We start from the raw sequence: 72,089 nt of genomic DNA on the forward strand, positions 1-72,089 counted from the left end.
TCACTCATTCTCACTCATTCTCACTCATTCTCACTCACTCTCACTCACTCACTCTCTCTCACTCTCTTTCTCTCTCTCTCACTCTCTCTCACTCACACTCACTCACTTTCACTCACACTCACTCTCTCTCACTCTGTCTCACTTTTGGAATATTGTGTGCAGTTCTAGTCTCCCTCCTATAGGAAGGATGTTGTGAAACTTGAAAGGGTTTGAAAAAGGTATACCAGCGTTGGAAGATTGAGCTATAGGGAAAGGCTGAATAAGCTGGAGTTGTTTTCCCTGGAACTTCAGAGGCTGAGGGGTGACCTTATAAAGGTTTATAAATTCATGAGGGGCAGGATTAGGGTAAATAAACAAAGTCTTTTCCCTGGGTGGTGGAGTCCGGAACTAGAGGTAAGGTTTAGCATGAGAGCGGAATGATTTAAATCAGACCAGTGGGGCAACATTTCATACCGCGGGTGGTACGTGTATGAAATGAGCTGCCAGAGGAAGTGGTAGATGCTGGTACAATTGCAACATTTAAAAGGCATCTGGATGGGTTTATGAATAGGAAGGGTTTAGAGCAATATGGGCCAAGTGCTGGCAAATGGAATTAGGTTAGTTCAGGATACCTGGTCGGTGTGTATGAGTTAGACCGGAGGGTTTGTTTCTGTGCTATGCATCTCTATGACTCTGTGAGCAATATTTGAGAAGCACATACCCTGAAGCACATTAACTTCAGAGAAGACAAAGATCCATAAGGCAAGACACAGAACAAATGTTGGACGCCTCACTCACATTAGGGTAGTATTTGTTTCAAGTCAAACTTACAGAGTTAAAGTTAAAATTAAATATCGGTTAACATAAAGTGAAGTTCAATGAAAGTGAGTTAAATTTGAAGTTAAGTTCATTGAAGTAAGAAGTAAATGTTGCAACAAGTATGTTTTATATTGAATATTGATGCCTAAAGGATTGAATGAAGAAGAGTTTGTTCAATTAAAATCTGAGTTGACTCCCTGCCTTGTGTCTGTCACACAAGAGAATACCTAGGTGAAAGGTTTGAATACTCCTTTCAGCTAACACCATAATTAACTCAACTCTCTAACTGCTTGTTGACTTTTTTTCATTGATTATTATTTCCAAAATCTGACTTGTCAATCATGTTTAAGAAAAGGTGAAGTCCACCCTAGCCCCAGAGGACCATTGAGCTGTTCTCTCATTAGAGAGGGGGAGAGAGAGAGAGAGATACACACACACACAATTGTTGGTGAATTTAACTTGAGGTTCACTACATTTCAAGCAAGGGGTGAGGTTGAGAAAGTGGAGCTTCATGGTAACCTTAGCTGCTGCAGGAATTGAACTTGTGTGGTTAGTGTCACTATCGCAAACCAGTCAGTGAAGGTCCCACTTTCTGGACCTCACCTCTTACCTAAGGTGCAGTGGCCTTCAAGTTGAACTCATCACCAGTCATCTCTCTCTTCATGAGAGAGTGGCCTTTTCAATGACAAGCTGTAGTAACTAAGAATATTCTTACTTAAATAGGTGTATCATTTACCACCTTCCAATGCTCTGCCATTCCCCTCAAATCAAGGGAAGAGTGGAAGATTATGGCAAGTCCGTCTGCAATCTGTATTCCCATTTACCTTCACAATTGTGCTACAAACTTTTGAACTAAGTGACTTGTACACTGTCAGCAGAACAACTTTTCTAGTGCATACTGCCAACCAAATTTCATTCCACTTTGTACAGAAATTAGAAGTCATCGTCATTCAGCCCTTCGAGGCAGCGCTACTATTCAACATGATTGTGGTTGATCATCCAGGTCAGAATATCTTCCTGTTTGCTTCTCATATCCTTTGATCCCTTAACCTGGAGATCTATACTTCTCCTTAAAATAGCACAGAATTCTATGGGCACACCACTATTCGGGTCAAGAAATTTCTCCTCTCTTCTGTCCTAAATGACCTACTGCATATCATTAGATTGTGACCCCAAGTTCTGAACTGCCCAATCATATGCATCAGGTTACATTGTCTAGTCCCGTTAGGATTTTGTAAGGTTCTTACCCCTCTAAACTTCAGTGAATATCATCCTAACAGATCCAATATCTCTTTATGCATCGGCCTGCCATCCCAGGAATCAGTCTTTATAAACCTTTGTTATACTCCCTCCAGAGCAGGAACATCCTTTCACCTATAAGGAGACCAAAAGCTGCACATAGTCCTCCAGGTGTGGTCTCAGAAAGTCTCTGTATTGGTTCAGAAAGACATTTCTGCTCCTGTACTCAAATCCTCTCGCTATTCAGGCAAACCACCTGCTGCTTCGGCTTGCTTACTTTCGGGTAACATATGGTTGTCTTCTGCCTTCTGATACTCACCAGTATCCAAGCCATCCTTGCTTTTTCTAGAACAAGAACAAAGAAAATTGCAGCACAGGAATAGGCCATTTGGCCCTCCAAGCCTGTGCTGATCCAGATCTTCTATCTAAACCTGCCACTTATTTTCTAAAGATCTGCATCCGTTTGCTCCTTACCCATTCATGTATCTGTCTAGATACATCTTAAATGAGGCTATCATTCCCACATCTAACACCTCTGCTGGCAATGTGTTCCAGGCCCCCACCACTCACTCCATAAAGAACTTTCCATGCATATCTCCCCTAAACCTTGCCCCTCTCACTTTGAACTTTGTAGCTGAGTCCCGCAGTGGGAAAAAAGCTTATCTCTATCCACCCTGTCTATACCTTTCATGATTTTGTAGACCTCAATCAGGTCCCCCCTCAACCTACATCTTTCTAATGAAAATAATCCTAGACTACCCAACCTCTCTTCATAGCTAGCATACTCCTTATCAGGCAACATCCTGGTTAATCTCCTTCGCACATTTGATAATGTTGTGACCAAAGCTGTACACAGTATTCCAAATGTGGCTGAATCAAAATCATATACAACTGTAACATGACCTGCCAACTCCCACTCAATACCCCATCCAATGAAGTAAAGCATGCCATATGCCTTCTTGACCACTCAATTGACCTACATTGTCACCTTGAGGGTACAATGGACCTGAGCACCTAGATCTCTCTGTACATCAATTTTCCCCAGGACCTTTCCATTTACTGTATAGTTCACCCTTGTATTGGATCTTCCAAAATGCATTTACCTGGATTGAACTCCATCTGCGATTTCTCTGCCCAACTCTCCAATTCTATTCTGTTGCGTTCTCTGACAGTTCCACTCACTATCTGCTAATCCACTAATTTTAATGTCAACTGCAATCTTGCTAATCAGGCAACTGATAGCTTCATCCAAATCATTTATATATATCATAAACAACCGTGGTCCCAGCACAGATCCTTGTGGGATACCACTGGTCACAGTTCACCATTTTAAGAAACTCCCTTCCACTATTACTGTCTCCTATTGCCCAGCCAGTTCTCTATCCAGCTAGCTAGAACATCCTGGACCCCATGCAACTACACCTTCTCCATTACCCTACCATGGAGAACCTTATCGAATGTCTTACTAAAGTCCAAGTATATGACATCTACAGCTCTTGCCCCATCAATTAACTTTGTCTCGTCATCAAAGAATTCTGTTAGGTTTGTAAGATATGACCTTCCCTGCACAAAACAATGCTGCCCATTACTGAGAAGGTCATTTACTTTCAAATGGGAATAGATCCTATCCCTCAGTATCTTCTCCAGCAGCTTCTGTCAGGCTCCCTGATCTACAATTACCTGGGGTATCCCTTCTACCCTTCTTAAACAAGGGGGCAACATTAGCAATTCTCCAGTCCTCTGGGATCTCACCCTTGTTCAAGGATGCTGCAAAGATATCTGCTTCCTTTTTCGCTTCCCTCAGTAACCTGGGATAGATACCATCTGGACCTGGGGGACCTCTCTGCCTTAAATACTTTTAAAATAACTAAAATTTCTTCCTTCCTTATTCTGACTTGATCTAGAGTACTCAAACATCTATCCCTAACTTCAACATCCATCATGTCCCTCTCCTCAGTGAATTCCGATGTAAAGTACTCATTAACAATCTCTCCCATTTTCTCTGACACCGCACATAACTTTCTTCTTTTGTCTTTGAGTGGGCCAAACCTTTCTCGAATGACTCTCTTGCTCCTTGCATATGAAAAAAAGACTTCAGGCTTTTTCTTAACCTATTTGCTAAAGGTATCTCATGGCCCCTTTTAGTCCGCTTAATTCCTCATTTCAGATTGGTCCTATATTCCCAATATCCTTCTAAAGGTTTGTCTGTGTTCTGTCGTCTAGACCTTATGTATGCTTCCTTTTTCCTCTTAGCTAGTCTCACAATTTCACCTGTCATCCATGGTTCCCGAACCTTGCCATTTCAATCCCTCAATTTCTGAGGAACATCCCTCTCCTGAACTCTAATCAACTTCTCTTTAAAAACCTCCCACATGTCAAATGTGGATTTACCTTCAAACAGCTGCTCCCAATTGACATTCTCCAGTTCCTGCTGAAGTTTGGTATGGTTGGCGTTCCCCAAGTTTAGCACTCTTCCTTTAGGACCACCCTTGTCTTAGTTTATGAGTATTCTAAAACTTATGGAATTGTGATCACTATTCCCAAAGTAATCCCCTACTGAAGCATCAACCACCTGGCCGGGCTCATTTCCCAACACCAGGTCCAGTATGATCCCTTCCTAAGTTGGACTATTTATATACTGCTCAAGAAAACCCTCCTGGATTTTGCTCCAGCTAGCCCTCTAACACTAAGTGAATCCCATCAGTGTTGGGAAAATTAAAATCAGCTATCACCACCATTCTGTTGCTCTTAAACCTTTCCACAATCTGTGTTTTTATTTTACCTCTATCTCACACTCACTGCTGGGAGGCCTGTAGTACAGCCCCAACATTGTTACTACACCCTTCCTATTTCTGAGCTCTGCATATATTGCCTCACTGCTCAAGTCTTCCATAGTGCCATCCTTCATCACAGCCATGATATCCTCTCTGACCAGTAATGCAACTCCTCCACCTCTTTTACCTCCCTCTTTATCCCACCTGAAGCATTGATATCCTGGGATGTTTAGCTGTCAATGATGCCCTTCCCTCAACCAAGTCTCAGTAATAGCAATGACATCATGCTCCCAGTACTCATCCAATCCCTAAGTTCATCTGACTTACCTGCTATACTTCTTATATTAAAACAAATGCACCTCATACCACCAGTCCCTTTACATTCATCATCGCTGCTTCCTCTTTCCCTTGCTCACGCTGACTTCATTATCTGGTTCCTTCCGGCTTTAGTTACTCCCTCCTTACTGTCCCCTAGCCTCCTCATTTGGTTTCTACCCCCCAGCCACATTAGTTTAAACTCTCCCCAACAGCATTAGCAAAAGCACCCCCAAGGACATTGGTTCCAGTCTGGCCAATTTGTAATAGTCCCACCTCCCCCAGAACTGGTCCCAATGTCCCAAAAATCTGAACTCCTCCCTTCTGCACTGTCTCTCAAGCCACGCATTCATCCTGCTTATTCTTTCATTTCTACTCTGACTAGCACGTGGCACTGTAGCAATCCTGAGATTACTACCTCAGAAGTCCTACTTTTTAAGTTGGCTCCTAAACTGCTAAATTCTTCTTGTCAGGCCTCATCCTGTTTTTTTACCTATATCATGTGTCCCTGTATAGACTATGACAACAGGCTGTTCACCCTTCCCCTTGAGAATGTTCTGCAGCCGATCCAAGACTTCCCTGACCTGTGCACCTGGGGAGGCAACAAACCATTCAGGCATCTCATTTTCCACCACTGAACTGCTTATCTACTCCCTTTACAATTGAATCCTCTATTCCCACCTTTCTGAACAGCAGAGCCAGTCACAGTGCCATGAATCTGGCTACTGCTGCCTTCCCCTGGTGCGCCATCTCCCCCAACAGTATCAGCATTAATCACTTCAGAGTTGCTATTACACACCACAAGCAGATGAGAGTTGAGCCCAGATTTTCTCCTTCTCCAGTACCTGCCATTGGAACCAACTGATCCTGCATGGACTACATTCAGATCTACACAATACCTACTACAAATCCAAAACCTTCACAAATAGTTCTCTTTCCGGATCCTCTCCTCCACACTTGCAACCATTAACTGCTACCTAATCGCCCTACTATTGGCCCTGCCTCAGCTCAGGGCCACACTCCCCAAATGTGCAACGAATGTCTGCTGTTTTACATCCTCAGAAATCCATCTTCCACACCTACACCAGCACCATCTCCCACATTTTCCTCCATTACATCAATTACTGTATCGGCGCCACCTCATGCTCCCATGTGCAGGTTGAACAGTTCATCAACTTCACGAACACCTTTCATTCCGACCTCAAATTCACCTGGTCCCTACCCTTCCTGGACCTCTCCATCTCCGGTGACTGACTAACAACAGACATTTACTACAAGCCCACCAACTCCCACAGCTACTTGGACTACACCTCCTCTCACCCTGCCCTCTGTAAAAACACTATTCTTTCTTCTCAATTTTTCCGCCTCCAGTAATGGAATGCTCAAATTATCTTTCACTATAAAGATGAGTGCAAAATATCTGTCTAACTGTTTCATAACTTTATAAGGAAATTACCAGGGTTGGAGGGGTGACTTTGTAAAGGTTTATAAATCATGAGGGGCATGGATAGGGTGACTAGCCAAGGTCGTTTTCCTAGGAAATGGGAGTCCAAAACTGGAGGGCATAGGTTTAAAGTGAGAGGGGAAAGATTTAAAAGGGACCTAAGGGCAACATCTTCAAACACAGAGTGATGCAAATATGGAATGAACAGCCACAGGAGGTGATGGAGTGCAATTGCAACATTTAAAAGGTGTCTGAGGCATTTGGTATGCTTTGCTTTATTGGTCAGAGTATTGAGTACAGGAGTTGGGAGCTCATGTTGCAGCTGTACAGGACATTGGCAAGGCTATTTTTGGAATATTGCGTCAATCCTGGTCTCCTATTAGTGGTTTATAAACTCATGAGGGGCACGGATAGGGTAAATGGACAAAGTCTCTTGCCTGGGGTGGGTGAGTCCAGAACTAGAGGGCATAGGTTTAGGGTGAGAGGGGAAAATATAAAAGAGACCTAAGAGGCAACTTTTTCACACACAAGGTGGTATGTGTATGGAATGAGCTGCCAGAGACCTAAGAGGCAACTTTTTCACACACAAGGTGGTATGTGTATGGAATGAGCTGCCAGAGGAAGTGGTGGAGGCTAGTATAATTGCAACATTTAAAAGGCATCTGGATGGGTATATGAATAGGAGGGATTTGGAGGGATATCAGTCAGGTGCTGGCAGGTGGGACAAGATTGGGTTGGGCTATCTGGTCGGCATGGATCAGTTGGACCGAAGAGTCTGTTTCCGTGCTGTACACCTCTATGACTTTATGACTCCATGAATGGGTACATGAATAGGAAGGGTTTAGAGGGATGGGCCAAATGCTACATGTTGGACCTATTTTCTGTTCCTGTGCAGTACAGCTCTTTCACTCTATTGTTTCTCTATTCCCCAAAACTCCCTCCCCAGATTTATTTTCTAAGTGGCCTGCCTTCACTTGTATCTGAAGAAGCTCTTGCTAGTTTGTCCTTGTTTATTTTCTCCCTCTATCTTAACTTTCAGTCCTCCTTTGCTGGATTCTAAAATTATCCCAGTTTATGGGGTTATCACTAAATTTGACCTCATTATATATTTTTCTCTTTCAACTTCATACTCTCCTCAACTTCCTTGGTAAATCAAGGTTGGTTTATCTATCCGTTAGGACATTTCTTTCTTATTTGGATGTATTTTTCTGAGAGTCATGAATTACCTGTTTAAATGTTTGCCACTGCTTGCTTACTGTCACTCTTGCTAATATATCTGCCCATTCACTTTAGCCAACTCCACTCTCACTTCATTGAAATTCCCTTTATTTGTGTTAAGTGCAGTTGTTTTTGTCCAATGTTCTCATTCATGAAATGGATATGAAGTTCTGTCATATTGTGATCATTGCCTCCAGGGCAGTATAGGAAATACATGACATTAGTATGTGGCTCATACCAAGGATTTCTTTCCCTTGCTGTTTTTTTATTTCCACCCAGGAAATGCAGGAATAACTAGATAACATCCTGTATGCTGATAACAGAATTTTATACTTAATTAAGTTGGAGTCTGGGATCCATCACAAATAGATTTACTTCAGTTAAAATTTCCAGATATTCATAGTTATAGACTTTGAAGTAATTCTAGATTTTGACATTTTGTTTTCAAAAGTATGAAAGAGATTCCACTAAATATCCAATGAAAAAGAATGCCTCCTTCTATGTCCTTAGCATGGAGGAGTGAATTACATGCATAGGCATTAGTAGTGTCAGAATGTAGTTGAATATGGCATCCATTGTGAAAAGCCTCAAAGACAGAGATAAGGGTGTCTGGGAAACATTGTTGAGAACATGGAAGACCAAGGGTTGTCCATAAGCCTGTCCATCACTGACCGTGCAGTCACATGGTTAATCTGATTGGATGTGTATGTAATTAATTAATTAATAATATGGTTGGCCAGTAATTGCTAAAGATGAGCTGAAAATAAATATATATATATAAAATGTATGTCTTTCCTATGTTCATCGAAGAAGCTTCTGGACTTCAAGAGTTTCTTTCTACCAGTGTAATTTCAATAAACTGTTTGATGCTGGAAGTGGACCCCAGATGTTGAGTGATTTATTTGGTCATTCTGTCCCAACAGTGACCAGCTGAGTGTTCTAGTATGATCTATCAAGCCAGGTTGTATGCTGGATCTGTCTTTTCCAGTATTACAATCAGCTGGGATTAAAAGCAAACACAAGTAAAAATAATTTTAATGGCATCATAGTTGCCATCACACTGCCAATCAAACTCACTAGCCATGAAACTGAACAATTTAAATTTTGGAGTTTCATTACTTCACTTGATAAATTGTTCTTATAGATTTTCTAAATGATAATTGAAAACAATCCTGTTTTTCTTTTTTTTTCTCCTTCTTAATTCAACATCTCTTTGTCTTCCATTATTGCACTTACTATATCTAGTTTGACACTATTTCAGCCTCCATTGTCAGTCCCTTGCTGCTTCTTTGATCCATAAAAGTCATTATTTCAAATGATGTACTGAAGAGTCATAGAGTTACACAGCACAGAAACAGATTTTTTGGTATAACTTGTTCATGTCGACCAGGTATTCCAAGCTGAACCAGTCCCAGTTGCTTGCATTTACTCCATATTGCCCTGTACCTTTCTAATTCATGCTCTTCTCAAAATGTCTTGTAATTGTACATCCCTCTACCACAGTTCCTGGCAGCTCATTCCATATATTCATGACCCCCTGTATGAAAATGTTGCCCCTCAGGTCATTTTTAAATCTTTCTCATCTCACCTTAAACCTCTAGTTTTGGACTCCCTTATCCTTGGAAGAAGATCTTAGTTATTCACCTTATCTATACCCCTCATGATTTTATAAACCTCTATAAGGTCACCCCTTAACCTCGGATGTTTCATGGAAAAATCTCCCTGCCTATCGAGTCTTTCCTTATAACTCAAACACTCTAATCTCAGGTCTTATTATTCATCAAATTCCCAGAAGTCCTGTTTACTTCCTGTACCATTACTAGTTCACACATCCAGCTAGTTGCACATAAACATTTTGTACTGAAGGGTTATAAATAGATGTCTAATATGGCATATTGTGACACACTTAACACTTGATGTATTGCTTTATGAGCAGTAATATAAAAGAAGATGGGAAACTTTTACATAAACTGTTTGCCAAATGGTATTACAGGTCAGTTATCTGGTCAAGTAACTTAATAAGTTTTTCTTCTTCAATTGTGTTATTAAACAGTATCATTGCCAATGACTATATTTGCACATAAGTACATATATAAATTATGTAGTGCTAATCATGTTTGATGACCTAGAGTGGAAAGCACGTATCTGTTGTAATAATTAGAAATCAAATCAATTTTGTAGTTTTTCTTTCATGCTACTCAGAGTAATTTGCTATCGCTTTATACATTGATTCCTCTGGCAAATTTGATCTGTTATGGACCAGATCAAACAGCCTGAAAATACATTAAGACCCAAACTTTTCCTTATTTAAATGGTAAGTATAAGGCTTTCCATTTCAAATGTAACTTGATTTGTCAAACTACTCAACCTTTAAGCAAAACCAACTTCATTTTCACACGACAGTTAAAATACAGATAAAATAAAAGAATTGGTTTACGTGTAACTTCATCAAATAATATATATATTAATTACTCATTAACTGTTTCAATGTAATAACATTCAATAATCATACTCTTGACAAAGGCAAATTCAATTGAATAGATTGTCTCACATGTAATTTGACCAGCTGGACTGAAACTCCAGCTTTTAATTGCAACAGAGAGAGAAAGCAAAGACAAAGAAAGTAAAGCTGTTAAAAGGTAAAACTAAAAATCCTGGTTCTCCCTGAGTTTGAGCCCACACTTCAGGATGCTTAGCTCCTTCAACCTTTCTTCATTAGACATGCCTCCAGTCCAGGCGGCATCCTGGTAAATGTCTTCTGCACCCTCTCTCAAGCTTCCACATTCCTCCTATAACCAGAACTGAACACAATATTCCAAGTGTGGTCTTATCATGGTTCTACAGAGCTATAGCTTAGCCTCATGGTCTTAAATTCAATTACCCTCCTAATGAAAGCCAACACACTCCATGCCTTCTTAACAACCTTATCAACTTGGGTGACAACTTTGAGGGATCTATGAACCCCAACATCCCTCTGTTCCTCCACACTGCCAAGAATCCTGCCTTTAACCCTATATTCTGCATTCACATTCAATCTTCCAAATGAACCACTTCATACTTTTCCAGGTTGAACTCCATCTTCCACTTATCAGCCCAGTTCTGCATCCTGTCAATGTCCCATTGCAACCAACAACAGCCCTCCACACTATCCACCACTCCACCAAGCATCTAAATTATTCTTACACTATTAGTATACAACAATAAATACACATTACATTAACTCTAAACATGCAAACAATCACTACTATAGTCCATTTTAGTTGATTTGTTCCTGCCACTGACCCACTCAGTCTTTGTTCATCAACGTCATGATAACACATTGTCAATTACATTCTCTAGTCTTGCCGCTTGTATAATTTTCAAATTGAATGGCTGTAATAATAAGCTCGATCTAAACAGTCCTGAAATTTTATCCTTAATTTTATTAATAACACTAAGTGGTTATGATCAACATATACTATGTCTCAAACACATTTCTGGCAATATTAGATTAGATTAAATTACATTAGATTACTTACAGTGTGGAAACAGGCCCTTCGGCCCAACAAGCCCACATCGACCCGCCGAAGCACAACCCACCCATTCCTCTACATTTGTCCCTTTACCTAACAGTACAGGCAATTTAGCATGACCAATTCACCTGACCTGCACAACTTTGGACTGTGGGAGGAAACCCATGCAGACACGGGGAGAATGTGCAAACTCCACACAGTCAGTAGCCTGAGTCGGGAATTGAACCCGGGTCTCTGGCACTGTGAGTGCAGCAGTGCTAGCCACTGTGCCGCCCATAAATGTTGAAATGTTGCAACACCCACACCAAACTCAAGGTGTTGTCACGGGATCCATTACTTCTTCATGAAAAGACTCGATTCCTCTGTGGAATTTTACCTGATTATATTATATTGTATAAGATTAAGCCTAACAACAATGATGCTATTAACTCGTTAAGTGTCATGGGATCCGTCTACTTCTTTATGAAAAGACTCGATTCCTCTGTGGAATTTTACCTGATTATATTATATTGTATAAGATTAAGCTTAAGAGCAATGATGCTATTAACTCGTTAAGTGTCATGGGATCTGTCTACTTCTTCATGAAAAGACTCAATTCTTCTGTGGAATTTTACCTGATTATATTAGATTGTAGCAACAATGATACTATTAACTCTTTATTGTATTTTAGCCTAGCAACAATTAAGTATAACTATGACTATGTGGCAACTGCTCTCTACCAGCTACTTATCAGCTACTTATTGTTTTCTCAGCTAATTAAGTGTTTAACGCGACCTTTAAACAATGCTGACCGAGGCACAGTTTGAGATTCCAGTTCTTTAAACAAATGATGTAATTGCTTAACTTAGACTGTAAGGGATATAAAAGCAGAGCTAAAACAGACAGAACTCACTCTTGTCTTGAAACACAGACAATGAGTCACCCAACCATCCTCTGAACCACCAGGCTTGCAGAAAAGACACATTTGTGCAAAATACGGACCGATCGGATGAAACATACGGACGGCTAAGAGCTTGCTGAAATACGCCTGCCTAAAAGATTCTCGGTTGAGGCACTGCATTCTAGCCTGAAGAAGATACAATCTGAACCAACTAGCTGATACACGCTAGTCTATGAAGATCCCATTTGGGACACTCAGGTATTAAGCTCTGCTTTTATCCTAGGTATCTTTTAAGAACATTCAAAAAGGCTGTAACGATTGTGATTAACTGAAAACATCTGATTGTGAGTATTCAACTTATTATATTGATAAATTTCTATTATATTTTACACCACACACTTCGTATTCGCTGAACCTTTATTTGATAAGATATGTTTACCTTTGTGTTGGTATGTTAAGTCTAGAACTTAGCTGAGAAGGCATTAGGATTGACTTAAAGTGAATCCCTCTCACTCCTAGGTGAAAGGATAAACTGAAGGGACCTAGAGACCTGCGATAAACCCAGCCGAGTTTGTAGCTATCAGGACCATACAGTCAATAGGGACCACTGGTAAACTTGACAGGTAACGTCCTCAGGTATATGCCCGAGGTACTGTAGTTTAATCCGGTAGTAACCCATACCTATTGAGGATATCCACCTGAATAACATAACAATTGGCGCCCAACGTGGGGCTCGAGAGATTGCACTATCTTGAACCTCACGGCGTAAATATTATCTTTGTCACCAAATAAACTCCTTCTGTAGGGATATAGCGAATAGTACAAAAAAAAAATAAAAGCCCCTCAAAAAGAAAAAGAAAATGGCCAATATACCTGCCTGTTATTTTAGAAATGATTGGGCAGAAATAGTCGCAGCAGGAAACGACAATATAGTCTCCCCACCTAACCTAAGAGGTCAGGAGGTAAGACTGAGGGCAGATGAGTCAGTCCTAGAAGGACTAAACAGACTCAATGGAGAACCTATAGCAGCAAGACTCCGATACAGGTTCAGAATAGAATATGTAGATGGAACTCACCATCACTATGATGGATGCATACCAGCAGATGGAACTGGAAACCCCCTAGAACCAGCCCACCAGCATACCGCTGGCGTTCTACCAGCTCAACATACGGTAACAGTAATTAGAAGAGAAACAGACCTAAGGGGAAGAGAAGTACCGCTAGTACCAGGCATGTCAGAACATGCCTGGGCAGAAGATATAGCTCAGCAAATTATAGTGGCAGCAGACAGAGTGCTCCAAATACCCCAACTAAATAGAGTAGCAGCACAAGTCCTAGTGGCGCAACATGCTGTAGAAAAAGCCCGATGGCTAATCAATAATCCCAGGCCCGGACAAGCCGGACAAGCACCACAACCGGTAGCAGCCCGCCGTGTGTACGGTGATCCCTCACTGAAGAATTTTAAAATCTGCTTCCTAGACTTTCCCTCAGATGACAGAGCAGCAATAAAATATATAATTCAACATTTCGAAAAACTAAAAGCCTTCTTGGAAGGACTAACCCCCCAAGAAAATTCAGATTTATTTAAAGCCCTGGATTGTCCTGCTTTAGATCAGGAACCGCACACCACCATAAATCTAGTTACCATACTCCATGAAGCCCACAACCGGGTATATGGAACCCAAAGAGCAGAAGCAGCCAACAAGATATTCAAAACACTCCTGGAATCAGGGAGAACAATGCTCCAGGTAGCACAATCCGCTGAAGATCTAGAAATAAACTATGTCCAAGTCAGGTCGCAATTATTCAGACAATTCCAGAATGAAGGCCATGCAAACAGGCTCAGGGAAGCCACAAACAGAGCACTAGGACAGGGACAAAACCCATGGCAAGTATTCAGACAAGAATTAATCAACTTAGGAGAAGTCCTCAATCTATCCCTAGATAGAATAGGAAAACAAAATCCCCACGGACCTCAACCAGAAGCCAAGGAAAGGAAATCAAAACCTAAATCAGAAACCCAGAAATCCAAGGCGCAAGGACGCCAACAAAACCAAAGAAAACCATGGACATACCGACCCCAATATGAACCATTGGTTCAGGTAGTGGAAAAAGTCCAACCCAGAAACCAGGGACCTCCCCGACAGCAGCTACCTCCTAGACCAATTCCAGGAGTAAGCCCAAACTATTTAGGGAGAAACCCCATTCCGAATTATCAAGACCCAAGAGCTAGAGGGGGATACCAACCTCCACTACAGCCAGCCCAGCAACCACAACGACCTCGGGAATATAGGCCACCCCAACAAAATTTTAGACCTAGGCCTCCAAATGGACAAGTTCAACAAGAACGATACAACCTGAGACCCAGAAACAGTCAGGGACAAGCAATAACCTCTGGATCAGCCAGAGTGCAAACACAAGGGGACGAAAGGAATACAGAAGGGCAAAGAATCCACCAGACAGGGATGGTGAGAAAACCCAGACAGACAGCAGCAGAACCATGCTACCCTCAAGAACAAGGAAAAATAGAGGGGTATAAACCCCACAGACAGCAATGGCTCACAATAATGCTAGACACAGGGGCAGAAATGTCATTAATGGACAAAAGTTTGGCAGAAAAACTAAACATACCAAAAGTAGGAACAGAACCTTATCAGGGCATAGGAGCACCTGTAAAATGGGCAGATGTAGGAAAAATCAAATTAATCCTAAAAAATGGAAAACAAATAGAGACTAAAGCTCTAATTATAGAAGGTCTAAAAGACCAGGGAGAACCAGTAATATTAGGATGGGAAGACATTAAAGGACACAAACTACTAGAACAAACAGAAGACAAAAGAACAGAAGACTTAAAAGAAATTTTAGATAAAGAAAGCAACCCCAAAATCAGAGCAAAAATAAAACACCTAGTGCAAACTCACTGGGAAATCTGGCAAAAGGACTCATACCATTGCGGTAATCTAAACATTGATCCCACTCCCACAGGAATGGGACACTTCAAAATCAAAAAGAAGTATGGCATCAACAAACCAGAGATAGCTAGGGAAATCCAAAAAGTCATAGAAAGACTTGAGGAACAGGGAGTCCTAATAGAAAAAGGATCCCCATACAATACACCCATAATTGGAATACCAAAGCCTGATAAGCCAGGAAAGTACAGACTTGTCTGTGACTACCGAGACTTGAATTCAGGATCAGTGCCCTTCTCGTCATACTTTAAAGGAGCTCAGACTACATTGAATACCTTAAGAAGGGAGAAATATAAAACTACCCTAGACTTATCAAATGGATTTTGGAGTCATCCAATCCCAAAAGAAGAGTGGCCATATACAGCCATAACAGACACCCTAGGGAGACAATTAGTTTGGACCAGACTCCCTCAGGGATACCTAAACAGCCCAGTAATATTTTCTGCAGAAGTCAGAAAAACAGTACAAAACTTAGCTCCGCCAGGACAAATAGAATGCTATGTAGATGATATTTATATCACTCATGGTGACCTAGAAGAACATTTTGCCTGCCTACATAGAATAATGGAACACCTGTACCATAAGGGATATATAATTGGACTAGCAAAATCCCAGATCGCCAGAGAAAATGTAAAATACTTAGGAGTGGAACTAACCAATGAAGGAAAAGGACTAACTGAAGAATACAGTGAAAAAATAGCTGATATTCAACCTCCTACCAAAATTAAAGAATTACAAGCAATATTAGGCCTATGTAACTATGCCAGAGACTTTGTCCCAGGATATGCAGAAATATCTAAACCCCTGTACAAAAAACTAACCGAGAAAGTATTCTCATGGACTGAAGAAGATCAAAATAACCTAAATGAACTAATCAACCAATTAAATAAAGCAGAAAACATGGGAAAGCATGAACCAGGGAAAGACATTACACTAGAAGTAATTATAGGGCAAGAAAGTGCCACCGTAAGAGTAACCAGTCAAGGACAGAACAAACCCTTCCAATATATCTCTTTAAACTTTACAGAAACAGAGAGGAAATACCCAAAAATAGAAAAAACATGGGTAGCCATAACTAGAGCAGTGGAACCCATCAGAAAAATCCAAGGGGAAGGAAAGATAATTATCCTCACGGAATTGGCAGAATTACAATCCAAACAACAAAAAATAGAAAGGAGCCAAAGGGTCCACTCGGCCAGGTATGAAAAATGGGATATCCTACTAGCTGACCCCACTATAGAAATACAGCCCCTTACAGGAAAAACAGATACTTGGTGGACACCGAAATATAAACTAGCTGCTACTGAAGAAAAAACTGAATTCAATCCAGATATGTACATCTATACAGATGGTAGTGCCCAAAGAGGCCTGGATAAACAAGGTAAAGAAGAAAAATTAACAGGAATAGGAATAGTAATTGGTACAAAACTAAACAATGAGTTCCAAGAAGAAAAGGTCTTAGAAATAAAAGGACCACTGGGAGGTTCAGCCCGGAAAACAGAAGTAAAGGCGTTAGAATTAGCCTTAAAAGAAGCAAGCCAATTTCCTGCAGAACTCCAAATTCTCGTTTGTACAGATAGCTTTTATGCCAGTAGAGGCTATAACGAGGAACTAGATAAATGGAGTGAAAAAGGATTCCATGATTGTAGGAATCACCCCATACAATATAGACAAATATGGGAAGAAATAGCTAGATTAAAAGAAAACCTCCCAAATGTAAAAGTAATACATGTCAGAGGACACCAGAAAGAAGGTGAACACAAAAAAGGAAATGATCTAGCTGACCGAGCAGCCAAAGCCGCAAGTTTGGGAAAAGAATATAAAATAAGAGTAATAACTAGGCAAATGCAAAAAGAGAATCAGGACAAAGAATTGGAAGACTTACTTCAGGGCAAGGAAGTAAAAGGATACCCTAAAAATCAGGACTACTGGGAAGAATCTGATGGGGTAGTCAAAACCAAATTTAAAGATCAAACCACAGAACAGGCTAAGATAATACCCCCTAGAAAAGGGAGAAGAGAACTTATCAAGACGGCCCACGAAGGCTTAGGGGCCGTGCATCCAGGAATAAAAACCACTCAGTCACACCTAAAGCAGAAATACTGGTGGCCTGGGATGAATGCAGAAGTTAAAAGATATTGTAATGAATGCAAAACTTGCCTAAAATATAATATCAAGGGAGGAACTAAAAAAGAACCGAAAATTATTCAGTCACAAAATATGGAGCCCGGGGATAAATGGATAATGGATTTTATCGGCCCATTGCCGACCTCTCACGGGAAAAAGCCATTTAAAAGACCGAATAAATATTGCCTAGTATGTATTGATGAATGTACCGGATTCACCACCCTGATCCCAACAAAGAGTTGTAGGACACAAGATGCTATAGAAGCTAGTGAGTTGATTCTGGTCGCTAACGGGCCTCCCAGAGTAATTCATACAGACCAAGGACCTGGCTTTAAAAACCAGGACTTTAACATGTGGTGTACCGCTCATGGGATACAGCTTGAGTTTAGCACACCTTACCATCCTGAATCGGCAGGAAAGGTAGAACGGAGAAACCAAGATGTCAAACTAGCCTTGGCAAAATTATTGTGCACTCGCGGTGGTAGTTGGAGTCAATGGTTGAAGGAGGTGCAGCTGGCCATCAATAACACACCCATAGATCTCTTAGGAGCAGAGAACCATATAACTCCGCACTATTTGAGATATGGAGTACAAATGAATACAGAAAATAAGCCTGAAATAGAAACCCAAACTAAACTTAAAAAAGAATGGATAGATCTCCTAAAAACTAAAAAAGAAGAATTAAGACAACAAAGGGAACAGAAACTTCAAGAAGACAGAAAATTTTGGCAACCTAAAGTAGGAGATTGGGTACAAGAGAAAAAACAAAATAAATCAGGAAGAGCCTTTAAAGCCCGCTATCATTTGCCTCAACAGATAATCCAAGTAGGAAATAGGACAGTGACAGTCGGGAAGGAAGGTAAAGAAAGGACTTTATCTGTAGATAATATAAGACCAGTTAACAAAGACTAAGAACATGGCAGATTGAATGGCTGTATATTTAGGAGAAGAAGAGAAACACAGGGAACAAATGGAGGGATTTTTTAACCTCCAAGAGAGATGTAAACAGCAGAAATGAAAAAAAATTGGAAACAAATATTTAAAGAAAAAAAAAACAAAAACAGAACAATATGGAGTTAGGACAATTAGGGAAAGGCAAAAGGATACCAAAAGTAAAAAACCCTCCTAAACTTAAATAAAAAAAAAACCAAGAAAGAAGAGACTAAGACGATTAAACAAAAGAAACTCACGGCAGAACACTGCTCTAAGTGTAATATAGTTCAACCCACCCTACTATTTATAGTATTAGCCTTTCTAACTATAGGATGGATACTTCAGGCAGTAATAAAGCGCAGCCTGGAATGTAACACAGGTAATAACCCCGACAGCAACAGTAACTCGACAAATTCAGCAGGAATGCCTCTAATAATAGGAGGATTAACCCTATCCAACATGGCCCTAGTAATGTTAGGACTAATTACGATAAATGTTGCGCAAGCTCAAAAATATGAAACTTGGACAGATCCAAGACCCTCAGCAGAAATAATAGGAGAAGAAATTATAGGACACACATACACCTTAGACATAATAGTCTTAAAACAGGAGCTTGTGAATGAAAACCAAGAACAAGATCAAAGAATAGATAATCTTATACAAAATTGGATAGACGAATTACTATCTTATAGTATACAAAATGTTACAACAAATGAAGAAACCTCAGAGAGAGATAGATGGCTCTACTGTTTATACAAAACGTATAACCGTTCAGACTATCAGATCCAGGATCAAAAAACCACTATAACTGCTCCTATCCTATTATTATAAAAATAACACCCATATAATTGGATGCACCGATAAAGCCACACAATGTTATAGCCCATCAGGATACAATACCGCTCTCCTCCAAAACTGCCCAAATGATAATAGAGCAAAAAGAAATGAAACCCATGGACCATGGTCCTGCAAAATTCCCAACTCAGGAAAAGTAGTATATATAGAACACGGTAGATTTAAATGTGGATACACTTATGAAGTTCCTTAGGATAATTACTATGAAAATAATACCAAAAAGTATAACACTGAGGCAGAAAACCCAGATGGAAATCAAACATCTAAATGGAAATCAGTATATCAAGACTGGAAAAAATTAAAATACTTCTTAAAAGACCCACAAAGACAGGGAACTGAAATAAAAGTAGAAAATACAACTCTGTACTGCTACCATTGGGGCAGGATGTACTGCTACAAAACAAAGCAGAATGCCACCTTTTGGGAACAATCTTCTCCTGATAGATGGCTGGTGATAACCACAAATCAAAAAAAGCAGTAACAGCAACGATAATGATAATAATAATAATAATAATAGACAACAACAGGCAGAAGCATATATTAAGGATTTATTCAAAAATCAGAAAATACAATGGGAAAACTCAAAAAAAAACCTAATAATAGAAGTGATAACAATCAAAAAAGACCAAGCCTGGCAAATTGCCTTTAATGACCTTAGAAATCAATTAAATGTAATAACTAGACGATGGTTGCATAACACCGTAAGAACAGAAAACAGGACAACAGCTGATTTAACCTCAAGGGTATACAGATCCCACGTGGAAAACAAAGATCAACAACTAAAGATCTCACTAGTAGAGATCAAATCCATTCTCACAAACGAAAATTACGAAACTAAAATAAAACAACCAATTTGGCAAAGCCTAAAAAATGGGTGGCTAAAAAAGGAAAAATGTATTCAAATTAACAATCAGCCTCAACTGATCGAATTCTCTAATTTAATCCTATTAAAACCCTGTGATAATAACAAGGTTCAATATGTTAAAAAAGATTGCCAGATAGAGTACTTCCATCTGGAAATACCTGGCTAACAAACCAGTCAGGAGAATTTAATGTTACGACAGGACATGTCGGATGTAATGGCAAAATTATGAGACAAAACAGAGAAACTTATAAGAACCCGGCAGAAAAAAATTAATCTAAAAATAGAAAAACCCAAACCTGACCTAGAACATTTTGAAAGAATGCTAACCATCTATTCAGAAAAGCAATGGATGGAGATAACCTTCTCGGGCCCAACGGATGACGAGAAGCTAAAGACCCTCCAGAACCTAATATCAAAAGAAAGGAAGGCTGACCAAAAAACTCTACAGGAAGAGATAAAAATATGTGTAGAAGAATCAAGAAAAAATTGGTATGATAACTTGCATATTAATGCAGGGACTATGTCAGTATTACAAACTACTGCAAACATTTGGGTGCAAATCTATGATTGGATTTATTGGATTCTATCATGACTTGGCCTAGAACAATATACACCGCTCTTAGTGGGACTTATCCTACTCTGGGTGTTTGTGGTCGTAATTTGGCCATTTCTCAAGCCATTAATCAAAGGATTGATTCCAGAACGAAAATAAACCACATTCTGCTTCCTCGACCGGCAAGCATGGATGAAACCACAACCAAATACCAAGAAGTCCTAGACTTCCTGGGAAAACAAAACCAAGACTTACTTGGGACTCTGAACTATTGTGAAGGAACGGGAATTTCTCGAACCAATGTGATATTTTCTCCCACATGAAAGAACAATTTAGCCCTGTAGTCATGCCCGTAAGTCTATGGGACGCCTACTGCCACCACCTACCCATTATAGGAGGAAACATTCTGAAAGGACTCCAGCTCCTTTGGGGCTTGGTAGAATATAAATGGGTCCATTTGACCCTAGGTATAGGACTAATTCTCACAATTATGATTGGCTTTGAATTTAAACGAAGAAAATTTGAAATTACTAAGGGAGAATGGGGATCGTTTTTAACACTGATCTCCTCAACCATAATCATATCTTTTAATTACGAACCAGAATGGGCCATTTCTTGTGCTACCATTCACTTGATTCTAAAGACATTAATTGTCTGTCATTCGGTCTTAACACAGACCTCAAACCAGGATAAACCTTCGTTTGTCCAAACCAAAAACCAAACCAAACCTTTGAAACACAGACGCGACCCGTCTTTGGGTGACGCTAAATCAGAAAAACAAAATAAGTCCAAGCAGCTACCACCTTGGAAGAAACCAAAACCACAGAAAACCTGCGTACCAAAATGGAACCAAAAACTTACATTACTGGAACTCAACAAACCCTCTGCATCTATGCGAAAAAAAAAAACTACCTCAATATTCCTTTATCAATATCCAAAAATTAAAGAATGGGTAACTAGAAAGAAGGAAACCAACACCACACGGAATACGGATGGTGGACTGAGCCAAGAACAGTTCTAAAAGAACACAACATTGGACAATGTTTAAATTGTAATGGACGTAAAAAGGCACAGAGACTAATATGCACATTTTGCTCAATGCTATTCGAAGAATTGAATATGAACATATTACTTTCTGTATGCAAACCAACAAAGATGTTGCCAGACCCAGATTTGATCAAAGGGGAACGCATTCGACAAACACCCCTTTCAAAAGAATATATGGTACAGTATGACCGTAGAAGAGGCCATAACCTGGCTGAACACTTAATGATACTCTCCAAAGGAAAATATACCTTTGTGGACTGTCTGAACTATGTTGCAAAACTACAAAAGCGGAATGAAGAAAACCTAACTGACCTAAACATGCTCCGATCCAACATAAAACATAACCAGAGAAGCCAACAGACCGTTACCTCATCCACAAATCGATATGATAACCGAATGGTCAAAATGGACATGGTCACCTAAAGCCATAGAAACGGTGGTAACTTATACATCACCAACCCATGATTGGAAATGGACGGAAAGAGAATATAAGAACCCACCTGGATACAATGTCTGCCTCCTGAGGGAACTCCGGAGACAACACAAAATATCCCCATACATGGCATGCGAAAGAGACCGCAAACAGGATCTCAAAGACTACCATGAGTACAAAATGAGGATTCTGAATGAAAGACCAAAACGGATGGTCCAACAAACTTCATGGTACAGTTGGAAACACGATGGCTGTCAAGGCCCCGAACCAAAACCAACATGGAAACCAGAGGTCCGGCTCTTTGACCACCAACATGATTGGAAACGAAATCCACTGATGAAATTCATCGGAACCCCAACAACTGAATCTGATCATGAAACCCGCCATGGGAAGTCTGACTCAGAATGATTTCGCATAATTAAATGAAATGTATGCGTTGATTTAATGTTGCCTTTTCCGCTTTACTCACAATAGCTCTCATAATAAGAGCGTCAACTGCAACAAACTACACCGCTGATGAATAAAGTGAAGATAATAATAATGGAGCGCAGAAAAACGAAAAACTCCTGATACATGCTGCTATTGGTACAACAATCATTGTAGAACTCTGTTCAGCTATCATTTGAACTTTTTAAAGACACATGGGGAAATCTCGCTTTTCAAGAGGGGGATGTCACGGGATCCATTACTTCTTCATGAAAAGACTCGATTCCTCTGTGGAATTTTACCTGATTATATTATATTGTATAAGATTAAGCTTAACAACAATGATGCTATTAACTCGTTAAGTGTCATGGGATCCGTCTACTTCTTTATGAAAAGACTCGATTCCTCTGTGGAATTTTACCTGATTATATTATATTGTATAAGATTAAGCTTAAGAGCAATGATGCTATTAACTCGTTAAGTGTCATGGGATCTGTCTACTTCTTCATGAAAAGACTCAATTCTTCTGTGGAATTTTACCTGATTATATTAGATTGTAGCAACAATGATACTATTAACTCTTTATTGTATTTTAGCCTAGCAACAATTAAGTATAACTATGACTATGTGGCAACTGCTCTCTACCAGCTACTTATCAGCTACTTATTGTTTTCTCAGCTAATTAAGTGTTTAACGCGACCTTTAAACAATGCTGACCGAGGCACAGTTTGAGATTCCAGTTCTTTAAACAAATGATGTCATTGCTTAACTTAGACTGTAAGGGATATAAAAGCAGAGCTAAAACAGACAGAACTCACTCTTGTCTTGAAACACAGACAATGAGTCACCCAACCATCCTCTGAACCACCAGGCTTGCAGAAAAGACACATTTGTGCAAAATACGGACCGATCGGATGAAACATACGGACGGCTAAGAGCTTGCTGAAATACGCCTGCCTAAAAGATTCTCGGTTGAGGCACTGCATTCTAGCCTGAAGAAGATACAATCTGAACCAACTAGCTGATACACGCTAGTCTATGAAGATCCCATTTGGGACACTCAGGTATTAAGCTCTGCTTTTATCCTAGGTATCTTTTAAGAACATTCAAAAAGGCTGTAACGATTGTGATTAACTGAAAACATCTGATTGTGAGTATTCAACTTATTATATTGATAAATTTCTATTATATTTTACACCACACACTTCGTATTCGCCGAACCTTTATTTGATAAGATATGTTTACCTTTGTGTTGGTATGTTAAGTCTAGAACTTAGCTGAGAAGGCATTAGGATTGACTTAAAGTGAATCCCTCTCACTCCTAGGTGAAAGGATAAACTGAAGGGACCTAGAGACCTGCGATAAACCCAGCCGAGTTTGTAGCTATCAGGACCATACAGTCAATAGGGACCACTGGTAAACTTGACAGGTAACGGCCTCAGGTATATGCCCGAGGTACTGTAGTTTAATCCGGTAGTAACCCATACCTATTGAGGATATCCACCTGAATAACATAACAGTGTCTTCAATTGTGGAATATTTCCGTTTATGGATGTTCAATTTTCTGGGAACGTACCCAATAGATCTTTCTATTTTTCTTGTTGTCTGCCTGCAATAGTACAGCACTGACAGCTACATTACTCTCATCAATAGCTGCTTTGAATGACTTTGAATAAGTAGGCGTAACTAAAACTGGGGCAATAGTTAATAGCTTTTAAGCTATTAAACGCCTTCTGACAATCTTCCATCTACTGAAATGGTCTGCATTTCTTTAACAAATCAGTCAGTAGAGCAACCACACTGCTAAAATTTGGGTCAAGCTTCTGATAAAAATCACTCAGTCCCAGGAATCATTGTGCTTCTCTCTTCATCAATGACATGGGTAATTCCCCAGGAATCTTTGTTTTCACACTCCGTGGGGCCATCTATCCATGTCCTATGACATGGCCCGGGAAAGTGACTAGCACTTTTGCAAACACACTCTTAGCCAGGATTATCACCAAGCCCACTCCTAAAGTTGATCGAACAATTTCAATAGATGCTTGAAATGTTCCTTCAATGTGTGACTTAACATCATCAGATGTACCACAATTTGGTAATCCCAAAATAACTTAATTGGTTAGACTTTGAAATGTGTCTGGCACATTTTTTGAACCAAATGGCATGACTTAAAACTGGTACAGTCCATTTGGGGTCACAACAGCCAAGATTTCCTTATCTCTTTCGGATAGAAGTACCGACCAGTATCCTCTAAGTCCAATTTTGAAAAATAAGTTGTTTGCCCCAACTTCAGATTCCAGTCTACTGAATTGGAATATGATATGAATCAGATTTTGTAAATATATTGATTCTGCGATAATCCATACATTATCATTGGGTATCATTTGATTTTGGCACCATTGCTATGGGTGAGCTCCATTCCCTGCAAATTACTTTGATTGTATTGTCTTTGAGTATGTGTTCAATCTCTTTTGTATCCTCATGTGATTGTAAGAACTCTTTAAGATCATTTTGATTTTCCTCGAAAGTAACTCAGTAATTTATCCCTATTTTTGAGAATTTCCTCATTGTCCAATTTAATTTGAGGAATGTCCAATTCAGAATCTTTTAAACTTGGATTTTCACTCTATGTTCTAACCAGTAACACATTCTCCTTTTGCTTTCCTTCCCAGTCAAAATAACTTTTGAGCACATTCACACGACATACTTTGTGAGATTTCTTTCTATCTGGCCTTTTTATCAAATAATTCATCTCACACAATCTTCTTTGATTTAATAAGGCCTACTAAGCTTTGCCTTGAAAGATTCACCTACTGCTGGGAGTAACACTGACATTTTATCTCCACCAGCAAAATTACAAATTTGTGAACATTTGTCTGCCTTCTGTTACATCACATGTTCTGCTACTTTCAAATTTTGTCTAGCCAATTTACCCGCTATATTTAATCTTTCCCTAAAATTGGACACATAGTCCATACGTGTGGTCTCTGAACTCTGACTCACCAATTTCTCCTTTATTAATTTGAGTGGTCCTCTCCCCCCATGCCCAAAAACTAATTCAACTTGTCTGAATTCAGTTGATTTATTACGTGTAGCATAATTGCAAGAAGTACAAACAAAATCAATTTATCCTAATCCTCTGGATAGTATAAGCCCTCAATAAATTCTTTAATGCCACTGTTCGACTACTCCTTGTGATTCTGGATGGGGTGCAATGGATTTGAATTGTTTTATTCCTAAACTATCCAGAACTTGCCTGAATAATTTTGATGTAAAATTTGGCACTTGATTTGATTGTATTTCTGTGGGTAGTCCATATCTCGAAGAAGAATTAAGTAACTCTTCTCTAAAACTTTTAGCTGTGATGCAGCAAAATGGAATGGCTTCTGGAAATCTGGTAGACACATTCATTATGGTCAACAAATACTGATTCTCTCTTTTAGGTGGGGTCCTATGCAATCAATTAAAATTATTGTAAAAGTTTCCTCAAATGCAAGAACTGGTAATAAGGGTATTACTTTTATCACTGCCTAAGATTTTCCAATTACTTGATACAACTGACATGTCTGGCAAAATTCAACAATATCCTTATGCAATCCAGGCCAATAAAAATGTTTTTGTATCTTGGCTTGAGTTTTCCTTACTCCCAAATGACAACCCACTGGTAATACAACTTGATGACCTTCCGCTCATTTCTCATTTGACTGAATGTGTGATGGTCTCCATTTCCTCATCAAGACAACATTTTTAAGTAGTAACATTCTAGGATACACACATACTCTTCTGTGTAAACTTTTTGATAAAACAGCTTTAACTTTTCATCTTTCTGTTATAATTCAGTTAATTTCTCACAACCAGAAATATCCACTTTGTCCTCCAATGTTCTTGTTTTTTTTCTCAACTATTTGATCAAACATAGTTTCTAATAATTGAACTTCAACTTCCTTAACATTATTCTTTGATTTCTCCTCCTGTTTCTACCTATGGCTTTGGAACCTTGTTACCACAGTGAGGAAAAATCCCAAGATTTATTTCCAGTAATATCTTAGTTGCCTGATTTTCCACTGGCTTTTCAACCACAGTAGGTATCACTGCCACCTGTGATCCAGCTGTATCATTATCAAGAATAAAATGTATTTCCAGAACTGAGAATTTCTCTATTATGCCTACCATCACTTCACCACTTTCACCAGACTCTCCAACCTTATTTTATGTCACGGAACACTGCCCTTCTCACCATGAATTCCACAAATTAACACTTTTCCTGGCAATAATCCATCCTCATCTCTCATTATTAAAGATTGACTTGCTCCCATATCTTTTAAAATCTTAATTTCTTTACTTACTCCTCCTGGCAAACACGAGCAAACCTCACCCATCTGAGTAAATTCTTTAAATCACAAACATTGTGACTTTATGTGGCCTACTTTATAACAATGAAAACACCTAACATTTCTTTACTTCTCTTTTCCTCTCATGGGGTTTCTTTTAACTTTTTGGTAAGCTATCTTTACTATCTTCAATGAGGTCTTCTTTTCCCTTACCATCTGAGAATATCTCTTTCCCCAATTTCTATCCCTCACATATTGAAATTGATATTAGAAGCCAAACTTTGATTTATGAACCAACTCATAATCATTGGCCATTTCCGCTGCTAATCTTGCAGTCTTAACTCTCTGATTTTCCACATGATTTATTTCTATTTCAGGAAGTGAATTTTTGAAAATGATTATCTCTCTATGAGCATCATATGTTTGATCTATTTTTAATGCCTGTATTCACCTACCAAAATTACTTTTTTTGATCCTTTCAAACTTCATGTATGCTTGACCAGATTCCTTCCTTAGATTCCTAAAATGTCTGTAGGCTTTTGGCACTAGCTCATGTGCACTTAAGGTTTTTTTTACTTCATCATACTCGCCAGATCCCTCCTCTGACAGTGATGCAAATACCTCACCAGCTTTACCTACCAACTTTGTTTCGATCAACAATGCCCATGAGGTCACCGGTCATTTGATTTGATTTACCATTTTGTCAAATTAAATGAAAAGGCTTCTACATCCTCCTCTTGAACTCCAGCAAAGCTTGGACATATTTATACAGATCCCCAACAGGCCTTTGGCTACGATGGGATTGCTCTCCATCACTGTCCTCATCACTACTCCTAGCTTTCACATCTCCCTCCACCATTTTAAGTCAACTTTGAGTTTCAGTTCCAACCTCAAGTTCAAAAACTCTCTTCTCCCTATCTTCTGCTAGGGTCTTCCTTTTATTTTTCTTCTGCTGAAGCTGTGCTCTCTTTCTGACTGTCTTCTGGTTTCATTCATAATTCAAACTGTTTCATTTTTCAATTGAATTTGATCCATTTGCAATGATTCTGTTGGCGTTGAGCTATTGCTACAATTACCTCCCCATTTCACACAGACAAAAGGCAATCCCAACTCTAGCTCATCAGCCAATTCCAAATGCTTTGCCTTGCCCACTTCCTGTAAAACTCTGTCTCAACCTTTCTTCATAAAAAAGGCAGGACAAAATACACCTCTTAAAGCCATAGTATCAACACATTGGCAAAAGGCTTTCAGAGACTTATAAATGTTATTCTAAACATAAAATATAGTTCAAAGTTTGTGCGAAGATTTGTAGCTCGGGTGCTCGTTGTTGTGGTTCTGTTCGCCGAGCTGGGAATTTGTGTTGCAGACATTTCATTCCTGTCTAGGTGACATCCTCAATGCTTGGGAGCCTCCTGTGAAGCACGTCTGTGATCTTTCCTCCAGCATTTATAGTGGTTTGAATCTGTCGCTTCCGCTTGTCAGTTCCAGCTGTCCACTGCAGTGGCCGGTATATTGGGTCCAGGTCGATGTGCTTGTTGATTGAATGAGTGGATGAGTGCCATGCATCTAGGAATTCCAAGAGCAGAATTCCGGAAGCGGCAGATTCAAATCACTATAAATACCAGAGGAAAGATCACAGAAGCACTTCACAGGAGGCTCCAAAGCACTGAGGATGTCACCTGGACAGGGGACGAAACGTTTGCAACACAAATTCCTCGCTCGGCGAACAAAACCACAATATAAAATATAGTTCAAGCATAAATATTTACCTTTAATTTCTGAAACTTTTCCCAGTCCAGAATCACTGGAAAAGAACTCAACTCTTAAGTATGTTTGATCAACTTTTTCAGAAGTATTATGACACACCTGAATTTCCCATCTGAAATTCTTTTGTATTGCTGCTAGAAAAATGTCTATTATTCATCATTCTTCTGTTACACTGTAACTTGTGTGTTTTGCACTTCTTATGCATTTTATGCCTTATACAATTGTGCAGCTTGTTCTATCAATGTAGTATCCTCGGTACTGGGGAACACTGTGTTGTTTTACTGTATCAGCTGTATATGGTAGAAATGACAACTAAAAGCTACTCTACTCTACTCTTTATCTCTGAAGTACGTGAGACTTGAACTTCAGTTTTATAGTCTAATGTAAAAGTGTCTCTACAGTGTAACAAAAAAAGGAGGAAACAATCAAAATAGTGTTATCTCGAGAAATAATGAGAACTTGGCTTTTAATTATTTTAAAATCCCATTACCTATTCCACCAATTAAAATAACATGTTATAAAATACTGCCCTCCAGAAGTAGTGTAAAATTAGCAAAATGAAAGGATCAAGACAGGGCTAAATAAAAATGGAACTTAAGGGGTGAGAAATCAGATTTTCATTATTCAATAAACCCATTCAGACACATTATGACACACCACTGCCGCAGTTAGGACTTGAGTCCAGATCAAATATTTTCTAACCAACCTGTTCAGAGATGTTGTTATCATTGAAATGTGTTGAACATGGAAGTTCCTGTACTGACTCAGTAAATATCAAGTAACTCACCACAAAAAGGTAGGGACTGGCAACTCTTAACTATGACCAGACCTTGGACTGAAAGTTTGTTTTTATAGATGTCAAGTTTAATTTGTTAACATATCAGTTGTTGATAGTGATTTTAAAAAACGTATAAGGGCCCAAATAGAGTCATAGAGATGTACAGCATGGAAACAGACCCTTCGGTCCAACCCGCAGATATCCCAACCCAATGCCGAGCAGATATCCCAACCCAACCTAGTCCCACCTGCTAGCACCCAGTTCATATCCCTCTAAACCCTTCCTATACATATACCCATCCAAATGCCTTTTAAATGATGCAATTATACCAGCCTCCACCACTTCCTCTGGCAGCTCATTCCATACACGTACCACCCTCTGCGTGAAAAAGTTACCCCTTAGGTCCTTGGTCTTAGGTTCCCTGGCTTGTCCTTACTACCCATCTTAAAGAGTGGCATCGCATTAGCTCACCTGTGACCATCAATGATACAAATATCTCAGCAAGAGGCCCAGCAATCACTTCCCTAGCTTCCCACAGAATTCTAGGGTACACCTGATCAGGTCCTGGGGATTTATCCACCTTTATGCATTTCAAGATATCCAGCACTTCCTCCTCTGTAATGTGGACATTTTGCAAGGTATCACCATCTATTTTGCTACTTTCTGTATCTTCCATATCCTTTTCCACAGTAAATACTGATGCAAAATACTCCTTTAGTATGTCACCCATTTTCTGCAACTCCACACAAAGGCCACCTTGCTGATCTTTGAAGGGCCCTATTCTCTCCCTATTTAACCTTTTTTTCCTTAAAGTATTTGTAAAAACCCTTTGGATTCTCCTTAATTCTATTTGTCAAAGCTATTTCATGTCCCCTTTTTACCCTCCTGATTTCCCTCTTAAGTCTACTCCTACTGCGTTTATACTCTTCTCAGGATTCACTAGATCTATCCTGCCTATACCTTGCATATGCTTCCTTATTTTTCTTAATCAAACCCTCAATTTCTTGAGTCATCCAGCATTCCCCATACCTACCAGCCTTTCCTTTTACCCTAACAGGAATATACTTTCTCTACACTCTCGTTATCTCATTTCTGAAGGCTTCCCATTTTCCAGCCGTCCCTTTACCTGCGAACATCTGCCCCCAATCAGCTTTTGAAAGTTCTTGCCTAATACCATCAAAATTGGCCTTCCTCCAATTTAGAACTTTAACTTTTAGATCTAGTCTATCCTTTACCATCACTATTTTAAATCTAATGGAATTATGGTTGCTAGCCCCAAAGTGCCTCACTGACACCTCAGTCACCAGCCCTGCCTTATTTCCCAAGAATAGGTCAAGTTTTGCACCTTCTCTAGTAGGTACATTTACATACTGAATCAGAAAATTGTTTTGTTTGCACTTAACAAATTCCTCTCCATCTGAACCCTTAACACTATGGCAGTCGCAGTCTATGTTTGGAAAGTTAAAATCCTCTACCATAACCACCCTATTATTCTTACAGATAGCTGAGATCTCCTTACAAGTTTGTTTCTCAATTTCCCTCCGACTATTAGGGGGTCTATAATACAGTCCCAATAGGGTGATCATCCCTTTCTTATTTCTCAGTTCCACCCAAATAACTTCCCTGGATATATTTCCAGGAATATCCTCCCTCAGCACAGCTGTAATGTTATCCCTTATCAAAAACGCCAGTCCTCTCTTGCCTCTTTCAGTGCTAATCAGAATTGTTAGCATTTATTATCATTATTCCACTGATACCAATTTCTGAAGCCTACATCTACTCAGAATAACATGAAAATCCAGAAGTTACTGTCAGTGATTCGACATTTGTTGAGAGAGTTCATTGAAGAAGCAATCCTAGTCCAGCTGCCAGTGGGGAATCAATGGACTTTATAAGAACTATCACTTTAGTGCATTTTTTTTTGTCTGTAAAAACCTTTACACCTTGTTAAATAATGTATAACTGAGCTTTAACTTGTAGTACTTCATAATTACTGCTAAACAATATTGCTACTGCTTAGAAGTTAAATTGTTATTTGTGTAATGTCAGATTTCTCCATAATTACAGCAAATTCCATATGTTTTAATATTTTTAAAAAGTTTAGCTTCTCTCCTAAGCCAATCAAAATAATTTATTACATTATCTACAAAGTCCTACAAACACTTTGTTTCATGTCTCTGAATGTTTGAATGTGATTGAATGTGCTGAGGAGTTCTGAGGAAAGGTCACTCATCTGAAACATTAACTCTTATTTCTCTACACAGATTCTGCCAGACCTGCTGAGCCTTTCTATCAAGTTCTGTTTTTTTTGTGATTTACAGCATCCGCTGTTCTTTCAGTTTTTATTTGAATATGATGGGATGTTCATACGCTTGCTGACATATCCTCTGTTGTATGCCAACTGTTTTTATTAATGTCAAATTTCAGTGGTCCCCAGGAAAGGAAATTGTCAGATCTTTGAGGACAGCTTTCTTTAATGTCAATATTGCATTATTACTGACAACAAAATCGCTGTATACATTTTACCTTTTCATTCTCCTTTAATTGAGTCCTATATTTCATCCTTTTTAATTTCATATTCCTTACCAATTTTGCTATGACCTGATTTTACAGCTGTAATGACAATGGTCACCCACATTCTCAGTGGTTAGCACTGCTGCTTCACAGTGCCCAGAACCTGGGTTCAATTTCACCCTCGCTTGACTCTGTGGAGTTGGCACGTTCTCCCTGTGTCTGCGTGGGTTTCCTCAGGGGGCTCCGGTCTCCTCCCACTGTCCAAAGATGTGTAGGTCAGGTGGATTGGCCATAGTGTCCAGGGATGCGCAGGCTTGGTGGATGAGCCATGGGAAATGCACGGTTACAGGGAAAGGATAGAGGGTTGGGTCTGAGTGGGATGCTCTTCAGAGGGGCGGTATGGACTCGATGGGACAACTGGCCTGCTTCTGCACTTGTAAAATGAATGGTAACATGAACAATTGAACATGTAATTCTGTATGTTTCCATCAGGAATATCTTGTTCGTTTACATCGTGCACTGTTGCACTCTTAATCAGTGTTAACGGCACAGAAATTAGTGACTTTTGATATGAATTTCAACTTTATATGGATTGTTCACATATAAAACCATTGTAAATGCTGCATTTGTTGAATGAGTTCTAAGGGACATTTTAACCAAGTGTAAATTTATAATTATGACTCAAGAATTCCGTGGCCTTGAATAATAAATCTTAGAATTATGGAGTGCTATTCTCTGCATTTGATGTTAAAAATTCATGGTTTTTTTTTATTTTGAAAGTTATACTTTTATTAAAGCTTGTCAACAAGCACAGCATTTGTTTATGATGTTTCAACTTCTAGTTTATTGTCATTCTTAAGTCCCAATCTTTGATACACTTTCTGTAAGATGACAAAAAAACGAATGGTACTCAGAGCTTTTAATTTGCCAGTTTAATGTGCTGAAAATTCTTCGATCTGACTGGCTACTCAGCTTGCATGATGACACTACTCTTCTTAGATGCCAGAGATCACTTTTAACTGCAGCCGGAATGAAATAATTACTGTAACTGGGAGATCACTTGACAGAGATTGGGCTCTGCACTACTAATTATAAAAGCTGTTGAACTTCCAATTCTTAATTCAGACTCTATGCTGATTTTTAAGTACTTCAATTTTATTGAACAGACACAGAGTTACTTGCCCTGTTCACAGAGGTCCCAGATGCCCGACAGGAATATTGCACTAACTGGATCTTTACAGCAACTTTCAGTGAAAAAGTCATTGAAATTGGTTGGGCATGAACAAAAGTCTTGATCTCTCCGTGGCTAGTCCCAATTAAGTCCTGGACACTTTTTGGCCTCAGGCCCTCATCAGAAGCAATCATTTCTGCCACAGTGGAAGCAGTAGTTGTTCCTCTCCAAAAATTGATTTCTGAGACTGCGTAGACACAGTTGTCATAGATCATATCACCTGCATATGAGCTGTGAAATCTTCAACTTCTCCATTATTAACTTCATATTATCATGTCTCATTGAGCCAACACACTAGAAATCCAGCACTTGAGTTGTCACAAAATAAAAAAAATGATCAAAGTATGCAGAGTCTTAAAATAACATGTCTGGTAGACTCAGGTTAAAAGAAAACATGGACCAGATTTCTGTGCTTAACAAGAAATACCATTTATTACAAATAAATAAATTCTAACCAGGTAAATGACCATGACCTGTTGATATATAACTCTTCTAGTAAAAAGTGTAACTTCCTTCTAAAACACCTCCCCTCACACCACCACCAACCCCCCCTCCCCTCGCCCAGACACAAAAACTGGGTGGAGCGAAATAACAATCCTGGGGCTGCAGATCAGTGGTGTTTTAGTTCTTTGATCTTTTCACCTCTTTACAGGAGGCACAGAATGACTGGTTCACAAGTTATAATCTCTGATTTACTGGTCAAAATCAACAGTTTATAGCAACTGATGGAAGAAAATAATCTGGATTTCTCTAAGCTTTGGATATTTTATTGGAGTGAAGCACCATTTGCTCTTTCGGTAGTCCAAAGGCTCTGCCAGCATCAATCGTTTGCTTTTCAGCTCCCGAGGAGCTAATCAAATGGCTGTGCTGGCTGATGCCCTTTGGAATCCACAACAAGTCACAACTCCACAAACCAATAAGCAACCCAATGCTGACTAAATGTCACCTTGTGTACACCACCTGATGTCATTCCATCTTCAGTTTTACCCATTACTTGAAGCATTTGTGTAAGCATCACACAGAATGAATCCCAGTAACTTGCTTTATAAACCATTGTAATTCATTCTATAGTTATTTTTTACTGTAGAAGAGTCATTTTTCCAGTACAGTCACAATCAAAATTAAAGTAGAAAAGAAAGAGTTAGTCTTTACAATATGGGAAATGTCAGCATCCTTTACCTGTGCATGAGATTTATAATCCAAAATCTTTAAGCATTTAAGGACTGAGATCCCTGAGATCTTGGTCTTTGGGTGCCTAGCTGAACTTAGCTGATTCAGCAATCTCCAGGAACAGTAGCTGGATGCTTATCTTTCCCTCACACTTCCTTTGTTTCTGTAATTTAATGCCTTAGTTGTCTTTTTGATGTGTTCCCAGACTGAGAATTTTTTGGAATCATGAATTTGCTGATACTTATGACTCTTGCCATTATTTAAAATTCTAGTTTTTGTTTACTTTTTCAGTCGCAGAATCAGGGCATCATGGACCATCTCTCGTTGCCCAAAGGGCAGTCAAAAGTCAACCAAATTGCTGAGGTTCTGGAGTCACATGTAGGCCAGACCATGTAAGGGTGGCAGTTTCCTTCCCTAAAGAACATTAATGAAGCAGATGGATTTTTCCAACAATCAATACTGGGTTCATAGTCATCATTAGGCTCTTTCATTCCTGATATTTATTACATTCAAATTCCACAATCTGCCATGGCAGAATTTTAACCTAGGTGTGCAGTATGTTATCTGAGTCTCTGGGTTAACAGTTCAGCGATTATGCCACTAAGCCATTGCCTCCCCTTAACTGTGTAAATTCAAGAAATCTGCAGTCACAATTAAGCTATCTGTTAGATAGAACTGTGATAGTGAAATGTTTGGGGTTTCAGTAAATTGTATCATCCAAGAGCACAAAATATCAGGAACTTAAAGTTGATTAATGATGTTATTCCAATCTTGCTAAGTCCATAAATGTGCCATTAATAAGCACAGATTTCCAAGAAATTCCAGAATTCTTAATTCTGCAACAGAATGTCTTGATTAATTACTTTAAGATTTAATAAGCATAACAAAGCTTTCACTTACCCTTTCACTAAAAATTTTTAATCCATATTAGTAGAGATCAAAATCATCAAAGAAGTGTTTACAAAAGATGAATAATCAATATTCACACATTCCAAACAATTTCTTTCATGGTGAAAATATTAAAGGAAGGAATTGTTACTACTCTTTTGTGGGATTATTTGTATTGCTTTATCACATCTTTTGAATTTGAAGCATTCCATCTTATAAGCACAACTCAAATTCCACAGTGGACTAAACCAAGAAAGTCTGCAAAAGCATACATAATCAAAATACTGCAAAAACATACATAGTCAAAATTAACACTGACTGTTTTATAGTGCGAGATTTTTAGGGCATAGGTTCCAAGCCAGAAATTATTGCTGTGGAGCTCTGACCAAGTATTAGTTGATGCAAAGGCGCCAAAGATCTTTGCATCCTTTTCAATGATAGGAGTGGCCTGAATGACCAAGCTTTGAGGCCTATCCATGGCTTCAAAGAAGCCAGTGAAAAGTTAGATCTTTAAAAAAAAGAATATCCCTGCATTCCAACAGCACCCAATACCCTCCATATTTTTCCACCAGTTGTCATAAAACTTATCTGCTCATCACTGCAATGTTCTTGGATATATGAAGGTCAGGAGAACATTTTTATTTTTTAAAAATCATTCTGCTGACTTCAGCTTGCTATGAAGATACAAGAGAAGGTGAGAACATGTCACATTGCATCACTTTCTGTTCTGATGTGTGTTAGGTCTCATTTCATGCAGTCAGCCTTAATACATTATACTGCATTCCCCCCTAAAGTCTCTAATTTCAATTTTGTTTTAATCAGGATAACCATAGTGACGTTAGTCACAAGACTAATGGTGAAAGAGTAGGTTGAAAATTTGTGTCCTCTGACTCTCTCAGACTCTGCAGTTGTTTGGCTTCTATCCACCTGCAGTAGTGCTCTACTACCATCAAGAATATTTTACCTCTTTGTTCAAAGAAGTACACCCCAACACATTCCTATGGTCTCAGTGGAAATGCAGACGGCAACATTGAGTTTCTTGTATATTAACAATGCTATCATCTCTTCCAATTATTTGGAGAGACACCACCCCCCACTCCCCAAAACCCAACCAGGCAAAACCCTCTACCCTATTCCTGCATTTCCTATGGCTAAAAAATCTTAACCTACACATCCCTGGACACTATGGTCAATTTAGTATGACCAATCCACCTAACCTGCTCATCTTTGAACTGTGAGAGGAAATCAACGTAGACATGGGGTGAACGTGCAAACTTCACATAGACAGTCACCCAAGGTGGTCACCAAACTTGGGTCCCTGGTACTGTGAAGCAACAGTGCTAACCACTGAGCCACTGTGCTGCCCCATCCTATCATCTGAGGGTTTCTTATTTTGTTTATTCTGCACATGAATCTTGCACTGACGCATAGCTTTGAAAGGATCCTTCTTCTCAACAAATGGCAATTGGTATGTCAGTGGGATAATTTTTAGTCTGTATTTTATTCCCACCAAACTAACTTATACAGTTAGCTGGGGCACTTGATGGATTCTCTTCCTTCCTAGCCTGCTTCTGTATAGATATCTCTCTGTTTCTAAATTTAGCAAACTCAAGTTGTTCAGTCATGTTTGAGATGTGTTGCCCCTGAAAAGAATCACTGAACTATTTTGCTTCTTGACCTCAATTTGTCTGTTCTGTTGAATTATAATTGTTAATGTTAAGTCATTGCTCAGTTGCAAGTATAGTGGGCAACAAAGAAGGTTACCTCAAAGTACAATGGAGAAATTTGATAAACTGGGCAAATGGGCCAAGAATTAACAGATGCTGTCTAATCTAGATAACATGAGGTGCCGTATTTTGGTTGGGGAAATCAGGGCTTAATGGTAAGGTCCTGGGGAGTGTTGCTCAACAAAGAGACCAAGGGGATCAGGTTCATAATTCCTTGAATGCAGAGTCACAGGTAGACAAGGTAGTGAAGATGGCAGTTGGTAAGCTTTTATTGATAATTTCATTAAGTATAGGAGGTGGGATGTCACGTTGTTGCTCTACAGGACAATGGCTCGGCCATGTTTGGAATATTGCGTTCATAGAATCATAAGGATTTCCAACATGGAACCACATCCTTCAGTTCAACTTGTCTATGCCAACTGGATATCCTAACCTAATCTAGTGCCTCATGCCAGTACTTGGATAATATCCCTCTAAACCCTTTTTATTCATATACCCATCCAGATGACTTTTAAATGTTGTAATTGTACCGGCATCTACCACTTCTTCTGGCAGCTCATTCCATACATGCATCACCCTCTCCATGAAAAAGTTTCCTCTTAGGTCCCTTTTAAATGTTGCCCCTTTCACCTTAAATCTACGCCCTCTACTTTTGGACTCCCCTTCCCCAAAAAAACGACTTAGTTTATTTATCCTATCTATGCCCCTCACGATTCTATAAACCTCTATAAGGTTACCCCTCAGCCTCCAATGATCCATGGAAGACAGCCCCAGCTTATTCAGCCTCTCCCTATAGCTCACATCCTCTAACCCTGACAACATCCTTGTAAACTTTTTTGAAACCCTTTCGGGTTTCACAACATCCTTTCAATAGGAAGGAGACCAGAATTGCACACAATATTACAAAAGTGGCCTAACCAATGTCCTGTACAGCTGCAACATGACCTCCCAACTTCTATACTCAATGCTCTGACCAATAAAGGAAAGCATACAAAATGCCTTCCTCAGTATCCTATCTACCTGCGACTCCACTTTCAAGAAACGATGAACCTGCATTCCAAGGTCTCTTTGTTCAGCAACACTTCCCCAGACCTTATCATTAAGTGTATAAGTCCTGCTCTGAGTTGCCTTTCCAAAATTCAGCACCTCACGTTTCTCTCAATTAAACTCCATCTGCTACTCCTCAGCCTATTGGCCCATCTGATTAAGATCCCAGGTACTCTGAGGTAACCTTCTTTGCTGTCCACTGCATCACCAATTTTGGTGTCATCTGCAACCTTACTAACTGTACCTCCTATGCTCACATCCAAATAATTTCTATGAATGATGAAAAACGTTGGGCCCAGCACTGATCCTTGTGGCAGACCACAGGCCTCCAGTCTGAAAGGCCATCCTCCACCACCACCCACCCTCTGTCTTCTAACATCAAGCCAGTTCTGTATCCAAATTGCTAGTTCTTCACGTTGTTCATGGGGTCTAACCTTGCTAACCTTTCTATCATGAGGAACCTTGTTGAACACTTTACTCAAGAACATACAGATCACATCCACCACTCTGGCCTCATCAATTCTCCTTGGTAATTCAAAAAACCCAATCCATTTCATGAGACATGATTTCCCATGCACAAAGCCATGTTGACTAACCCTAATCACTCATTGCCTTTCCAAATACAAGTAAATCCTGACCCTCAGGATTCCCTCCAACAATGTCAGGCTCATAGGTCTATAGTTCCCTGGCTTTTCGTTACCACTTTTTTTGAATACTGGCACCACGTTAGCCAACCTCCAGTCTTTGTGCACCTATCTTTGACTAACAATGATACAAATATCACAGCAAGGTGGCCAGCAATCACCTCCCTAACTTCCCACAGAGTTCTAGGGTACACCTGATCAATTCCTGGGGATTTATCCATCTTTATGCTTTTAAGACATCCAGCACCTTCTCCTCTGTAACATGGGCATTTTTCAAGATGTCACCATCTATTTCCCCACATTCTATATCTTCCATGTCTTTCTCCACAGTAAACACTGATGCAAAATACTTGTTTAGTATCTTGCCCATTTCCTGCAGTTGCATATGTAGGCTGCCCTGCTGATCTTTGAAGGATCCTATTGTCTCACTTGTTATCCCTTTATCCTTAATTTATTTATAAATTATTTATTCTATAAATAATTATTTGGATTCTCCTTAACCCTATTTGTCAAAACTATCTCACATCTGAGTTTCAACCTCATGTTTTCTCTGTTAAGTATACTCCTACTGTTTTTCTACTCTTCTAGGGATACAGTCACTCTCTGCTGTCGATACCTGACATATGCTTCCTTCTTTTTCTTAACCAAAACCCCAATTTCTGTACTCATCCTGCATTCCAAAAACCTGCTAGCTGTACCTTTCACCCTAACAGGAACACACTGTGTCTGGACTCTCAGAATCTCATTTTTGAAGGCTTCCAATTTTCCAGCCATCTATACATGCGAACATCTGCCCCCAATCAGCTTTTGAAAGTTTTTAGGCAAAAGTTGGCACTGCAGATGCTGGAATCAGCGTCAAGGTTAGAGTGGTGCTGGAAAAGCACAGCAGGTCAGGCAGCATCTGAGGAGCAGGAAATTCGACGTTTTGGGCAAAAGCCCTTCGTCAGGAATGAAGCTGGAGACTCGGTGGTTGGAGAGATAAATGGGAGGGGAGTGGGGCTGGAAGGAAGGTAGCTGAGAGTGCTATAGTTGGATTGGGCTGGGGTTGAAGGTGATAGGTTGGAGAGGAGGGTGGAGCAGATAGGTGGGAAGGAAGATTGACAGGTTGGACAGATCATGAGGACGGTGCTGAGCTGGAAAGTTGGAACTGGGGTTAGGTGGGGGAAGGGGAAATGAAGAAACTGGTGAAATCCACATTGATGCCATGGGGTTGGAGGGTCCTGAGGCCGAAGATGGGGCAATCTTCCTCCAGGTGGTAGGTGGTAAGGGAGTGGCAGTGGAGGTGACCCAGAACCTGTATGTCCTCGGCAGAAGGAGAGGGGGAGTAGAAATCAGCCACTGGGCAGCGAGGTTGATTGGCTTTGCGAGTAGGTGTCCAGTCTCCCCAATTTAGAAGGGATCACATCCCAGAACACACCAGATAGCCTCCTTCATTAAAGACCACAATTCCTCCTCTCATGTTGTTGATGATGACGTTTAGTACATCTCATCCACGTACTGCACCTCTGCCCTCGAACCCCAACCATCCAAAAGGACCCCCCCCCCCACTGCGGTCCTCACCTCCATCCCACCAACCTCAGCATATGTCACATCATCCTCTGCCATTTCCACCACCTACAAATAGACCCCACCACCAGAGATATATTTCCCTCCCCACCCCTATTCGCTTTCCATAAAGACCATTCTCTCTGTGATTACCTGGTCAGGTCCACACCCCCTAACAACCCACCCTCCCCTCACAGCACCTTCCCCTGCCACTGCAGGAATTGCAAAACCTGCGCCCATACCTCCTCCCTCACCTCCGTCCAAGGCCCCAGAGGAGCTTTCCACATCCATCAAAGCTTCACCTGCACATCCACACCTGTCATTTGCTGCTGATGAGGTCTCCTCTACACTGGGGAGAGTGGATGTCTACTCACAGAGCGCTTCAGAGATCATCTCTGGGATACCCGCACCACTCAACCCCACCACCCCGTGGCTTAACATTTTTACTCCCCCTCCCACTCAGCTGTGGATATGCAGGTTCTGGGCCTCCTCCACCACTACTCCCTCACCATCCGACGCCTGGAGGAAGAATCTTCCGCCTCGGGACCCTTCTACCCCAGGGCATCAAAGTGAAGTTCAACAGTTTCTTCATTTGCCCTTACTCCAGTTTCAACCTTCCAGCTCAACACCATCCTCATGACTTGTCCCACCTGTCAATCTTCCTTCCCACTTCTCCACTTCACCCTCCTCTCTGGCCTATCACCTTCACCCACAGCTCCATCCACTATTGCATTCTCAGCTACCTTCCCTCCCATTTAAATCTTCACCCTTGAGGCTCACAGCCTCATTCCTGATGAAGCGCTTCTGCCTGAAACGTTGACTTTCCTGCTCTATGGATGCTGCCTGACTTGCTGTGCTTTTCCAGCACCACTCTAATCTTGACTTATGAAAGTTCTTGCCCAATAACATTAAAATTAGCCTTCCTCCAACTTAGAATTTTAACTTTTAGATCCGATCTATCCTTTTCCATCACTATTTAAAACTAATAGAATTATGGTCGCTGGCCCCAAAGTGCTCCCTCACTGACACCTCAGTCACCTGCCCTGCCTTATTTCCCAAGAGTAGGTCAAGTTTTGCACCTTCTCCAGTATATAAATCCACATACTGAATCAGAGAATATTCTTGTACACACTTAACAAATTCCTCTCCATCTAAACTCTTAACACTATGGCAGTCCCAGTCTATATTTGGAAAGTTAAAATCCCCTACCATAACCACCCTATTATTATCTTTATAGATAATTGAGATCTCTTTACAAATTTCTTTCTCAATTTCATTCTGACTTTTGGGGGTATTACAGCTTAGATTACTTACAGTGTGGTAACAGGCCCAACAAGTCCACACCAACGCGTAACCCACCCATACCCCTACATTTACCGCTTCACCTATAACTACAGGCAAATAAGCATGGCCAATTCACCTGACCCGCACATCTTTGGACTATGGGAGGAATCCGGAGCAAACCCACACAGACACGGGGAAAACATGCAAACTCCACAGACAGTCACCTGAGGCAGGAATTGAACCCGGGCCTCTGGCACTATGAGGCAGTAGTGCTAACCACTGTGCCACTGTATCTATAACACAATCCCAATATGGTGATCATCACTTTCTCATTTCCACCCAAATAACTTCCCTGAATGTATTCCCAGGAATTTCCTCCCTAAGTATAGCTGTAATGCTATTCCTTATCAAAATACCACTCCCCCTCCTCTCTTGCCCCCTTTCTATCTTTCTCATAGAATTTGTATCCTCGAACATTAAGCTATCAATTCTGTCCATCCCTGAGCCACTGTTTCTCTAATTGTTATGATAACCCAATCCCATGTTTCTAACCATGCCCTGAGTTGATCTGCCTTCCCTGTTAGGCCTCTTGCATTGAAATAAATTCAGTTTAATTCATTAGTCCTACTTCGTTCTCTGCTTGGTTCCTGTCAGCCCTGACTGTTTGACTCGGTCCTTTCCCCAACTGTACCATTCTCAGATTGATCTCTTTCCTCACTACCTCCCTGGGACGGCACCCTCTCCCTCCCCACCCAACCGACTGGTTTAAATCCTCCAGCCCTCGCAAATCTCCCTGCCAGTATATTAGTCCCCTTTCAATTTAGGTGAAATCTGTCCTTCTTGTACAGGTCACTTCTGCTCCAGAAGAGATTCCAATGATTCAAAAATGTGAATCCTTCTATCATACTCCAGCCCCTCAGCCATACTCTATCCTTCTATTCCTATTCTCACTAGCTCATAGCACCGGGAGTAATCCAAATATTACTACTCTCGAGGACCGCCTTTTTAAATTCCTGCCTAACTTTTTATATTCTCCTTTCAGAATCTCACCCTTTTCCCTTCCTATGTCATTATTCAAATGTGAACAACAACTTCCTGCTGATCCCTCTCCTCCTTGAGATCATTCTGCACCCTCTCCAAGATATCTTTCATCCTGGCACCAGGGAGGTAACACACCATTCTGATTTCTTGCTGTTGGCCGCAGAAACATCTGCCTGTGCCTCTGACTACAGAGCCCCCTATCACAATCGATTACTTGGAACTTGACTTACCCCTCACTACATTAGCGCTGGTCTCGGTTCCAGAAAGCTGGCTGTTTGTCCTACATTCCCCTCAGAGTCCATCACCCCAGCCATTTTCCAAAACATCATACTTGTTTGAGGTGGGGATAAAAACAGGAAACTTCTGCACTACCTGCCTGCCTCTCCTACTTTTCCTGGAGTTAACCCATCTTCCTGACTGTATCTGTACTTTTTTTCCCTTCCTACAACTGCCATCCAGCACACCCTGTAGCTCCTGTAAATTCCTTATAGCCTCTATCTGCCGCGCCAACCAATCCATGTGATCCGATAGGATTTGCAACCAAACACACCGTGGGGTGGCACGGTAGCATAGTGGTTAGCAATGCTGCCTCACAGCGCCAGAGACCTGGGTTCAATTCCCACTTCAGGCAACCACTGTGTGGAGTTTGCACATTCTCCCTGTGTCTGTGTGGATTTCCTCTGGGTGCTAGGTTTTCTCACAAAGTCCAAGACTGTGCAGGTTAGGTGAATTGGCCATGCTAAATTGCCCATAGTGTTAGGTGATGGGGGAATGGATCTGGGTGGGTTGCTCTTCAGAGGGTCGGTGTGGACTTGTTGGACTGAAGGGCCTGTTTCCACACTGTAAGTAATCTAATTAAACACTTCCTGCAGATGTAATCATCAGTAACATGAAAACTCTCCCAAATCCAACAGGAAGAGCACATCACTCTACTAAAAGCCATCTTTGCACCTTCACAATCTACAGACCCAGAAAATGGCCCAGTCTTACAGCTCTAAAAACACTGCTCTAGGCTAACGTAGACTTTTTGGGTTTATATTTTTAAAATTTAATCAACAGACAGATCTTAATAAAACATAAAATCAAGAAAGAACCCACTCTACTCATTACTGTAGATTTATAGCAAGGTTACACTTACACATGGGTGGCACGGTGGCTCAGTGATTAGCACTGCTGCCTCACAGCAGTGACCCAGAGACCCAGGTTCAATTGCCGCCTCGGGCAACTGTCTTTTTGGAGTTTGCACATCCTCCCCGTGTCTGCATGGATTTTTTCCGGGTGTTTCGGTTTCCTCCCACAGTCTAAAGATGTGCAGGTTAGGTGAATTAGCCATGCTAAATTGCCCGCAGTGTTAAGTGTATTAGTCAGGGGTGAATGTAGTGGAATGGGTCTGGGTAGGTTGCTCTTCGGAGGGTCAGTGTGGACTTGCTGGGCCGAAGCACCTGTTTCCACACTGTAGGGAATCTAATCTAAATCTAATCTAATCTACAAACCTAAGCACTCATCCACTCCTGTGCTGTGAGCTGTCCCACAGAGATTTCTCCAAGGTCAGCTGTGAATTTCGCTTTTGTTATCTTTTCGTAGATACACCCCAATATCCAGAGATACTTGAACTCAAATAGCAAAGGCATTAATCGTGCAGATTTACTGCTGTGTCAGATAGCTGTATAGGTTTCTTTCTCTAACCATGGGGTTGCTACCTTTGTCTGTCTTCCTCCTTTTTAAAGTGTTTTGATCTTTTTTCCCCCAAAGTTCCAAAACAATAAAACAGCTTATAAAACAGTAATTGCTGCTCCTGGAATTTGAGTAAATCACCTCCAACACCTAAAATACCTCAAAAAAGAAGCAGCTCTTACAGCCACAATTTTTTCCTGTCCTCCATCTTGGATTACTAAGAATCCTCAATTCTGGTCTCTCTTCTACAGGAAAGGTATTGCTAAACTTAAAAGAGTGGAGAGGAGATATACAAGGATGTTGCCAGGGTTGGAGGATTTGTGCTATAGGGAGAAGCTGAATAGGCTGGAGCTATTTTCTCTGGAGAATCAGTATCTGTGCAATGACCTTATAGAAGTTTATAAAATCATGAAGGGTATGGTTATAGAAGTTTATAAAATCATAAAGGTCTTTTCCCCAGCCTACGGGAATCCAAAACTAGAAAACTAAAGTCAGAGAGGGAAAATTTAAACAAGGCCTAAGGGGCAACTTTTTCACGTGGAGGGCAGTGTGTGTATGAAATGACCTGCCAGAGGAGGTGGTGGAGGCTGGTAAAATTACAATCATTTGGATGGGAATATCAATTACAGGCACCTGCATGTATATACGAATAGGAAGGATTTAGAGGGATATGGCAAATGCTGGCAAATGGAGCTAGATTAATTTAGGATATCTGGTTGTCATGGATGAATTGGACTGAAGTGTCTGTTTCTGTGCAGTTTCTCTCTATGACTCTATGCTCACATAAAGCTTCATATATGACTCTGACAGCAATTCCGTACTTGTTAATTCTCTTAGGCTACCACAGATAAAATTCTCTGCAAGTCTGTACAATCTTTGATAAAAAATATCAATTTCCTCTTATTGCTGTGTACATTTATTAAATCTGACCATTCTGATAATATTTTTCATAAACTGAAGTAGGAATCAAGTGTACTTATTACTTCCTTGCACATAGTTTTTTCTTCATTGACTCCTTGACTGTCTAGGATATTGTCTGTAAAATTACCCATAGTATACAATAGTGCACCAACTGCTCAGCTTTCCTGTGAGGCCAGATGCATTGTGAACTTTGTAAATCTTCACACCTAGTTTGCCATGCATCCAGTTGATTGGAACCTGTGACCTGCGTGAAGCTTTAGGATAATGGCAGAGACTTTCACTTGCTGCAACCATATAATATTCTTTCTCTCATTGTGCTGTTAAAGAATATTTACAGAACTTGCCTGGGTAAGAAAAACATACACTATTTAATAAAAATCTTACTGTGGCTTAGGCTATGAGACAAGAGGGTTCAAGATAATGTGACATTAAATCACTTCCAGTGATTCTGCATCCTCTACCTGCTTAGCACATCAGATAGTCAGACTTAACCCTTGATAATACATCCAGCAATTGCCCTGGCTCTCAATCCAGTGTCATAACTATATTCAAACTGTAAACTGTACTCAGTGGGAATATATTTGGGAAGCACTGCCTCAGACTATAGGCACCTTTTTGTGAGTCATCTAAGAAAGCCTCCACATTGAACATCTCTTGGAAGCACTGAGGGTGGCAAAGCTATCAAATGTACTCTGATTGGGAGATTTCAATATTCGTGCCAGGACTGACTCAGTAGTTCTAAAGGACCTGAAACAGGTGTTAAGGGAACCAAGAGAGAGAAAAGTCTGCTGGATCTTGTTCTCAACAATCTACCTATCATAGATGGGTCCATTATGACAGTATTAGTGGGAATGACCATTGCATAATTAGTGAGGCTACCTTCATCTTGTGTGTAGCACTCACACTGTGCTAAATGAGGCAGGCTTCAAGCAGATCCAATAAGTCAAAACTAGGCATTCATGAAGCATTGTATCATTAGAATCTGGAGAATTGCATTTAACTACAATCTGTAATTTCATGGCATGACATATCACTAGTTTGGCAGGAGATCAATGTTACGGTTCAATGAAGGATGCAGGACGGCATGCCAAGAATAAAATCATGCATCCTTTAAAAATGAAGTATGTAGCAGTTTCAGGGCAATCCCCAGTTTTAAAAGGAAAGACTGAAAGAAAATCACCTTTTGTGAAAAACTGGTCAACCTGGCATCTGTGCAGGTAGGATTTCCCAGCAGGCCTGCTAGAAGAAGGACTTATGTTCTTCTGGGGTCAGAGATCCTCAGAAGTATGAGACAACTCGACCAACAAAGTGGTACCCCTCAGACATCGTATCAAGGGACAGGCATAGAAATGGTAATGAGCTCCAAAACTGTGAACAATGGAGCCGATCTAGTTAATAGGATAACTGCCTCACAGCACTAGGGTCCCAGGTTCGATTCCAGCCTCAGGCAACTGTCTGTGTGGAGTTTGCACATTCTCCCCGTGTCTGCGTGTGTTTCTTCTGGGTGCTCCAATTTCCTCCCACAGTCCAAAGATGTGCAGATCAGGTGAATTAGCCATGCTAAATTGCCCATAGTATTAGGTGCATTAAGCAGAGGGAAATGGGTCTGGATGGGTTACTCTTTGGAGGGTCGGTGTGGACTTGTTGGGCCAAAGGGTCTGTTTCCACACTGTGGGTAATCTAATCTAATCTAAATTTACTCTAATCTGAAAACAGTTTGAGAGGATCCATGAAGTCATCAAAATTTCAGTTAAGTGAATTTGGGACAGTATCGACCCTTTTGTTTCCATTACTGAAGAGATTAAACTGGCCCCAGCAATAGGGCAGAACCAGCCGGCCGTTTGGAATTGCAAAGTTAAAGGGGACAGCAGGGCCAGCTATCAGGGCTTTTTTTCTACTTCACTGTCCTCACTCTGAGCTCACAGCATCTCTGGACACCAGCCCTTTGGAGCTGAAGATATCGATCCTGTCGGACTCTGCACCGAAACTAAGGCAGAGAGGGAGTTCCACCGAACAAGCAACAAATCCCTCTGAGACTGTTAAGAACCCTTTTCAGGCCTGGGACACTCATACTCTGGAGTAGTTGGTTAGGCATGGGGGCAGGGTGGTTGTGTAATTCTTAAAATATAAGTACCCCGTAAATTGTGTAAGGTTAAAGATTTATGCTGTGTCTGCTCCAGTTTCCTTATATTTTATGTCATAGTATAGAGTACAAGTTTCATTGAAGTATTTACAGGTTGGACAAGTTGATTTTTTTCGGTAATAAAGTTCACCTGTAATTTTGAACTCATATTTGAGTCTGTCTGTGCTCCTTCTGGGTACACCAATTCTGGCTGAGTTCACAGCCGATCCCAGACTAAAATTCCAGTGTCAATGACCAACCGAAGGGTGATCCCGCGATTCAAACCACCCACTCAAGGAGGATTGCTGGCCAGGATAAGCAGTTTGATCTCTCCTTTGCTCTCTTGGGGGGGTACTCCCTGAGCGGGTAGGTACCAGGTGGCCATTATCCCATCAACAAGAGAGAGAATTGCCGAGGCACTGATGGCGATCGCAATTACTTTGTGGAGATAAGTTTAGACTATAAAAGCCAGAACAATAATAGTGAATGAGGTTCAGTGCTCTCTCTCTCCAGCAGAATTTCCCTTGTGCAGCATTCCAGGTCATTGAAGTTTCAGACCCTGTTGGAGAGAGACCACCACAGTAATTGGCGAACTCCAGACACCAGCCTGAGTGTGGAGTAAAGGAAAGAGGCCCACCCACCATTACCAACCTGGTAAAGCTCCAACAGAGACTACTTGCATGCCAAAGAGTGGAATCAACATGCAGTGGACAGGGTTGAGCAATCCCACACCAACACCTCAGAATTCTGTACTCCTACAACATCCAGTTGTGAGTAGTGGTGGACAATTAGATTAGCTTAGATTCCCGACTGTATGGAAACAGGCCCTTTGACCCAACAAGTCCACACCGACCCTCGAAAGAGTAACCCACCTAGTCCCATTTCCCTCTGACTAACTCACCTATCACTATGGGCAATTCAGCATGGCCAATTCACCTGACCTGCACATCTTTGGACTGTGGGCAGAAACCGGAACACTGGAGGAAACCCACGCAGACACGGAGAGAATGTGCAAACTCCACACAGACAGTTGCCCAAGGCTGGAATTGAACCTGGGACCCTGGTGCTGTGAGGCAGCAGTACTAACCACTGAGCCACTGTGCAAAGGATACTCCATAAATATCCCAATATTTAATGACATAGAGACTAGTGCATCAAAGCAAAAGATCAGGCTGAATTAACTTGAGTGTCTCTATACACAGAAGGCTGTAGTGGTTCAAGAAGACAGCTCACCAGCAGTTGAAATAGGGCAATCTTGGATAGGCAATATGTTTCATCAATGAATAACGAAAACAATTTCAGTTTTTGCACAGAATGTACTTTTAGTAGCTTCAGGAAAATGATAAATGTGAGTATAAAGTGCAGATCACAGAACAAATGCAGGGAATTGTAGAGAATATAGTATAGACTGCCATTCTATTTTGTGGTAAATTGATGCTGCCACCAAGATTGCTAAAATGTGCCAGAAGAGAATGTTTCCAATGCTTTCAATCTGTACAGCAAAAATCTCCAAGATCTGGTTATAACAACTTTTACAGCTGAAAATGTGTTGCTGGTTAAAGCACAGCAGGTTAGGCAGCATCCAAGGAACAGGAAATTCGACGTTTCGGGCCAGAGCCCTTCATCAGGACAACTTATAACAACTTTTAGTTAGCATTAACTTTCTAATGATGAAGAATTAAGTCAGTTTCTTTATTGTAATCTATTGATTCTTAAGCCGTGTTATTTAACAAAGCTAAATGGACAAAACAAATGTGAGAGTAAGGACTTTCTAAGACTTATAATGTGTAACATAGGTACTTGGCACAGTTTAACATTGTTCATGCTATCACAAAACATTTCTTTACATTACAGGGATACTGCATGTCCCTGCAATTCCACAGTGTGATACTACTTGATGTTTTTCACAGAATCAACCTACATTGCCTGTGGAGATATCAAGTGTTATAAATGGAGCTCAAGTCAATCAACTTGACAATCAACAATCAATCAAAGTTTTAGGGTGGTATTTAGCATGTTTACTTCCAGCTGACATGTCGGGAATTCTGAGTGTCAGGATACATGTGGTTAATTATGGGATTTTCTGTACTTTTTTCACTGAGCCATGACATTAGCTTCGCAGCTCTGATCAGTGATTCACTGGCCCACCCAATCAGCAAGGGTGCTTCCAGAAAGAAACTGGGATCCCAATCAGTGCAAGAGTTTGGGGTGGTTTGTCTATTTTCTCAAAGGAAAATTTTCTGCTTGAAGTGACCATGATATGGTTAGAATGACTCTCCAGCACTTGGATTTTTGAGGGACAATAAGAGACAAGGAACTTGGGATGGCTGTTGCTCTGGTTCTCTCATTCTTACATAGAAATTCTGCTGTGGGATTCAAGATAGTAGAAAGAGGACAACCTTTCAAATCAAGCAGGTATGGAAAAAGATAGCCAAGAATGTAGGTATGTTCTTGCCATATCAGAGACAGTACACAAGAGAATCTAAGACCTCAAGAGAGTATGAACAGCAATTAGCAAAAGGCAGATATCTGATGTGGGACAGAGTGGATTGGCTCAGGACCTTACAGTATCATGCAATGCCCTTAATTTAGTTGCTGCAGAGATAACCCAGCTGTGGCTAAAAAAGCCAGTGCTGCCTTGTCTCAGACAGTTCCAAGAGCACAGTTATGGGTAAGTGTCTTTTAGGTTGTATGCTGTTCTAATCAGAGTTGCCATGCCTTGGAAACTGATGATCCTGACTCCAAAACTTGTTGCCAATCAAAGTAAATTGAAGTACGGCAAATCATAGAGCATTATCCATCGATAATGGCCTTAGTAGAGAGGTGAGTGGGTCACTGAGGGCGAAGGGTATGGAAGGGGTCTTTGAATGGGGCCAGCATTTGCTACTGAAGGGAATCCACTAATAGTGTCATAGTGTGATTGATCAGGAGGGCACTTGTGCACCTCAGGTTTATCAGGCAGCCTCGACATGTCCATTGTGCCTCACTGCAATCTCCCCCATGCCCGATGCTATTAGTAGAATACCAGTGGCAGCTGGATGAGGTGCCAATTTTGGCATTATTTTAGGGCCTCAATCAGCCATACAACAGGAAGGCCAATTACAATCTTTCCTTTCTGAATGCGCAGAGGTGATGAGAGGAGCTATGGAGGAGTCAGAAAAGCTTTGGTTTCTCCATCCCATATGTTCCAGCTCCCAATCCATTCCAAAGGGGATTAACATTTTGCCCAATGCTAGGGAATGTGGTTTTATTTCAGAAGGCAACAGTTCTCAGCAGCAATTTGTCATGTGTGTTTCTTTATGTTGGTTTCTGATAAATATTTAGGAGTCAATTATTTAAACTACAGAGAATGTACATTGGAAGCTATGTCATTGATGATGTCATGATGCTTATGTTAGTGATAGATTTAAGGAAAACAATCATAACTTAAATATTGTGCAGTATTGTAATACATATAGTTAGCATATGCTGCCTGACCCGCTGTGCTTTTCCAGCACTACTTTAATCTTGACTCTAATCTCCAGCATCTGCAGTACCCCCTTTTGCCTGATGTAATTAGACAATCACTTTAAAGACCCAAAATCAGCCATCTCTCTACCCTAGAGTGGATCCCACAAATGTTATTTAGAATTCTATCTGGCAACAATGAATGGTGGCACCAGTGAAGAAACCCATCAGCACGTTGGAGCATGGGAAAGAAAATATAAATAAATGTATTCTAATCATAGTTAAACAAAATATGCATTGTTGACTTAAAACTCCTTAACCTAAATCCTACCTCTTTTTAAACCTTTACAGACATACTTACAGACATAGACAAACAAAGAAATGTAGATGTTACGTGTGGAGAAAAAATATTGGGGGCATACAATTGAATTGCACCAGTCCGCAGGATTCATTTAGGCGTCCTTTTGTTTATTTTAGTCCTTTAGATCTTTAATCATCTTCATTCCAATTCTTCAGTTCTTTTTGAAGACCAAGGGTGGTTGGCACACATCATTCAGTCTCTGTCACTGATCAGGTGCAGATACATAAAAGCAAATGGTGAATGACAATAGCTAGCCATCTTCCACTTCTTTGTTACTTCTCTTCAAGGAAAGAAAAATGCTGTCTTTCTCAGAGTCTAAAGGCTGTCAGCTGATGTATTGTTCACATGTAGGCTATCCAACTGCCCAGAAGCTAATCAGAGAGTTGTTAGCTGAACACTCTTGATGAACACAACTGATCCTTATTGAGAAAAACCAATCAACAATGCTATGTCTGGATAAAACTGCCCTGAACATACACTTGACAGTGCAATTGAGTCCAGCGATCTCACCCATCACTTGAACAACACATGTGACATAGCCAAGCAATGATTCAAAAATGGTAAGGAAGTGATTTCAATACTTAAAACATATATGAGTCAAATTTCAGACACAGATGCATTTTCTTCCAAGCTGCATGTCATAAGTATATATCATGTGTATAGCAAGTTTTCGGGTTATTTTGTCCAGAGTCAATACCTCAGTGTCTGTGAATGTGTTCAGTTGGGTTCCTTGATGATGCAACTGAATTTGAAGATGACATTGTGTTTATATTAGATTAGCTTAGCTTACTTACAGTGTGGAAAGAGGCCCTTCAGCCCAACAAGTCCACACCAGCCCACTGAAGTGCAACCCACCCAGACTCATTCCCCTACATTTATCCCTTAACTTAACACTATGGGCAATTTAGCATGGCCAATTCACCTAACCTGCACATTTTTGTGACTGTGGGAGGAAACCGGAGCACCCGGACAAAACTCACGCAGACACGGGGATGATGTGCAAACTCCACGCAGTCAGTTGCCTGAGGCAGGAATTGAACCCTGGTCTCTGGCGCTGTGAGGCAACAGTGCTAACCACTGTGCCACTGTGCTGCCATTATTATCGCTGAGGTACTTGTTCCATTTTTATGCCTGAGCTTGCATTTACATAGTGCCTTTCATGGCTTTACAAAAGTCCTTTTAAGCTGCTGAGGTACTTTGTAGTCAATGTTGATAAATAGAGCAATTTTGATAGCCAATTTGCACTTAGCAAGGTTTACAAGCAGGATCAGATGCTGAGTGCAAAATTAGATTTTTGAATTCTACAAGGCCCTTTAATGTTCCAAAATGCACACTCCTCTGATTCAAAGTCCACTGTTTGTCATGGTGGTAACATATCATCTGACTAACTCGTGACCCCATGAATACTCTCCATCCCATTACTTTCCTGACCACTCAACTAACCCCCAATCTATTTTGACTACCCCCAAATAGACTTGTATAATGATTGACCCAATCTACGTAGCCCATGAACCAGACTTGAATAACCATGATTGAGGAACTATGGTATCAGAACAGCATGAATGCATTGAGAACCACACTTCTGACCATGCTACTGACAATTCAACTCAACATTATCCATCACCCTCACTCTGCGAAACCTCCGCTATCACCACTCACCTGAGTCAAGGACCCTCAGAAAATACAGGTTTTGGGTATGTGTCTTTCCTGCAGCCGCCACTATTTCCTGTTAGCCTGTATTGAGTGAAGGATCTGCCAGGCCTCTAATTGGCCAGCAGCTCTTGATCCAGATCTCTTGGTAGATCTGTTGGTGACATCTTAAGTAATTAATTGGCACATGGTACTGCTGGCCTTCCTAGGAAGAAACCACACAGATAGCTTGTTGTTGCTCTGGGCAATGGCCAAGACCTTTGGAAATGTCTTGGAAAATCCTCCTTTACACTTCTAGCCCCCAAAATTCTGTTAGCATATGCCTATTGTCACTGACCCATCCCTAATGCCTTAAAAATGGTTTTGTTCCTTTGTGACCTTGTCCCGACAAGTAACTTTCTGCAGCCTTATTACTCTCAAAACTCAGAGGAGAATCAAAACATGAGGAAGAGAGCTATTTTTTTAAAGCCGAGCCTCCAGCTGGAATCTAACTGACATAGCAGATTGTTTTTGGATGGGAGCAGATGATTTCCTGATTACACAGATTGTTACATGTTACTATTCATCACTAAATTAACAATGGATAACAAAATGTTACAGAACAATGATGGTAATTAGATCAAACAGACTAGACATTTGAATAAGACTTTTTTTAATACATGAAGGAGCTCTGCTGTTAATTTTCTAAGCTGAAAATGTGTTGCTGGAAAAGCGCAGCAGGTCAGGCAGCATCCAAGGAACAGGAGAATCGATGTTTCGTGCATGAGCCCTTCTTCAGGAATGTTAATAATAACGGCAGCACAGTGGCACAGTGGTTAGCACTGTTGCCTCACAGCGCTAGAGACCCAGGTTCAATTCCTGCCTCAGGCAACTGACTGCGTGGAATTTGCACATCATCCCTGTGTCTGCGTGGGTTTCGTCCGGGTGCTCCGGTTTCCTCCCACAGTCACAAAAATGTGCAGGTTAGGTGAATTGGCCATGCTAAATTGCCCATAGTGTTCCAAACCCAACATTGTACTTATCAAGTTAATAACAAAATTAGAAAAGCAATGAATCAATCATACTTATTAGCTTAAGTAATCATGTTCCAATGAAAAGGCTGTTGCCTTGATAATCATTTCTTATAAACCCTTCCTATTCATATACCCATCCAGATGCTTTTTAAATGTTGTAATTGTTACCAGCTTCCTCTGGCAGCTCATTCCATACACACATCACCCTCCCCATGAAAAAGTTGCCCCTGAGGTCCCTTTCAAATGTTTCACCTCTCAACTTAAACCTACGCTCTCTAGTACTGGACTCCACTTCCCCAAAGAAAAGACCTTGTCTATTTACCCTATCTATGCCCCTCATGATTCTATAAGCCTTAATAGAGTCACCACTTAGCCTCCGACACTCCATGGAAAACAGCCCCATCTTATTTAGCCTCTCCCTATAGCTCAAATCCTGTAACCCTGGCAACATCCTTGTAAATCTTTTCTGAACCCTTTCAGGTTTCACAATATCCTTCCGACAGGAGAGAGACCAGAATTGCACACAATATTCCAAAAGTGGCCTAACCAATGTCCTGTACCGCTGCAACATGACTTCCCAACTCCTATAGTCAATGCTCTGACAAATAAAGGAAAGAATACCAAATGCCTTCTTCTCTATCCTCTCTACATGCAACTCAATTTTCAAGGAGCTATGTACTTGCACTCCAAGACCTCTTTGTTCAGCAACACTTCTGAGGACCTTACCATTAAATGTATAAGTCCTGCTCTGATTTGCCTTTCCAAAATGCAGCATCTCACATTTATTTGAATTAAACTCCATCTGCCACACCTCAGCTCATTGGCCGATCTGATCAAGATGCCATTGTAATCTGAGGTAACCTTCTTCACTGTCCACTATGCCTCAAATTTGGTGTCATCAGCAAACTTACTAACCATACCTCTTAGGCTCACATCCAAATCATTTATATAAATGATGAAAAATAGTGGACCCAGCACCGATCCTGTGGCAAACCACTGGTCTTAGGCCTCCAGTCTGAAAGCCACCATCACCCTCTGTCTTCAACCATCAAGTCAGTTCTGTATCCAAATTACTAGTTCTCTCTGTATTCCATGAGATCTAACCTTGCTAACCAGTCTATCATGAGAATGCCTTACTCAAGTCCATGCAGATCATGTCCACCACTCTGCCCTCATCAATCCTCTTTGGTGCTTCTTCAAAAAACCCAATCACTTTAATGAGACATGATTTCCCAGGCACAAAGCCATGTTGACAATCCCTAATCAGTCATTGCCTTTCCAAATACATGTACATCCTGTCCCTCAGGATTCCCTCCAGCAACTTTGTGGGCGGCACGGTGGCACAGTGGTTAGCACTGCTGCCTCACAGCGCCTGTGAGACTCAGGCGACTGACTGTGTGGAGTTTGCATGTTCTCCCAGTGTCTGTGTGGGTTTCCTCCGGGTGCTCCGGTTTCCTCCCACAGTCCAAAGATGTGCGGGTCAGGTGAATTAGCCATGCTAAATTGCCCGTAGTGTTAGGTAAGGGGTAAATGAAGGGGTATGGGTGGGTTGTGCTTCGACAGGTCGGTGTGGACTTGTTGGGCCAAAGGGCCTGTTTCCACACTGTAAGTAATCTAATCTAATCTAAAGTAATCTAATCTAAACTTGCCCGTCACTGATGTCAGGCTTATAGTTCCCTGGCTTTTCCTTACCAGCTTTCTTAAATAGTGGCACCACGTTAGCTAACCTCTAGTCTTCCGGCACCTCATTTGTGACTATCGATGATACAACTATCACAGTAAGGTGGCCAGCAATCACCTCCCTGGCTTTCCATAGAGTTCTTGGGTACACCTGATCAGCTCCTGGGGATTTATCCATCTTTATGCTTTTAAAGACATCCAGCACCTGTAACATGGACATTTCTCAAGATGTCACCATCAATTTCCCCACATTCTATATCTTCCATGTCCTTCTCCACAGTAAACACAGATGCAAAATGCTCATTTAGTGTCTCACCCATTTCCTGCAGTTCCATAGGTAGGCTGCCCTGCTGATCTTTGAAGGACCCTATTCTCTCCCTTGTTACCTCTTTATCCTTAATGTATTTATTGAATCTCTTGGGATTTTCCTTAACCCGCAGTTATCTCACATCCCCTTTCCACCCTCTTGTTTTCTCTGTTTAATAAACTCCTACTGCCTTTATGCTCTTCTAACGATTCACTCACTCTGCTGTCTATACCTGACATATGCTTCCTTCTTTTTCTTAACCAAAACCTCAATTTCTCTACTCATCCCGCATTCCCAACACCTGCTAGCCATACCTTTCACCCTAACAGGAACATACTGTGTCTGGACTCTTGGGATCTCATTTTTGAAAGGCTTCCCATTTTCTAGCCATCCCTTTACCTGTGAATATCTGCCCCCAATCAACTTTTAAAAGTTCTTGTCTCATACTATCAAAATTGGCCTTCCTCCAATTTAGAATTTTAACTTTTAGATCTGGTCTATCTTTTTCCATCATCATTTTAAAGCTAATAGAATTATGGTCGCTGGCCCCAAAGTACTCCCTCACTGACACCTCAATCACCTGCCCTGCCTTATTTCCCAAGAGTAGGTTAAGCTTTGCACCTTCTCTGGTAGACATAGCTTCATACTGAATCAGAAAATGTTCTTATACACACAACAAATTCCTCTCCAGCTAAGCTCTTAACACTTTGGCAGTCACAGTCCTACAGCCCCGAATTTATCCTCGTAGCTGAGTTGAGTGATGGATCTGCTAGGCCTCTGATTGGCCAGCAGCACTTTGGTCCAGATCTCTTGGCAGGTCTTAACTAGTTAATTGGCACATGATACTGCTGGCCTTCCTAGGAGGAAACCACACAGGTAGCTTGTTGTTGCTCTGAGCAATGGCCAATACCTTTGGAAATGTCTTGGAAGATCCTCCTCTACACTTCTGGCCCCCAAAATTTTGCCTATTGTCACTGACCCATCCCTAATGCCTTAAAAATGATAGTCCTCATGTTTTTGTTCCTTTGTGACCTTGTCCCCACAGTAACTTTCTGCAGCCTTATTACTCTCAAAACACACAGAGGAACCAAAACATGAGGAATATTGCCTTTTTTTAAGTTGAGCTTCCAGCTGGAATCTAATTGGCATAGCAGATTGTTTTTGGGTGGTAGCAGATGATTTCCTGATTATGCAGATTGCTACATGTTACTATTCATCACTAAATTAACAATGGCTAACAAATTGATATAGAACAATGATGGCATTTAGTTCAAACAGACTAGACACTTGAATAAGTTTGTTTTAAATACATGAAGGATCTCTGCTGTTAATTTCCTAACCCAACATTACACTTGCCTAGTTAATATCAAAATTTGAAAAGCAACCAAACCATCATACTTATTAGCTTAAGTAATCATGTTAAAAATAAAAAGGCTGTTGATTTGATCAGCATTTTTAGTCAACAATTTTACAGCCAACACTCAGAAGATGTGTTCCATCCTAAAATTAAGTGAGGTCTTTTGCAGATGAGAATGAAATTTTTTTCAGATCTTCCTTGTCATGTTTAAAGTCATCACATCTAGCATTATCGTGTGTATCATGTGTATCCTTTTCACTTTCCCTAAGATTTCTGTTCCTTCAACGTGAACATCATAAAAATCAGCCACCGGCTCTCCATATTATTAACTATTCCTCACATATTTTAATATGTCTTTTAGGATACATCTGATTGAGCTGGAGTGGAAATGGAGGAGAAGCCACTAGATATAACCCTGAGCATTTTGTAACACTGTTGGGCCCTGCAATTTCCCCCTTAAACTTATCAATGGAGATAGATTCTCGAGAAGGTGAGCAGCATCAGTGAATGTGGGTCCTGAGTGGAATGGTGGACAAAGGTGAAACCCAAAGCGAAAATGTTGGAAAATCTCAGCAGGTCTGGCAGCATCTGTAAGGAGAGAAAAGAGTTGATGTTTTGAGTCTAACTGACCCTTTGTCAAAACTTAAATAAAGGGTCAGTTAGACTCGAAATATCAACTCTTTTCTCTCCTTCCAGATGCTGCCGGACATGCTGAGATTTTCCAGCATTTTCTCTTTTGGTTTCAGATTCCAGCATCCGCAGTAATTTGCTTTTATCCGGTGGAAATGTGTTGCTGGTTAAAGCACAGAAGGTCAGGCAGCATCCAAGGAACAGGAAATTCGACATTTCGGGCCAGAGCCCTTCATCAGGAATGAGGAGAGGGTGCCAGGCAGGCTAAGGTAAAAGGTAGGGAGGAGGGACTTGGGGGAGGGGCGATGGAGATGTGATAGGTGGAAGGAGGTCAAGGTGAGGGTAATAGGCCGGAGTGGGGTGGGGGCGGAGAGGTCAGGAAGAAGATTGCAGGTTAGGACGGCGGTGCTGAGTTCAAGGGAATCGACTGAGACAAGGTGGGGGGAGGGGAAATTCGGAAACTGGAGAAATCTGAGTTCATCCCTTGTGGTTGGAGGGTTCCCAGGCGGAAGATGAGGCGCTCTTCCTCCAACCGTTGTGTTGTTATGTTCTGGCGATGGAGGAGTCCAAGGACCTGCATGTCTTCGGTGGAGTGGGAGGGAGAGTTAAAGTGTTCAGCCACGGGGTGGTTTCCTCATTTCCTCATTTCCTCATTTCCCCTCTCCCCACCTTGTCTCAGTCGATTCCCTTGAACTCAGCACCACCCTCCTAACCTGCAATCTTCTTCCTGACCTCTCCGCCCCCACCCCACTCTGGCCTATCACCCTCACCTTGACCTCCTTCCACCTATCACATCTCCATCGCCCCTCTCCCAAATCCCTCCTCCCTACCTTTTATCTTAGCCTGCCTGGCACCCTCTCCTCATTCCTGATGAAGGGCTCTGGCCCAAAACATCGAATTTCCTGTTCCTTGGATGCTGCCTGACCTGCTGTGCTTTAACCAGCAACACATTTTCAGCTGTGATCTCCAGCATCTGCAGACCTCACGTTTTACTCGAAGATTTTATCCGGTGGACAAAGGTGGTTTCCCAGGCCTTAGAAAGGCGGAGTAGATGGTGAAGAAGACGGCATCCAATGGCAGAGGTAGCCATTCCAGGTTGAGGCAGACATGGCTCCATCCCAGTCTAAGGTCTCCTGGCGAGCAAGGGGCAGGTCCTAGGCTTAATCCTCTGGTCTAGACTCACAGGCTGAGCTGAGGGTCCAGGTCCATGGCTGGGCCTGATGGTGGACATTGCAACAGTGGCCAGTTTGGTTCCAGCTCAGGATCCTGTGCACTTGCAGCAGCTGCATTGACAAGGTTGGCCCATCATGAACTCATGGTGGCAGTATTGGTGGAGGTGAGATGGCACCGGAGAGTGGTGACTTGTCGTTCCAGTGTTGCGGTGTGATTAAAGCAGTGGATTAGATTACTTACAATGTGGAAACAGGCCCTTCGGCCCAACAAGTCCACACCGACCCGCCGAAGCGCAACCCACCCATACCCCTACATTTACCCCTTACCTAACACTACGGGCAATTTAGCATGGCCAATTCACCTGACCTGCACATCTTTGGATTGTGGGAGGAAACCGGAGCACCCGGAGGAAACCCACGCAGACACGAGGAGAACGTGTCTGGATATCTTGAGAGGACTCAAGACATTGGGATGGATGAACCAAGATCTAGGCTCATGGCTATTCCAAAGACCATTTAACTTTATTGAGAGAAAACTGTAAGATGAACTTTACTGCTTCATTTTTCTGACTTTATATTCTGTGGTTTTATTTATTTTAAGATGGCACCGGCGAACAACACTAAACAATACTTTTCACTGTATTTGCAATAAACTCGTGTGACAATAAATCAAACCAAATCATGTTAAATATTGTAAAACAGAAATACCAGTCAACTATTTACACATGAATCATAACTGTAATTTCTATTGTTACTATAATGATTTTAACTCACAAGCAGGCTTAAAAAAGGACAAACGTAGAAACTTTCAGTAAGATACCTAGAGTCTAAAACTTTGAGCAAAAAAAATGTATACTTTCCTCTGTGACTCCATCTGAATACAGTGCACCTAAGGTCAACTCCTTGCAAAAGTTTCTCAGTGGAATCTCACTGCAACATAGTTGTGGAAGTATAAAGTTCAACTAGAAAACACGAAGATCTTCAGGCAATCCATAACTTGAGGAGTTGGTGACTGAATAGCAATGTCACTGCCCCAGATACATGCAAGCAGAGTCTTGAACTGTGATTTCAGCCAGGAAAACCATGGACAATAATGTTTATAAACTATTGTGATCCAGGCCAAAGAAAACAATGACAAAGGTACTTATCAATTTCCTGAGGATATCTTTATTCTTTCATGGGATATGGGTGTCACTGGCAAGTCATATATTTGTTGCCCGTTGCTAATTTCCTGTGAATGGAGTGACTCCGTAGCCCTTTTCAGAGGATAGTTAAGAATCATAAACATTGCATTGGGTCCAGAGACACACATAGGTCAGACCAGGTAAGGATGTTGGATTTCTTTCCCTAAAGGACATTAGTCAGGTGGTTTTTATGACAATGCTATTTATGATCACTGTTACTGAGACCAGCTTTACTTTCCAGATTTTCTTTATAAATTGAAGCTAAATTACACCAACTGATTTCATCCTCAGTCCCACAGCTTCAGCTAGATTACTATAAGATGCACTGTACCATTGGCTGTGCCATTCAAGTCCATGACTTCTAGCACCCAAGAAGTGGGTCTTAAAAGGGTCAATTATTCAAAAGAAACTTAACAACTGATAATCAGCATGTGATGCAAACAACATATATGAAAGCTGTCAGGCCATTTCTCACATGAGCTATTTGAAATATGAGCAGTGTTTTAATTTCTCTCCGATAAAAATAAAGGTTTCTTTATTTCACAATTGGAATGTTTTGTCCTTGTTCAATAACTACAGAAAGGGCTTCACAGCAATTCTTTCTATTTTTGTAACATCCTTGTTTGATCTATTTACTTGTTACATATAGATGGCTTATAAACCTATGCACATATTTAATAAACATTGCTTACTTTCCTGTGACATTCTAGATAAACAAATTGAAACTCTGCTTTCAATAATGATGCCTTTTTTTTGCACATTGTATTTTTTCTGCTTGCTACTTTCAGCATTTCTACTTGTTTTCGTTCTACTTGTTCCCATCTTTCTGCATTTGCAGTTTCTCTCCATTATTTTTGCATCTTTCCATGTGGTTCAACTTCCTAAATCTAGCATTTTCTCTTTCTAATAATGTGTTTCTCTTTAATTCCACTCTTCCTGTATGTCTCTAATGGCACTATCAAGTTATTCAGCTGATGCATTCTACCTCTTTTAAAGTTGCAGAATAGCATTCAATGTTTGATTGATACAATGTATCATGATTCTTACATTTAGATCCAGGCTGCATCAGCTTTAAAATTTAATTATTTACAATGTATCTATAGTTTGATATGCTGGGTTTGGATTATAATTATGACTGTTTTTGTAACTCTATATCTTTCATAATTTGTTAAAGTACAAGAGGTTATCTGCAGACCCCACTCTCCAACTTTTAATCACTTTCATCATTTTCAGAACAATGGAGATGCTCTCTATCATGGTGAAAATCCAGGCCTCAGTCATCTTGGACATCCCAGTCACATCCTTCCAAAGGTCACATCCTGTCCAAACTGCTACAGCATTGGATCATATTGTTCAAAATTCTCTTTTGAAAAAGAGCAACCTTTCTTTGAGATACACAGAGAATATGTAATTTAACTATACCAAATGTGTTCCTGCATGACCTACATTTTCCATGTCCTAGATAAAGTAAGGCCCAACTCTGCACTTTAAACATTCTTGAATTTCGTACAGTTTTACGGACATCTGTCAGATCAAAAGTAAAATACTTCTGATGCTGGAAATCTGAAATGAAAGCACTAAGGCCAGGAAACCCCAGCGCAGAATGAAACAGAATTTTATCAGCCTGTGGTAATGGGCTGAGCATTAGGGTCATAAGGACAGCAATATAGTGAGAGAATACTTTAGGGTAAGCAATTTTTCCATTATCAGCTATATTTCTCAGAGGCAGTCAGGCAATGAGGTTATAACCATTTATAAAACACACAAGATATTGCCTCTTACCGAACCCATCCCAGTCTGGGAGCTGTGTTATGACCTAGAGTCTGCACCACTCTGTCCTAATGACGTCTTCCTAGCAGACCCAAGGAGAGGTTGTCCTCAGTGCTTTCTTCTGAACCATGACCCTCACAAATAAGACCCCACATAATAGCCTCAGCTAAACAAAACACGATGCATACCACTTCTGAAATGAAATCCCCTAAGAAAACCCCTGATTAATAAAACCCACAAATAAAATCTTCAAGTAAAAGTTCCACAACTAATAAGTCCTCCATCCTGGGGTAATTCACTCCATTCATGCGACCATTATGTCTTTCCAATGAAAGTAGCTAGGAGTGCCTGTAAACAGAGAAGGTTTGCATTGAAAGTTTACATAGTTTGCAATAATGATGAAAGTATCCTGCAGCTGTATGCATAATTCCTAGGAACTTACTAACTCCAATACTTCTTTAGACAGTCCCAAATCTTCAGGTTGCTCAAGTACATTTATGAATCAAGACTGAGTGACAGAGGCTTTATATTATAGACACAGATGGTTATAATTGTATAGAACGCCAACAAAGAGGCAGAAGACACTGATAGCTGCTGATAATTGACTGCATTCCACCAATGAACAGGCTACAGCCTTTGTGAAAATGAGAGTCAGATGCTGGATAGACATGGATGCATGTATAATACATGACATTATGTGCATCCTGCCCAGTCTGCCAATCCACAGGGAGAAACATTAAAGGGCGAGGAGCTAACTGCCACTACCTTTGTGGAGGAAGAGTTGGGGAAGGTTGGGATAAAACAGATGTTGTGTCAACAATATTGACATCTAACCAGGGAAGCATGAAACTCATTTGTACACCACAAAATTAGAAATGATCCAGTTTTGCTCCTGCAGAAATGATGGTGACCTTTCATGCACATCCTTACCATTTCAGTTGCCCCATTATTACAGAATTCTACAAGATATATTTCCCATTGCTGTACTCTGTGCATACAGTTATATATCCTACATCATAAGTTGTAAGTATTTGGTTAAAAATCCACTAGTGTAGAAATGAGATGACATTTTACATTTTACAGAATCAAACTTTTAAATTGGCACATACGTGTAGCACTTTGAAATTGTGTAAAAACATGCATTCAGTGAGAACCTAGGTACCACCTGTTAATTAATTCAAATACTCCCAAATCTTCCTACTTAATGCTTTCTTTGAGCCTATGGTTCATGAGTAGGCAGATTACTGCCTTTTCTGCTTCAGTGCATTAAATAACGAGTGTGGATGTTTCCCTGTGTCCTAAGTCTTTGTGCATTCAGGTACATGCAGATCATCTTTCTGTGTGCAGGATTGGCTTCTGCTTTTGTAATTTTAAGGATTTCTTATGTCATTGTCAAAGGAGTTGAGAATCCACAATCAAAGAAAATAATAGTCTGAGAAGAACTTCTATGTTGCTCAAATAAGAGCAGAACAATGTCATGATTTGGAGATGCCGGTGTTGGACTGGGGTGTACAGAGTTAAAAATCACACAACACCAGGTTATAGTCCAACAGGTTTGATTGGAAGCACACTAGCTTTCAGAGCGCCGTTCCTTCATCAGGTGGTTGTGGAGTACACAATTGTAAGGCACAGAATTTATAGCAGAAGTTTATACCTTGATTGTCTGTTGAGTCTTTCATCTATTCGAATACCATGATAGTTTCACTTGTTTCATGTGAAAATTACAAAACTTTTTTTTAAAAGTTGCATTCTCAGGTTAACTGTAACAATTGGTGTTAGCTAGACAATATGTTGAAGGTGTTAGCCCCTGGTGTTCTCTGTCTGTGCCATGATGTTTAGATTGATTCTAATCTAAAAAGTGAGATTACAGAGTTTTACAGTTTATATAGTTTTTGACCAAAGTACAATGTAACGGCAAGTACAAATTCACCCCACAAATATATATGTATATGAGTGCATGTGGGTCTTTGTGTGCATGTGGGTCTGTATTTATCTGTGTATGTGTGTATATGTGTGTGTGTGTCTGGGTTGGGGGGGGTTGTGAGTGAGAGAGAGAGTGTATATGTGTGTGTATGTGAGTGTAGAGTGTCTTACGTCTGTGGGGGGATGCATGTGTGAGTGTGGGAGTGTGTGTGTCTGGGGTTCGGGGAGTTGTGAGTGTCTGTGAGAGAGAGTATATATGTGTGTGCGTGAGTGTAGCGTGGTCTAAGTCTCTGAGAAGATGCATGTGTGAGTGTGGGAGTGTGTGTGGTTGTAAGGGTGTGTGTGAGTGTCTGTGTGCATGTCTGTGTATATGTGTGTCCATATGTATATATGTGTATAGAAGTGTGTGTGTGTAGGAGTGTCTGTGTGTGTGTGTATAATGCAATGGTGGTCACCCAGTTGAGGTACATGGCAGGTACTTATGTGAGGAGAAAGTGAGGACTGCAGATGCTGGAGATCAGAGCTGAAAATGTGTTGCTGGGCTTATGCCTGAAAAAGGGCTTATGCCCGAAACGTCGAGTCTCCGGTTCCTTGGATGCTGCCTGACCTGCTGCGCTTTTCCAGCAACACATTTTCAGGTACTTATGTGACTCAGCCAACATTGTCTATCTTATACATTGCAGGCAAGGATGCCCTGAGGCATGGTACATTGGGGAAAGCGAGCAAAGACTACGGCACCGGATGAATGGGCACTGCACAACAATCAACAGACAGGAATGTTCCCTCCCAGATGGGGAACACTTCAGCGGTCCAGAACATTCGGGTGACCATCCTCCAAGGCAGACTTTGGGACAGGCAACAGCAAAAAGTGGCCGAGCAGAGGCTGATAGATAAGTTCCATACCCATAGGGAGGGCCTCAACTGGGACCTTGGGTTTATGTCACACAGAATCCAGATTAGAGTGGTGCTGGAAAAGCACAGCTGTTCAGGCAGCATCCGAGGAGCAGTGAAATCGACATTTCGGGCAAAAGCCCTTCATCAGGAATACAGGTGACCACCATTGCACTACACACACACACACACACACGGACACACGGACACACGGACACACATATACACAGACACACACACAGACACTCACACACCCTTACAGACACATACACTCCCACATGCGTCCTCTCAGAGATTTAGGCCACTTTGCACTCATGCACACACATATACACACTAAGTCACAGACACTCACAACCCTCCCCCACCCCAGACACACACACTCTCCCACACTCACACATGCACCCCTCACAGACTTAAGACACTCTACACTCATACACACACATATACACTCTCTCTCACAATCACAACCTCTCAACCCAGACACACACACACACATGCACACATATTCATATACGTTTGTGGGGTGAATTTGTACTTGCGGAGTTACATTGTACTTTGCTCAAAAACTGCACGAATTCATGTAAAACATTGTTATTTCACTTGTTAGATTAGAATCAATCGAAACATCATGGCACAAACAGAAAACACAGGGGCTAACACCTTCAACATATTGTCTATCTAACACCAATTATTACAGTTAACCTGAGGATGCAACTTTTTAAAAAAAAAGTTTTGTGACTTACACATGAAACAAGTGAAACTATCATGGTATTCGAACAGATGAAAGACTCAACAGACAATCAAGGTATTTTTCTATAAACTTTTGCTATAAATTCTGTGCCTGATAATTGTGTCCTCCACAATCACCTGATGAAGGAGCAACGCTCTGAAAGCTAGTGTGCTTCCAATTAAACCTGTTGGACTATAACCTGGTGTTGTGTGATTTTTTCATTTAGAACAATGCTAGTACTGATCAATGTGAAACAGAATTAACATTTCAGGTCTTTGATCTTTCATCAGAATGTTCCATGGGTCTCATTATTCTATCATTTTTCTTGATGTGGTCTTCAGACAGATGCTCTTTGACTTTTCAACTCCTATCTGCCCTTTTCTGCTTATCCAGCGTAGTTAGTCACCTGGCAATGTGCCCAGGAAACTCAGTACCATCTTGCCTAGCTATCAGTTAACATAGTTCATGGATAATGCTATACAGTGCTTTCTCACACCTCCTACATCAATATGATTAGTTTTAAGCAACATTATGGTCTTCATTCTCTCTCAGTGGGCAATTCCAGGTGCTCACATACTGGAGATATTGTCCCATTCAACATATGGACAGACTCCCTCTGTGCCAGGAATCCCTGTACCAAATATCAATAGATTTCAAGTTATTATTCTAGCATTTGCCCTTTTAACTGTGACTGCTTAGGTTTACCATAAGAGTGGAGCTAAGTATCATTGTACCCATCCTCAGCCTCTGATGGGGGGCGAATAATACCCATATTAGCTATTCATGTACATCTTTGCTATGATCACCAGCTCTTACAACCATTCTAGTTGCAAGTCTGTGTCCACTGAATTAAGAGTGCATGTGATAGTAATGGATTTTGAATCATCCTCTTAATCTTGCTTTGCCATAACTATCATCAGTTTTGTATCGAGTCAGAGACCTGTGTGCGAGAAAGACAGGAGTAATGATGTTATCATACTGCATCTTCAATCAAGTTCCGTTTCCTGTCAATCTAGAGATCCCAATGTTCATCAGGGTTTACAGAGGTGCCATAGTTAGTTTGCTTGCATCCATCACGTTATATGTTCTCTGTTGTCTTCACACACTCATCGGCCTCAGCAACCAACTTCCCCACTGAAACTCATCCTACCTCCATGCCCTTCATCTATTAGAATCAAATCAGGTGAGAATGGTCCACCAACTCCAGTTCTTCCCCACTCCTTATCGTTGAGAACGTGGTTCTCACATACACGCAAGTATGTACACAATGTCATTCTCCTGTCATGGTCCAGCAGTATTCATCAATCTGCATCAGTTTCTATGTCCATGTTTACACTAATTGGAGGCCTGGTGGAAATTGGTTATTCAGATCTATCAATGCAGCAAACTACTGTAACTGATTATAGATCTCCAGTGTAAGTCTGCTGTGATGTTGGCCATGCCTAATGCTTTGGTTCAGCAATCTCTACAGCATCTCATGATCATGATAATTGATTATTTGCAGGACTGTAAACCTGCCAATTTCAATGACGTTCACCTGGCCAGATTATAGCAGTTAGTTGAAATTAATTTGAGGTATCATCACACAACTTGAATGACTTCCAGACATTGTTTCTTTGTTAGGTTTGTTAGCCTCTCTTTGCATCCTCTGTGCATTCCCAAAATGATAACTGGAAGAATTGGGAACTTAACATTGTTTCTTTCTGCACAGATACTGTCTAACCCTCAGAGTATTAATTTTTAAAAAATTTTAATATGTAATAAAGAACAAAATACGCTGAAATATTAACTTTAGACTGTGCGGTAAACATTTTGATTTAGAATTCTTGAGGAAAAGTTACATGAATCATCAGGACAGTATATCAAGAGATTGGAAAAGGTGGGTCAGTGTGGATGGCACAATCAATCCATGAAGTAATTTTAGAGGCATGGTGATTGTAATCTCGGAGTTTCTGACATATGCCCAATCCAAAAGCATTCTTTATTGGAAATTCTAACTCATACAATCTACCCTGGATTTTGATTTCATTGTAAACTTGATACCATTGTGTACAAGGTGTTGTGCAGTTTCAGTTGAATTACACTTGACAGATCTAAGGAATGTCATAAATCTGAATCTCAGCTGGATGCAGAGTGCATTAATGCAGCTCCTAAAGATTAGTGTGACATAATTCTCTGACACACATCTAAGCCTCTCAAAGAAGACACTATAGGATACAAGGAGAGATGGAAGATGTGTCCTTTTCACTTTAGTAGTTGCTGTATTCAGCAAAGCTTTTAAAGTTCCAAATATTTCAGTGAGTAGTTCAGTGAGTGAATATGTTAGCAGGTGAATGGGTGAGTGAGCAAGCAGTTATGTGGGTTGAGTGGGTGAGTTGGGAAGGCACTTGGGGTTTGGAGGTGGGGTGACTAATGGGTTAAATGTAGTGCATTTATGAGGCAGATATGTGGGAATACAGGTTGTTGGGTGAGTTGATAGAAGTTTCTTGGGTAGTCAGTTGGTTTGAATGATCAGTAAATGCTGCCCAATCATGGAAAAACATCTAAGTGCCATAGGTTCTGAACTTTATAACTTACTGAACAAACCTGAGTGTGCTGAGTATTTCATTAACAATTTAAAATTAACAGTTTTAAATTAACAGTTAGGCTTACAATATGTGGCTCATGTATCCTTGCTGGAAATGACCTATATTCTATTGAAGGTTCTGGTCCTTTGTAGGAAAAATATTGGCCAGGCTTTGCACTTTTTAAATTAGCAAAAGTTCAGAGAACAGAGTTTCCTGTCGCATTTCCCATGGCATATCTCAACAAATCAGTTTCAATTTGCCTTTTTTGATATGAAGAAAACCTTTGATGTAATTGTTCACTGGTGTATTCCCCATTGTAATGCATCTGCTAGAGTCTACTTACCAACCAATCTGAACCCTTTTTCGCATGTATTTTAAATTGATATTCCTTTTGAAATTTAGCACTTTTTTCATTTGTTCCAATAAATGCAAAATTTTAAAAAATCTTGTAACAAAATCTCCTGTTTTCAACAATGCCTTTGTTTTCACTAAAAGATTATTCATTCAACTAAAATGTACAAAATCCTATTAGGAGTCTGAACACCAGCTATTGGTTTTGTTACATGTAGAGATATGAATCAGAGAACACATCTTGGTCATCACGAGGACTTAATTACAACCAGAAGTATTTTTAAATTAATTTAAGACTGCAGCTAAACTTTAGAATCTCAGAGCAAAAGCTAGTATTTCAGCTTTGAGAAGATATGCAGTGCTTGGTCATCCAGAAACCACAAACAAAATATTTTACTGTGGAAAGTTAGATTCTCTAATTATCAGCTCAATTAATTTTACACTGATCTTGAGAAATTCATTTTGTATTTGCTGAACAAAACGTTTTTTGTGAAACAAAATGGGAAACAAATTTCTTTCTCTGTGCTGCCTATAGAAGTTGCTTCTGAACTGATCTTTCTTGGTAAGACTTTGTCCTTTCTGAAACAGGACACCAATTATTTTCACAAGCTAGGTTCTTTAGTTTTAACAATTACTTTTTAATTAAGCATGGCTACTAATGGGCTGGTCCCTCCACAATTGTCAGTTGCACTCTGATTGAAGCAGCAACTTTACAGAAAAGATCTGATTAGAAATATGCTTTGGTCTGTTTATTAAACAGAAAAAAAGTGTTATTAAAATCTCTTGGTTCTTATGTTAACATTGCTGGCCACATACAATAGTAATCTGTGAATGCGATCTCTGCTTATCTTCAGACAACTTCAGCTGAACAATCTGGGAATGAGTCATAGAGTCATAGAGATGGACAGACCCTTCAGTCCAACTTGTCCATGCCAACCAGATATCTCAACCCAATCTAATCCCACCTATTAGCACCCTGCCCATATCCCTCCAAACCCTTCCAATACATATACCTAAACAGATGCCTTTTAAATCTTGCAATTGTACTCATCTCCACCACTTCCTCTGGCAGCTCATTCCATACATGTATCACCCTCTGAGTGAAAAAGTTGTCCCTTAGGTCTCTTTCCCCTCTCACTCTAAATCTATACCCTCTAGTTCTGGACTTCCACTCCCCATGGAAGAGACTTTGTCTATTTATCCTATCTGTGTCCCTCATGATTTTATAAATCTCTATAAGGTCACCCCTCAGCCTCCGACACTCCAGGGAAAACAGACCTAGCCTATTCAAACTCTCCTTATAGCTCAAATCCTCCAATCCTGGCAACACCCTTATAAATCTTTTCTGAATATTTTCAAGTTTCACAACATCTTTCCGATAGGAAAGAGACCAAAATTGCATGCAATAGTCCAAAGGTGGCCAAACCAATGTCCTATACAGTCTCAACATGACCTCCCAACTCCTGTACTCAATACTCTGACTGATAAAGGAAAGCATACCCAATGCCTTCTTCACTATCCTATCTACCTGCGACTCCACTTTCAAGGAACTATGGTAATGCTTCAATGGAAATCTTTGAGACTTTTTTATGATTGTAAGGTTGCTATATAAATGCATACTGTTATTGTTAGACAATATGATCCCTTAAAATCCCTTAAACTGTTTAATGCAGCTTCACAGAAATTTGTATGAGGCTCATGAAGCCAGGTACGAGTAGAAAGAGTGACTAAACCCTTGATTTCAAAGAGTTGTTGAAGGAAGACGGAGAATTAAAGACTTATATGGGAAAAAAAATCCAAGCAATCTGATGGCATTTCCAAGAGTTTTGACCAACTGCTTACAATAGCGAATTCAATTCCTCAAAGTCTGGAATGATTTTAAAAGTATCTATCCACAATTCTTAATCCCCAGGAACAATCACTCTACTTGGTGTTAGTTTATGTTAAAACACATCTATTCCGCTGTAAAGTCTGACAACGGGGAGAAGTCTTAAACTGCACCCTGCCCTTCACCGACATCTGCGGTAATGTTACCTGGCATTGTGAATGTGACTGATGGTGACGGAAAAATGGATTGTCAGGTAATTTTTAATCAATTACACCAACACTTTTACCTCTCAGACTCCTGTAAAAAGATTTTGTTGTTACATCGAAATGGGATTTCTGCCATTGGACGTGCTTGATTTCTCTAACTGGGCAGGAGCGCGGCTGTCGGGTTGAAACCACTAAATTTGGCCTGGCAATGCTACTGGGACAGAAATCGTTAATTTACTATCCGCATCTCTCTCATTATATAATAACGTGGCTGCAGTGGAGTGGCTGTCTTTAAGATCGTGATCTCGTATTTGAAGTGTTAATGTGCAGAGAGCTCCCATCATTGTAGTTGACACAATAGGGTCAGACTTGAGCCTGACAGCTCTATTCAGCTCGGACTCGCCCTTCCAACCTCAATCCTTCCCCGATGGGATGAGTCTTCGCGCCTCCAGAGATTTCCCTATTCAGTGTAACTCGCCATTTGATCCTTGATCCCCTTCCGATAGTTATTATATCAGCTGGCCTATGCCCTTAATTCATCATTCTGGCAGCAGGTCGAGAGGTTGCTTCTTGGCAGAAGGCGAGAAAGTGCGGAAGGCAGAGATAAAAGATGTGGATGCCGACTTCGATCTGATCAATAGTGAATGCATAACTAGCTGGCGTAATAGATTTCCATCCATTAAAAACTTCGCCACTCTAACCGGGTTAGTCAGTTAGTCTTTTCCATATGGCAATATCACGGTAAAGATCTGGTTATTTCTATAAGATTCAGTTCGTCTTTTTTTTAACCTGTTCCGTTCTTAAATGAGTGGGCGAAAAGTTCCGATCATGCCGGAAAACGTGTCGATGAGGAATGGCTCGGCTGTGGCCGGCTCTGCCGTGCTGGGAGGGAGTTCTCGAGCTGCCTGGACAGTGACTGCGCTGTCCAGCGTGCTGATCTTCACCACCGCCGTGGACATCCTGGGAAATTTCCTAGTCATTGTCTCTGTCATTAGGAATAAGAAACTGAGAAATACCGGTAAGTCAAACGGTTCTCTTTAGGCGCAGCAAGTTTGTATCCGACTTCATTTGCAAAAGTCATGTGAAACAGTTTTTCGTGCAGTCGAGATTGCACACAGTTCCGTACTCGTGCACCGCAGTCAACGTGACAGTGTCGACTATATTTTTAAAACAAATTTTTCCCAGGTGACGTTCTGAATTTAGATCGAACTTTGTAAGGACTAAGCACTTGTCAAGGAACCAACAGCTGCTGTAGTAAAATTAGACAAATCGTTGTTTTATGTTAACTGTCACTTGACAATGACTGGCCGAAACCTCTAATCAGGATCAAAAACGAGGGCTGGTGAAGCATATGTGGAGAGAAAACAGCTAACGTTTCAGTCGTGACCATTGTTCTGACGAACGGTCATTGTGCTTGAAACAATCACTTCTTTCCACTCTTTACAGGAGCTGACAGGCTTGATGCTGTTTCTCCAATATTCTGTTTTTCTTTCAGAATTCCAGTATCCTGCAGTTCTTTCTGTTTCTTTTACCAACTAGTCAGGAGTTGGCTAGCATAAAAAAAACCCGATGGACAATTTGTGTAAATAACGACAGACCAAATTGTTGTACTCTAACAGCTCCAAAATTACCGGGACATGTTGAAGGATCCAGTAAAGGAGAGTAGAATAAAGAGATCATTGTTTAGATCAGTTCTACAGTATTAACACAAATATCCCAGCAATGCTTCGCTGACTCTAGCCCCTAATTCTTTTCACCCTCCTCCAACTGAAAGATTAGTTCGAATGTTTTCATAGTATCTCAAACTATTAAAACTTCCGAGAGTTCCTTTTTAACGCGATGGGATTTATGTTTACAACTTGTTAGGCAACCACATCGATATATAACTCATAAAATTAAATAAATACGTCGGTGGAAACCTCAAATTGTGACAATTTACAGACGGTCCTT

This window comes from Hemiscyllium ocellatum, chromosome 6, assembly GCF_020745735.1.
Source record: "Hemiscyllium ocellatum isolate sHemOce1 chromosome 6, sHemOce1.pat.X.cur, whole genome shotgun sequence".
In the NCBI taxonomy this organism is placed as follows: Eukaryota; Metazoa; Chordata; class Chondrichthyes; order Orectolobiformes; family Hemiscylliidae; genus Hemiscyllium; species Hemiscyllium ocellatum.